The sequence below is a fragment of the Amphiura filiformis genome, chromosome 17, assembly GCF_039555335.1.
Source record: "Amphiura filiformis chromosome 17, Afil_fr2py, whole genome shotgun sequence".
Taxonomy (NCBI): Eukaryota; Metazoa; Echinodermata; class Ophiuroidea; order Amphilepidida; family Amphiuridae; genus Amphiura; species Amphiura filiformis.
This window is the reverse complement of record NC_092644.1, coordinates 17037355-17109443: the sequence shown is the minus strand read 5'-3', so window position 1 is coordinate 17109443 and position 72089 is coordinate 17037355. Positions and strand designations below refer to the sequence as shown.

General features: G+C 35.8%; 1 protein-coding gene across 1 annotated transcript; it reads right to left on the bottom strand.

The window, feature by feature from the left end:
- Nucleotides 1-33090: 33090 nt before the first annotated feature.
- On the bottom strand, nt 33091-45891 carry LOC140137383 (barH-like 2 homeobox protein). The gene is given in 5 exon segments (XM_072159020.1): nt 33091-33293; nt 33296-33483; nt 41591-41804; nt 44454-45221; nt 45579-45891. Coding segments are annotated over 4 exon segments (1152 nt in total). The 5' UTR covers nt 45133-45221; nt 45579-45891; the 3' UTR covers nt 33091-33222.
- Nucleotides 45892-72089: the final 26198 nt, after the last annotated feature.

Below are 72089 nucleotides of genomic sequence, written 5' to 3'. Positions count from 1 at the left end.
TGTTTTTTGGCAAGTCCCACGACCCCTTTTGGAAGAGTCATCAACCCCAAAAAGGGTTGCAACACACAATTTGGGAACCGCTGCCATATGGTCCCCTCCCACCCCCACCCCACTCCCCCCACCCTGTAATGGCATAAGGCAGCTATTTTTCTTTCCCCTTTGTTTCACTGACATACTGATATCTCTTCATTGACCACCCTTAAGAGATTAAATATTAAATGGAAAAACATTGCATAATATTTTGTCTAAGAAAGAAGAACGGTTTCCTCATAATATTGTCAGATTATACATTGCATTATTTATGATATATGATATGTAATATAGATGCCAGCATTTTATAGCATTTACGATGATGAATTAATGAATATGTTATTTTTTTCTGGGTAACAAATACTGTTTTATCAGTGCTTATGATCCAGTAAATATGAAATCAAAACATTTTTAATCATTTTGTGGTGAGTTTGATCTATTGTCTTGTGGGAAGATGAAAGATAAAAGGGTGTGGATTTAGCTTGACCTTCTGTCAGTCAATGGCTTGACCAGAGTCCTTTACATCTCTATAGAGCTGACCACTATGCATGCTATGTGATCTGCTTCCACAAAATGAGCGTAAAGTCGCATGTTGGTAGTTTAGAGACATCCCGGCTGACTTAGTTGATGTTTTTTTGTTTGCCCCATACCTGTACCCAGTAGTATGTCCTTCGTGAATGACCCATTATGCCCCCATTCACAAAGGACATACAGGCATACTATTGGCTTGAGCAGGTAGTGTGGATCAAAGAACACAACACAGCATCAAGGACATCTCCAAACTACCAACTTGCAACTTAAAGCTCATTTTGCACCCCCCAAATAGGTCATCAACAAATGTTAATGTTGTCAATGATGAAAATCTTCCTAAGACTTAGGCTAAGTCAACTGTACTTTGGTTTGGCTAGCCCTCTGACCTACAAACCTTTGCCTCTACTCAAGCTGTGAGAAACTGGCCCATAGGATGTTGATCTGAAATCATGTACATGAAAGTTGGTGAGTAAAGGCTCACAAAGTTACAGTTTTATTTGGCGCTATAATAGGCACACCCATGTTAAAATATGGGTAGCGAGTAAGACACGATCTACACGTAACACCCTGTGAGTGGCATGAAAATCTCCACTGACCATGCTGACACTGAATGTCAATTATTTTTATCAGTAAAATCAGGAATATAGTCTTCAAATTCTTCAATCTCTCTTTTGTAAATCCATATGATAATATTATTTATTTTTGGACAAGTCCAGCAAATCCTTGCTAAAGCCTGATGGTCGGTGATATGTTATGTAAATTTTTTTAATCCAAATATGACAGCAGTGATTAGAGGTATTAAAAATAAGATAAAAATAAATTGTTGCAACAGGCTATTCCAATTGAAATCCACACTACCCCTGTGGAAGATTTTGGAAACTAGAGTCCCAGAGGGAGTATGAATTTTAAATGGAATAAGCACATTCCAGCTCCATTTGAATTTCATACACCCTCTGAGAAAGCTTCAACCTGAATCTTTCACAGAGGGAGGGTGAGTTTCAAATGGAGCTGCCTAATGTGCCAGTTCTATTTGAAATTCATACTCCCTCTGTGGAAGATATTTCCAGAATCTTCCACAGGGGTAGTGTGGATTTTAAATGGAATAGCCCAATTCGTGACAGGTAGTACTTGTCTTGACAAGGACAAGGTTATCATGATTATCATGATTACGGTTTTTATACATACAAATTGCTGGATTTTAGCAAAAATATCATTGTTGTGTCAACCCAGAGGAGTTTCTTAGCGGAAAGGTTGGTAAACCGGCCGACCGGTTTACCAACCTTTCCACTAAGAAATCCAGCAAACACAAAAATGTTTTTAAAACATTATAAACAGGTTATAAACATGTTTTGGTTTTGGTCGAAACATTTTAATAACATTTAAATGTTGGTTATACGAAGGAGATAAACACGTTTAAAAAACATTTTACGACTTTCAAAAAATTGATCTTTTAAATAAGTATTTGTGATACACAAAGCGCATGAAAATTTTGACTTTCATCGCTTGGAGGGGCGCAGAATCGATGCTGCCCCTCAAGGTGGTACCCAGGGCACGTGCCCCCCTCTTCCTCCCACCCCGCAGTGGTCAATTGTCAAAATTCAAAGAGTATGTGATAGCTGATATACTCCCTCCTTAAGGGGGTACTACACCCCTGCCCAATTTTTTGCCTATTTTTGCATTTTTCTCAAAAATTATAGCGCATTGGTGACAAGTATGATATGTATATTATAGGGGCAAGGACTACAACTACTGCACTGGAAATTTTATTTCAGCACAGACAACAGTTGTGGAGTTACAGTCAAAAATGAGGGAAAACCAATATTTGATCAATAAATCAATAACTACTTGCCTTGAGTTGCTGAATTTTCAGTGCAGCAGTTGTAGTCCTTGCCCCTATAATATACATATCTTATATTACTTGTCACCAATGCGCTATAATTTTTGAGAAAAATGCAAAAATAGGCACAAAATTGGCCAGGGGTGTAGTACCCCCTTAACCACATCAGCTATTTAGTTATTATGCATTAAAATACCAACAAAAATCTGCTACCAATGATACAATTTCAATGAAAAGAGAATATCATTTTGGGGGCCTGGGCTATCTGGCCAGATGGTAAATCTGACCCTGTGTAAGTCTTACTGGGGAAGCATCTGAAATCAGATTTTACAGGACTTCTCTGAGATTGTGTTTTCGCACAATAAATCACTGTGTTTTTTCCCCTTTTTTAAAGGTGACTATCAAACGTCATCATTGAGCAGTAATAATAGCTTCTTATCCGTGAATCACAGGGAATTATTTTGTTGAAGGACTGTTTAGCGATGAAAAAGATAAATGACTAAGAAAGCTGCATTGTTTTTACCACAAACCTTTAACAGCATGTCATAAACCGTGTACAAGTAAAAGTCTGGAACTTTGTATGAGCGGATAACCAGGGTGAAAACTGGCGTTATTATTTATAGCTTGTGTCTACTAGCAAAATGTTGTAAGTGTGTTGGACACTTGTATGGCAAGTATATTGCACAATAGAGTAGAAAAACCTGTTTTTTCAATCGAAAAAACATGACTTTTTTATCGAAAAACCAGGGTTTTTTTTCAAATTCAAAAACCAGGTTTATCAATTCGATTGTCAGAGTTTTTTGATAAACTTGGTTTTTCGGCTGATAAACCAGGTTTATCAAAAACTATGACAATCAAATCGATAAACTTCATTTACTTGGTTTTTTGATTTGATAAACTTGGTTTTTGATTGAAAAAACAGGTTTTTTTAATTTGATTGTCATACCAGGTTTCTTGGTGGAGAAACCTGGTTTTTCAAAAAACTATGACAATCAAATTCGAAAAACCTGGTTTATTAGTGAAAAACAAGTTTATCGGCGAAAAAACAGGTTTGTCGGCCGATAAACTTGGTTTTTATCGATGAAAAACCAGTTTTTTCTGTTCTATTGTGCAATATACTTGCCATATGTCAATCCGATATTCAGCTCGGTAGAAACAGCATAGAGTGTTTTTCCGATCAACACAGCATGGCTGAATCAAGCGGACATAAAGTAAGCCTATTGTTTTTTAATTAATTTTTTTTGTTGGTAAAATACCATTGAAAATTTCTACCAGAGACGAGAACGTGACACTGCCGGCGGTGTTGTGTACACGTTACGGCAGCCGATCTGTTAACAGGCACAAGAGATAGCACACAAGTGTAATGCTGCTATCTTCAGAAGATAGCACAAAAGTGGAATCAGAAGTGGATTGCTGCAATTTTCAGAAGATAGCACAGAAGTGGAAATCTGTTATCAGAAAGAGAATGTTGCTATCTTCCCAAGATAGCCCAGAAGTAAAATGCTTCTATCAGACATGGAATTCTGCTATCCTCCAAAGATAGCACAGAAGTGGAATGTTGCTATCAGAAGTGGAATGGTTGCTATTTTCAGAAGATAGCACAGAAGTGGAATGGTGCTATTTTCGGAAGATAACAGAAGTGGAATGGTGCTATATTCAGAAGGTAACGCAACTGTGAAATGGTGTTATCTTCAGAATATAACACAGAAGTGGAATGCTGATCTTCAGAAGATAGCACAGAAGTGGGATGTTGCTATCAGAAGTGGAATGGTGCTATCAGAAGTAGGGTGTTGTTATCTTCAGAAGATATTACACAAGTGGAATGGTGCTATCTTTAGAAGATAACACAGAAGTGGAATGGTGCTATCTTCAGAAGATATCACAGAAGTGGAATGGTTGCTATCTTCAGAAGAAAGCACAGAAGTGGAATGGTGCTATTTTCGGAAGATAATAGAAGTGGAATGGTGCTATATTCAGAAGGTAACACAACAGTGGAATGGTGCTATCTTCAGAAGATAGCACAGAAGTGGAATGTTGCTATCAGAAGATAACACAGAAGTGGAATGGTGCTATCAGAAGTAGGGTGTTGTTATCTTCAGAAGATAACACACAAGTGGAATGGTGCTATCATCAGAAGATATAACAGAAGTGGAATGGTGCTATCATCAGAAGATAACACACAAGTGGAATGGTGCTATCTTCAGAAGATATCACAGAAGTGGAATGGTGCTATCAGAAGTGGAATGGTGCTAGAAGATATCACAGAAGTGGAATGGTGCTATCAGCAGAAGTGGAATGCTGCTATCTTCAGAAGATAACACACAAGTGGAATGGTGCTATCTTCAGAAGATATCACAGAAGTGGAATGGTGCTATCAGCAGAAGTGGAATGCTGCTATCTTCAGAAGATAACCCAGAGGTGAAATGCTGCTATATTTTCAGAAGATAGCGCAGAGGTATAGAATGGTGCTATCTTCAGAAGATAGCCCAGGGGTGAAATGCTGCTATCTTCAGAAGATAGCACAGGAGTGAAATGCTGCTATCTTCAGAAGATAGCACAGGAGTGAAATGCTGCTATCTTCAGAAGATAGCACAGGAGTGAAATGCTGCTATCTTCAGAAGATAGCACAGGAGTGAAATGCTGCTATCTTCAGAAGATAGCACAGGAGTGAAATGCTGCTATCTTCAGAAGATAGCACAGGAGTGAAATGCTGCTATCTTCAGAAGATAGCACAGGAGTGAAATGCTGCTATCTTCAGAAGATAGCACAGGAATGAAATGCTGCTATCTTCAGAAGATAGCACGGGTGAAATGCTGCTATCTTCAGAAGATAGCACATGAGTGAAATGCTGCTATCTTCAGAAGATAGCACAGGAGTGAAATGCTGCTATCTTCAGAAGATAGCACAGGAGTGAAATGCTGCTATCTTCAGAAGATAGCACAGGAGTGAAATGCTGCTATCTTCAGAAGATAGCACAGGAGTGAAATGCTGCTATCTTCAGAAGATAGCACAGGAGTGAAATGCTGCTATATTCAGAAGTACCCCGATACGATAAAAATCACTTTTAAAAACTGATTTTTAATCTTTCTGTTTCATTAAACACATTGCTGAACCTTGCAGTAGAAACATAACAAAATATCATCATCAATTCCTTTTATGGCGTCAAATTTCTTTCATATCTGAAACAATTATCATCTAACATTCACGGGACCTCTAAAAAGCAGTGCGTCTTCTGACTTATGATAATAAGTTCTACACGGGGACCCTATCTATAGGTACGGTCTATATACAGTTAGATACGTATCGCTCGAGCTCTTAAAGATATACGTCATAAAAAATAAAGGAGACAATAATGCGAGCAGGGCATATCGGATAGAGCGGGACACAGGACAAATCAACACCATTAATGGCGAGTTCAAATTCGGTGTGTAGATCAAAATCAAACCAGAGTAAAAACTAAAGGCCAAAGTGAACAAATCAGCGCTTTTCCTCTATCTTGATTGTTTGTAACCTAGTTTTTCACTACTTCTTAACCCCTTCCATACGGGTGTCGGCTACAGACGACAAGTTTGAATTTTTTTTTTTAATTCAGAATTGTACATTTTCATGACCATATTTGGAATAAGCATGAAAAATACATTAAAATGAGTACAAACAAGCCTAGTAATTGGTTCAGTGGTTCTTAAGATAGCTCTTGATATTTTGAGAAAATATCTCAAAACTTTATGTTGAAGCCTATCGCCAGCACTAAGGATTTGCTTGCGAGGTACTTAGTTTTAATGGACAACAAAAACTTCGTTTTAAATTCTTCAGATACTTTATAAATAGCAAATATACTTCAAGAATCTCCGTACCAATATAAGCTGTATGTATGCTAATGTAAACACATTTTAGATTGAGACAAATGCTTAATAATGTTTTAATTTTTAGACAAAAAAAATCTTCAAAAGTTTGTCAATTTGTAAATCGCGTGCTGAGGGGTAATCATCCTTATATCCAGTCGTGTGTATTTCTCAGGGAAGCATCTCGCTCTGCATCACGCATTTTAGATCGCTTGATTTCTATCAGTATTTTCTTATGTTTTCTTACGGCTAATGTTCACAAAATGGCTTTTTAAAATCGAGATAAGTAGGTATAACCCGTGGCCCAGTTTAGATAAAATTTTAAGTGCCAATACACAATGCGCTATTCCCTTTAATATCCACACTACCCCTGTGGAAGATAAAGTATTCCACAGAGGGAGTACGAGTTTCAAATAGAATAGACAGTCGGGTAACTTCTATTTGAAATACTCACTCCAGTTGTGGAAGATATAGGTAAAGCCATAATACAGGGGGAGTATGTGTTTCAAATTGACTAACCCTGACCAATTACATTTGAGAAACATACGTCCCGTGTGGAAGATATTTCCAAAATCCTCCACAGGGGTAGTGTGGATTATAAATGGAATAGCCTAGTGGAGACGATCTTTTTATTTATAGAAAAAAAGTTTTTTAGGTTGGAATCCTCTGGAGTGTTTCGTGAGGGGAAATTGAAGGCTGTAAATTGCGTATTAAGCATACCACTTAGAAACCGTTTGGCAATTAACACGGATTTACCACCATCTTGTGTCATGGCACGGAGGAGAGATGAAACACTTTTTTTTTTTTTCTTTTCTTTGTCTTTTTTTCTTTTTTAATTTTATTTTTTTTTTTTTTTTTCTTTGTTTTTAGAAGCAACCATTTTACCACGTTTATAGTGGTTTCTTTATCTTCAAATCTGTTTTTCACTTCTCTTTTTATCATGTTAAAAGGACATTTCGTGATCCACAGCCTCATCCTCCCACATTTCTCAAAAAAAAGTTGCGATTTTTATACCACTGGAAACCTCTGGCAACATGTTTATGTACCAAAGATTTCTTGCAGAGTAATTCGTTTAGCAAAAATATCGTCAAATTTGAATTTCGTTCTGATATACCAGAACGAAATTACAACGTATTGCCTATGGAGCAGTGTATACACATAATCATGCATAACTCGCAAACACAAAATCGGAATCAACTGACATTTTGGGAATATGCTTTTTTCGTGGATATCTACTAAAAAAGAGGATGCTAGGATCACGAAATCCTCCTTAATAATATGGGCCATTATGCTTATAGGCTTTTTAGCCTGGCTTTAGCTTTTGGTTTAGCCTGGTCCTATCAGTACACAAGCGTGTCTCCACACGGGGCAACCGTTTAAACAAGGAAACAGCGATTAGAGAGTTTATAGGACTTATACCGTGATAAGAATAAAGGTAAGTAATAGGCCTTTATATTAATGCGTATGGTCCAACACTTTTTCACTTATAAAAAATTGCATGTTTTATGTAAATTTTCACTGCGTGAAATATAAAATGCTTTCCTGATATCCCGTCATGCATTATTCAAGTGAGTCGAGTGCAAATTTGGAAGCAGATTACTACCTGGAAGAAATGGGAGGATTTCGTGATCCTAGCATCCTCCTTTTATGACATTTTTCAGTAGATATCCACGAAAAAAGCTTATTCTCAAATTTTGAGTTGATTCTGATTTTGCGTTTGCGAGTTATGAATGATTATGTGTATTACATAGGCCACTGTTGTAATTTCGTTCTGGTATACCAGAACGAAATTCAAATTTGGCGATATTTTGATAAACGAATTAATCTGCAAGAAATATTTGATACATAAACATTATGTAGCCAATGGTATCCAGTGGTATAAAAATCTCAACTTTTTTTGAGAAAAGTGGGGGGATGAGGCTGTGGATTACGAAATACCCTCTTAAGGGATGGGATATGAGCGTTTGAACAGAAATTTTTTGTGGGACATGAGAGCACATCAGACATATCGAATTGCATTCTGAATGCGAAGAATGTCCTTCTGATATCAAATAATTTAGATTTTTTATTAATTCGCAATGTAATACAAATTTTATGGCAAATGATTAAAAATTGATATTTTTGATGTTTAACAGTCCTCGAAGTAAACTTTATAAATCTGATGATATAAGGCGACGATCAATTGAAAATTTTGACAATTCGTATTGAAGATATGGATTTTGTTCCCCAAAACACACAAAAAAAATTTAAGTCTTTCTGGGAAAAAATGTATTATCTTCAATATAAAAAGTCAAAATTTTCAATTGATCGTCGGCTTTTCCTCCCAGCTACATACACTTTAAGTACGGTACATGTCATTAGATTTATTAAGTTTACTCATGGAAGTAAGAGACATGGAAGCTGGTCAAATACTACATCAAAGTGATAGGTCTGTCACACTACGACGGACTGGATTAACGTACATCACCGAATACAAAAATATTTTATTCGGTGGAAAAATCACCAGTCCGGCAGAAGATTCGGTGGGATTTTGGGTCCGATTCCCGTTCGTCTCTCTATGCGTTGTGGCCGCTAATAACCCTGCAGGCGTCTTATATCCGATCGTTCAACGTCCGACAAATGACCGGATATGGGGTCCGATTCCCGTTCGTTTCTCTATGCGTTGTGGCCGCTAATAATCCTGCAGGCGTCTTATATTCGATCGTTAAACGTCCGACAAATGACCGGATTTGGGGGTCAACGTCCGACAAATGTCCGGATTTTGGGATCCGATTCCCGTTCGTCTCTCTATGCGTTGTGGCCGCTAATAATCCTGCAGGCGTTTTATATTCAATCGTTCAACGTCCGACAAATAACCGGCGAATCCGTGGCATGTGGCACCAACAGGGACGTCCACACTATCAGAAAAGTGGGGGAGGAGAGGGTGTTTGAAAGGGTTTTTGACCCCTTAGAGGCAGTGACGTAGCAAGCACTTTTTCAGAGGGTGAACAAAGTGGGGAAAGACAACTTTTAAGGGGGAAACTTTGACGAAAATGGTCAAATATTGGCTAATAAGTACAAAAGGGCTACAAATCTGATATATCAGGGCAACCAGCGTCATGGGGCAATAGAGGTGAAAAACCTTTGGACAATGAGGGCCCAATTGAAGCCATTTGTCATTTTTGGATCAATTTTAGCACTATTATTGGGTACTATTTTAGTTTGAAACAGCCACAAATTGGTGAAACGAAAGCCTAATTGAAGCCATTGAAAAGTTTTCACAATTATTGTATAATATAAACAATTGTTTTAAAAATAACACGTGGATGTCCATAGCAGAAGCAAAAAGGAAGACTTGTCCATTTTTCAAAATAAAGTCAGTAATAGACCTAAGTCCGTCTTAAATACTGATTTTAGTGACAAAATGTCATGGGCCCTACATATCGACAGGCCGGCAGTAGCCTAATTTTCACAGGCTTTGGGGCCAAGGAACGACATTTAAAGCACTGCCTATAATAATCACAGGCCTATACGTAGGCTTACTATATACTATCCTGGGCCTACTCAATAACATACAATTTAACCTTTTCCATGTTTTCTCTTCTTTTTCTTTCTTGTCAATCACTAAAACTGGTAGGAATTTGATATTGCGTCCTCTACCCTTCAGAAAGTGCCCTCCCTCAACATGCTCAATACTACTTACATGCATAGGCCTACTAAATTACGTGCAATTTAACTTTTCTCTTCTCTTCTCTCTTCAATTTTTCTCACTTTCTTTTCTTTTTTCTCCCCTTTCCCCCTTTTTTCTACTTGTCAGTCACTAAAGTACTGGGGGAAATATGATATTGCGTCACACACCCTTCAGAAAATCCCCCCACCCCATGATTGATGCACATGTTCGCCATAGGCCTACATCCGGCACAAGCGCCTGCGAAACCTTGCAAACACCTGCGGTATATAAACGAAAGAATAACGAACAAACCCAGGGTATATATACAGAACTGTACGAACACACATCGGACAACTTCCGAACATGTGTATTCGGCACACTCCGTTTCAAGTTTTGTGCATGCACAAAACTTGAAACGTATTGTCGACGGACTAAACAAACATCACCTAACACGAAACGCATTTGGCGGATAATAGCAGGACATATGAAGAACATAAAACGAACATTGACGAACACTAACGGATTTGCTAAAATACCATCCGTTTCTTATACGGAAGACCGATCCGGTGTAGTGTGACACTAACACGGTCTGGGTCAACGTACATCACCGAATGCAAAAATATGCTATCCGGTGGTGAAGGCCTCACAGGAACGTATTTGCAACGAACACGGGCCGAGTGCAACGAACAAAGAACGAACATGAACGAAAGGAGAGCGAACAAACTCCGGCAATATTCAGCACCATACGAACACACATCAGATAAATACCGAACATGTGTATTCGGTACACTCCGTTTCAAGTTTTGTGCATGCCGACGGACTTAACGAACATCACCTAACACGAAACGCATTTGGCGGATGATAGCAGGACATAAAAAGAACATAAAACGATCATTGACGAACAACAACGGATTTACTAAAATACCATCCGTTTCTTGTACGGAAGACCTATTCGGTGTAGTGTGACAGAAGCATGAGTATCATACTTGCCGCGATACTGAACAAAAGAAGTACAGGTGAAAGGGGAACAATTGAGTCAACGCATGGTCAACGTGTACCATGTCTAAAATCAAAGTTCCCGCTTAAAATCAATAGCAGTACGAAGTCGTGTACTAAGTCCTGATAATGGGCTGTGTTATATTACCGCAGTGCATGACTAGTTTTATGAACACAAACAGATTTTATAAAATCCCTACGTAATGATCAGAATGCTATCAGTTTAATTTATATAATTTTATTAAAGGTATGTAATTATGTAATAACATACCGATTAAATGTATATATATGCTAGACTCTCAGATAGCAGTTTTAAAACAGAAAATGAAATGAAATACAATTTATTTTACGCAGAATGTAAAAATAATACCCGACCCTGGAACATTCTGGTCAACAGCAATTTCAGGCAGCCCCAGGCACACAAATAGATGCGGGATTAATTTTATAATGTAACGCATGTGCCAAGTGCGCATATCAACTTTTACGGCTAATTAGCGGTTTAGAAGTAAATGCATGATTTCCAATATTTTGAAATTTAAGAAAATCTGTAAGTATAGGGTTGAACTCGATATTTTGATTGGATTTCTGTAATTATGGATTACAAATCTAACATCCCTGTCACTTTTTTCCGAATATAAACAACATACTTGAAACATAATCAAGAAAAAACACGATTTTTGATCATAATAATAAACCTGTAAAAAAAAAAACTGGCAATAAAGGCGGCAAGTATGATCCACATCAAAGACACGCTGACTACATTGTTATCACAATAGCTTGATACGGACCCTCTATAGAATGTTACGTAAATAATTCAATAGGTGTTGGATCGACCAGCTTCCATGTCTCTTACTTCCATGGTTTACTCAAGGACTGTTATATATCAAAAATTTTAAAAATATCAAATTTTAATAATTTGTCATAAAATTTGTATTATATCGCGAATTTAAAAAAAAATCAAAATTATTTGATATCAGAAGGACATTCTTCGTATTCAGAATGCAATTCGATATGGCTGATGTGCTCTCATGTCCCACAAAAAAAATACTGTCGAAACGCTCATTCCAGAGCCCTTAAAACAGCAAAACAAATTATGTTGCTGGTAAGTGACTGTGCAGGGGTGTCTGTGTGTATGGGGTGTATTTTCGTAGCTTTAATACTTAAATATTTCTACATAAACGAAGCGTCCACATAATTATAGTTTTTGCTTCGGAATTTAACATGTCAGCTTTGCTTTCAAACTTCCATGTTTCTTTCTATGCCGCGCCATGTAATATACTCTTTCCGGTAAATGTGGCATTTAAAACAAACGACCTCTAACCCCTAACCATAATGCCACATCTTAAATGCAACATCTACCCACTTTCCTTTCATTGAAATTCAAACATATACTCCATGATTATGCAATTAGAATTGTCACCTTGCGCAAACGGGCACTTTCCTTACATACAAGTACACACCAACCTTGTAAAACACCTATACATACATTACACACCCACCCCAATATGCTTGGTCTTATAGGTAGACTTTCCATGTCCTGGACCGGGGTCGTGGACTTCTTTGTAAAAATAAACGACCCTATAAAAGTGAATCTACAATAAACACTAGCATATTGGATACTTTGTCATTTGGACGCGCACCCCGGACACCCCCACACTTATAAATCACGTGCCGTTTCTTGTGACATACTATATATTACGAAAGATGTTCTTTCGTGGTGAAACTATTCTCCACTTTTCCTTCTTGAACATGTTTAAAGAGCAGTTTTCGATTTTTAAACAAGTATCAAACAGTTATCATTCTTCCATTTTTGTGTGCATTTGGTCGTTGGTTGGAAAAATCACTTAATTGAACAAGTCGGTCACCATCAATTTAGCCACCAATTAAGTGTGATGATGGAAATATGTGAGGTTTGACAGCTATAGCTATTCAAACAAAAACTGGATACCAGCATTTTACTGCTATATCATTACCTCCCGCACTCGATTTTCGCATAATATGACAGACGCAAATGATATAAAATCGACTGTATTAGCTGAGCAATCTCGTTAACAAGTTCGATGTTTTAGTATGCAGTTGCACGGTGAATAAATAATGATTGTTGAACTAAATGTTTAGTAAAATCTCTTCAACTAATACAATTGTGATGGGGGAAAGATAACATCACAATCTGATCGTTTATACGCAATCATGCTAATAGTCTTTCAGTACCAGGTACAAGATGCGTCATTTAAGGTGATACCCAACCAATCCAGTGTTTTATGACGTCATTTAAGGTGATCAAAGATGCCAGTTTCCCGAATTTACTAAGTTTTCCGATTTTTTATAAATTAAATTATTAAATTTAATTTTTATGAAGTAGAACTACCTCTAGTTGCATATGAAGCAGAACTACCTGATAGCAGAGAGGATGAAGTAGAACTACCTCTGATAGCCCTGTGGATGAAGTAGAACTGCCTCTGATAGCACTGTGGATGAAGTAGAACTACCTCTGATAGCCCTGTGGATGAAGTAGAACTGTCTCTGATAGCACTGTGGATGTGGGTAGAACTACCTATGATTGCACCATGGATGAAACAGAACTACCTCTGATAGCCCTGTGGATGAAGTAGAACTACCTCTGATAGCCATGTGAATGAAGTAGAACTACCTCTGATAGCATATTGGACGAAGTAGAACTATCTTTAATAGCACATTGGATGAAGTAGAACTACCTCTGATAGCACAGTGGATGAAGTAGAACTACCTCTGATAGCATAATGTATGAAGTAGAACTACCTCTGATAGCACAGTGGGTGAAGTATAACTACATCTGATAGCATGGTGGATGAAGTAGAACTACCTCTGATATCGATAGCACAGTGGGTGAAGTAGAACTACCTCTGATAGCAAAGTTGATCAAGTATAGCTACCTCTGATAGCATTTTTGATGATTCAGAACTACCTCTGATAGCATAGTTGATGAAGTAGAACCACCTCTGATAGCATAATGGATTAGGTAGAATTACCTCTGATAGCATAGTAGATGAAGTAGGGCTACCTCTGATAGCATACTTGAAGAAGGCTATGCTACCTCTGATAGCATAGTGGATGAAGTAGAACTAGGTTATGGTAGTTTTTCTCATTATCAAAATAGTTTTCTCATTATCATTTTCATTGTCGTATTGGTTTGATTTTCTTGACGAGTTATCAGGCATAAGCCTTTCTTATAAACATTAAGGAAATCTCATATTAGACATATACTTGAATCATTACCAAATATTTTTAGAATACAAAGACTACTTCATTACACTACAAAGTACAACGAACTGAATTGATCAGTTTGACACATTTCGAATTTTAAGCTCATTGTCAAACAAAAAGATATCGGGGTGGTTCCTATATCTACATTTGCTAATTAATTAATTACATAGTTGACAAACAAGTTGTCTTTGCTGTGTGAACCATGTTCACCAAACATGACATTTTCAACAATGAGAGGAATATTTTACTGGATATTAAAAGATATCACTGTTTTGACACTATCCCAAATGGGATTGTCTTTTTGCAATAGTAGAAGAAAATTATCAACATGATCAATAACATTACAGGCTTCACATTAGTCATTATTTTCTTTGCCCATTTTATACAGAATAGGTGTGATCTGTTTGATTAGTTGATCAGAAAGGAAATTAGTGATGGAAAAAAATTGGCGGGAAAAACGACGGATGAAGTAGAACTACCTCTGATAGCACAGTGGATGAAGTAGAACTACCTCTGATAGCATAGTGGATGAAGTAGAACTACCTCTGATAGCATAGTGGATGAAGTAGAACTACCTCTGATAGCATAGTGGATGAAGTAGAATTACCTCTGATAGCACCGTGGATGAAGTAGAACTACCTCTGATAGCATAGTGGATGAAGTAGAACTACCTCTGATAGCATAGTGGATGAAGTAGAACTACCTCTGATAGCATAGTGGATGAAGTAGAACTACATGTACCTCTGATAGCATAGTGGATGAAGTAGATCTACCTCTGATAGCATAGTGGATGAAGTAGAACTACCTCTGATAGCATAGTGGATGAAGTAGAACTACCTCTGATAGCATAGTGGATGAAGTAGAACTACCTCTGATAGCATAGTCGTTGAAGTAGAACTACCTCTGATAGCACAGTGGATGAAGTAGAACTACCTCTGATAGCATAGTGGATGAAGTAGAACTACCTCTGATAGCATAGTGGATGAAGTAGAACTACCTCTGATAGCATAGTGGATGAAGTAGAACTACCTCTGATAGCATAGTGTATGAAGTAGAACTACCTCTGATAGCATAGTGTATGAAGTAGAACTACCTCTGATAGCATAGTGGATGAAGTAGAACTACCTCTGATAGCATAGTGGATGAAGTAGAACTACCTCTGATAGCATAGTGGATGAAGTAGAACTACCTCTGATAGCATAGTGGATGAAGTAAACTACCTCTGATAGCATAGTGGATGAAGTAGAACTGTAGAACTACCTCTGATAGCATAGTGGATGAAGCAGAACTACCTCTGATAGCATAATGGATGGAGTAGAACTACCTCTGATATCACCGTGGATGAAGTAGAACTACCTCTGATAGCATAGTAGATGAAGTAGAACTACCTCTGATAGCATAGTGGATGAAGTAGAACTACCTCTGATAGCATAGTGGATGAAGAAGAACTACCTCTGATAGCATAGTAGATGAAGTAGAACTACCTCTGATAGCATAGTGGATGAAGTAGAACTACCTCTGATATCACAGTGGATGAAGTAGAACTACCTCTGATAGCATAGTGGATGAAGTAGAACTACCTCTGATAACATAGTGGATGAAGTAGAACTACCTCTGATAGCACAGTGGGTGAAGTAGAACTACCTCTGATAGCATAGTGGATGAAGTAGATGCACCGTCACCTTAACAGGCTACCAAAACGAACGGATGTCATATAATTGTTGTCACTTCAATCTCACTTCATCTCATTAATAAGCATCTTTACAAAGTATACCTCTGATCTCCGCGCTGATCCCGATCCCCCTGCGAATTCCACCCAACAACTCAAATTAATACACAGCCTCTATACATACATGCAACAATATCCGCTATGAAACTGATATTTAATAAATAAGGCCATTGATTAACTACCCACTAAAAATATTGTCAATTCATCGCCAGATAATATACTTCAATAGTGCAACTCTGTCTTTTTACCGTCTTCATTTCGTTCTCTTTTGCAGAAAAGAACTTCGCTATAGCAGCTCTCAATTCGACGATCTTTCAGATTACTATCGGTTTTATATACTCCCGTAGTTTTTGCATTGCCCTATACTCATATAGCTAATAACCTATACAATGATACACACGCAGTCTCTTAACAGTCTACTGATTTATATCAGTTATAAATTTTCCTTCAGATTTTTTTTCACCATGTTCAATTCCCAATTTGCACGATTCGGGGATTGAAAGAAATCAAGATTGTACGCAAGGCAAATGGAGAAATGGCAGGCATTAAGTCCTCGCTTGAAAGCAATCAGTGCCCTATCGTGATGAAAGATCTATCGCTGCGGTTATAAAGACTCCTTTCCAACAAAACATACGAATGCACTGATTGTAGTGTGTCGTTTTCAAGCCTTGGTGATTTGACTCACGGTCTTGATCGTTATCTCGCGTTATCTCGCGGGATATAAGCGCACATCACGCGAATAGCGTAATACATACGCGAGTCTCTTTTTTTTTTTATCTCTCGCTCTTCCCTTCTTCTTATCCCTACTTATTTAATATCCTCATGATCAATGAGTTTACTTAAGAGATTGGAGAAGGAAACGAGAATTTACCGGCGGCACAAATGCGAGTAATGCGGAGATAATTTACACTATTTTGTCTCGTTGATACAAATTTCACCCTTTGGCTATTTACTCAAATGGACAACGCTCGTTCGTTAGCTGTCAATGACATGATAAATAAAATGGTTTAATAGCGAATGAAATGTCGACGTGATAGCGATACAGGTGTATCAAAACTTTGTGGAGGTGGTTCGAAGCATTTGTACAACAAGATATAAAATTATCAAAAGAAACTTTGAGTTATTAATCCGTATTCACAAAGGGCGGCTTCATCGTAAAAAAAAATACAGGTATATTTTACATTTAGCTGAAACCGAAAGAATTTCCTTGATATGTAGAGGTGTATGGAACATTAATCGTATTGTGCTATTCCATTTGAAATCCACACTACCCCTGTGGAAGATTTAGTTTAAGTCTTCCACAGAGGGAGTTTGAGTTTCAAATAGAATAGACATTTGGGTAACTTCCATTTGAACTATTCACTCCAGCTGTGGAAGATATAGGTAAAGGCATAATACAGGGGGAGTATGGGTTTCACAGTGATTAACCCTGACCAATTACATTTGAGAAACATACTCCCCCTGTGGAAGATATTTCCAAAATCTTCCACAGGGGTAGTGTGGATTTCAACTGGAATAGCTCATTAGTTGTTGCCTGACATTGCGCACGGATCAAATCACGGATAAAAGACACCCCCTTACTGACCACACCCAGCCACCAGCGGACTGAAATCCAGAAAGAGGATTCTCAGCAGCGTACCCTTCCTTGAGACAAAAAGAGGAGTAGAAGACTCAAGGAAAGGCAAGACGCCATCTAACAAAATGCCATAATTCAACCAGTCGAAGCCCAATCAACAGCGCTGAAGAACCATGGTGAGATGGCAATGCCTTTAACCGCCTTCACACTGGCGTTGGTTGGTCCAAGTTATGAGAGCTAAAGATGAGGTGACCTCAATGTTTATCAACAAAGGCAAGGGACTGGTATCATCTTTATGCTTGAATGAACCCCATGCAACCACTACACTGTTTAATAGTCTTATTGTGATGTGGCGGGAGTTTTAAAAACACGAGCCCTGAACAAAATATGATGCGCGCGCATACTGCCAGGCAAAAAACAATGGAAATTGTGATGATGCGTGCGCATACTGTCAGGCATTGACGTCAGAAGTCACATCATCTATACATCAGCCCTTTACCACATACGAGTGGCTATTCCAATTAAAACACACACTACCCCTGTGGAAGATTTTTCAAATGTCTTCTACAGGGGGAGTATGAATTTCAAATGGAATGAACCCACTTGATACACCCTCTGAGAAAGATTCAACCTGAATCTTCCACAGAGGGAGGGTGAGTTTCATATTGAGCTATCTAATGTGTTCATTCCATTTGACATTCATACTCCCTCTGTGGAAGATATGTCCAAAATCTTCCACAGGGCTAGTGTGGGTTTTAAATGGAATAGCTACTGTGGTGTTGCACTAAGCTTGCACCACCAATGATCTAACGTAGACATCACCTGTCGCAAAAAGAAATGAGTTGATAAGTGGATGAATGTCTCTTACCCAGTAAACACAAAAATGTACTTAAAACGTTGATTCAAATCGTTTTAGTAACATTTAAGGGATCTGGAATGAGCGTTTCAACAGTATTTTTGTGGGACATGAGAGCACATCAGATATATCGAATTGCATTCTGAATACGAAGAATGTCTTTCTGATATCAAATAATTTTCATTTTTTGAAATTGACGATTTAATAAAAATTTTATGACAAATTATTAAAATTTGACATTTTTCACATTTTTGATATTTAACAGTCCTCGAAGTAAATTTCATAAATCTAATGATATATTCTTAAAGTGTATGTAGCTGGGAGGAAAAGCCGACGATCAATTGAAAATTTTGACCTTTCACATTGAAAATATGGATTTTTTTCCCCAAAAGACCTATTTTTTTGGAGTTTTGGGAAAAAAATCCATATCTTCAATACGAAAGGTCAAAATTTTCAATTGATCGTCGGCTTTTCATCCCACCTACATACACTTTAAGTATAAATCATCAGATTTATAAAGTTTACTTCGACTTCGAGTACTGTTAAATATCAAAAATATCAATTTTTAATGATTTGCCATAAAATGTGATTACATTGCGAATTTCAAAAAATCAAAAATTATTTGATATCAGAAGGACATTCTTCGTATTGAGAATGCAATTCGATATGTCTGATGTGCTCTAATGTCCCACAATAAATACTGTCCAAACGTTCATACCCCACCCCTTAAATGTCGGGGTATATAAAGTATACGTTTTAAAACGTTATTGTAAAATATTTTGGCAACGATTTTTTGCAAAATATTTTTCATCAGTTGAATTAGAATGTTTTGCATCACGTTTTCAAAAATGTTTAATGAACGTTTGTTTACCCTTTATATAACACGACATTTAAACCTTTTCTGTCAAACGTGTTTTCTGGACACGACACGACAGAAGACTTTGTAAAATATGAAAAGGAGAAAAACCTGAAATCTGGTTTCTTCCTGAGCCAAAAAACATTATTTCTCGATTACAAACTGCGTTTACTTAGAAAACTAGTCTCTTGGTAACACAAATAAAGTTATCAATTTAATTTGTACTATTTTGTACATTTCTCCCACTTTTAAGAGCTTTAAATTTTAGAGCTTTTAATTAAAGTTTTACCAATTATTTTCAGAAACGGTAAGAAAATTGTGGAACCGGATAATCCAATATATTTGTAACCCTGTGTTTCTGAACTCCGAACTGCAAACATTGTAAAGTCTGATGTTCACTAGCGTCACAAAAACATTTTTCCTAGGATTCGGGTGTAATTTGGCAAAGAATGTGGAGCTATGAAACTGATTTCCCATTTGTACGTAAAATGCGTCACGATGTATTTTGTAAGTTGTTTTGCTTGTAAGCCGTGTAAACTGGAAAGTATACCTTATCTGTGCAGTACGAGCACAGTGGCGCAGTAGTTTAAAATTGTTAAACTCAAAGTTGCGAGTTTATTTTAACCCCCTGGACACTACCGGTCATCTAACAGCATTTCTGATTGGTTGATAACTTGTAATGCTCATTTCAATTGCCAATTACGACTAGGCTTTAAACTATTTATGGTCAAACTTGCATTTGCAGATGATTTTATTAATGCTATTTTATTACTGGGTATTTTTACTGATACAATATTTATGTGGGAAAATAACCAACGGGCCTTTCAGAAAGGCTAGATAACTAGATAAATATTAAATAATAAATAAATAAATAAATAAATAAATAAATAAATAAATAAATAAATAAATAAATAAATAAATAAATAAATAAATAAATAAATAAATAAATAAATAAATAAATAAATAAATAAATAAATAAATAAATAAATAAATAAATAAATAAATAAATAAATAACACAATCAATCAATCAATCAATAACACAATCAATCAATCAATCAATGCGAAATTATGAAACAGATTTCTCTCACGTTGCGGTCTGTTAGGCAAGTTATTTTGCAATAAAGACCAGTAACGGACAAATGTACTCACAGTGGTGGTGCAGCAGTACCGTGGTAGTATAACGAGCGTTTATTTTAGTGTGATTTTAATCTTTCCCCGTCTATACCAACGAAAAAGATTACAAATAAAATGGTTGCTTTCAGAATATAACGTATTTGTTTACGACTAATGGATGAGAATAAAGGCTATGCCCAAAACTTCGCTTTAGTATTATTAAATAACAGCAGATCGCTGCTTTTAACTCTATACTATTTATATTCACACTGCAAACTCGGTTTTTAACTAGAGATTACATTTTGTTGTTGAATATATTCATTTTTGAACTGTAAGCAGGCGCTTTTAAAATGTTGATAAAAAAGTGTGAAGCTATAAAACAGATTTCCCATTTGTATGTAAAATTTGTAGCTATTTCGACGAGATCTGTTTTAAAAGTTTGCGGGAAAACTCAGAAACAAGGAAATTTAAATTAGCTGTACACAGAGGCACAGTGGCGCAGCGGTACAGACTTGTACCGGTTGTCACGAGCTTAGTTTACAGCAATTTTGGCAGTTAATCACCATGATCACGAGTCAGCGGATCTGCTAAAACGACCGACTGAAAGTATAAATGAAGAAGTAAGAATCAGAGGTAGTTCTACATCATCCACAGTGCTATCAGAGGTAGTTCTACTTCATCCACTATGCTATCAGAGGTAGTTCTACTTCGTCCATTATGCTATCAGATAGTTTTACTTGATCCCATATGCTATTAGAGGAAGTTCTACTTCATCCACTGTGCTATCAGAGGTGGTTCTACCTCATCCACTTTGCTATCAGAGGTAAGTAAAAGAGTCCAAGAGCAGAAATATTTGGAGTCAAACCACATTTGTATAAATTTATTTGCGTAGCAAAATTAAACACGAATTCGGTCATAGACCCTTGACAAAGGTCTATGACCGTAAGACCGTGTAAAATTAATATTTTGGTTCTCGTCCCTCCCTCCTCAATTTCTGGGATTTGTCAGATTTTTTTTTTTTTAGATTTTTCAATTTTTTAGACTTTGGAATGATTTATGAAATCTTCATACATATAAATAAGTTTATTAGAGAACAAGCATCACTTCCAAGTCTTTTTATGGTACTCTAGGGGTTTATCCTCAGAATCTCACATTTGAAAAAAAAGGGCCTCATCGTTTCCTCGAGCACTGTTGGAGAAGACCGAAAACTACTGACAATGCTAATTTTACATTGGAAAAAAAAACAAAACAAAAAAAAACACCTCCCTCCCTCATCAATTCATGAAAATCCTCTGGACGAGAACCAAAACATTAATTTTATACGGCCTAAATTCGTGTTTAATTTTGCTACGCAAATAAATTTATACAAATGTGGTTTGACACCAAATATTTCTGCTCTTGGACTCTTTTACTTATCATTTTTCAAACCTACGCAGCCACTACTTTTTTATGCTATCAGAGGTAGTTCTACTTTATCCATTATGCTATCAGAGGTAATTCTACTTAATCCATTCTGCTATCAGAAGTGGTTCTATTTCATCCACTATGCTATCAGAGGTAGTTCTACTTCATCCACTATGCTATCAGAGGTAGTTCTACTTCATCCACTATGCTATCAGAGGTAGTTCTACTTTATCCATTATGCTGTCAGAGGTAGTTCTACTTCATCCACAGTGCTATCTGAGGTAGTTCTTCTTCATGCACAGTTCTATCAGAGGTAGTTCTACTTAATCCACTATGTTATCAGGGGTACTTCTGCTTAATCCATTATACTATCAGAGGTAGTTCTACTTCATCCATTATTCTATCAGAGGTAGTTCTACTTCATCCACTGTGCTATCAGGGGTAGTTCTACTTCGTCCACTATGCTATCAGGGGTAGTTCTACTTTATCCATTATGCTATCAGAGGTAGTTCTACTTCATCCACTATGCTATCAGAGGTAGTTCTACTTCATCCACTATGCTATCAGAGGTAGTTCTACTTCATCCATTATGCTATCAGAGGTAGTTCTACTTTATCCATTATGCTATCAGAGGTGGTTCTACCTCATCCACTATGCTATCAGAGGTAGTTCTACTTTATCCACAGTGCTATCAGAGGTAGTTCTATTTTATCCATTATGCTATCAGAGGTGGTTCTACCTCATCCACTATGCTATCAGAGGTAGTCTTACCTCATCCACTATGCTATCAGAGGTAGTTCTACTTTATCCACAGTGCTATCAGAGGTAGTTCTATTTTATCCATTATGCTATCAGAGGTGGTTCTACCTCGTCCACTATGCTATCAGAGGTGGTTCTACCTCATCCACTATGCTATCAGAGGTAGTCTTACCTCATCCATTATGCTATCAGAGGTAGTTCTACTTCATCCACTCTGCTATCAGAGGTGGTTCTACTTCATCCACTATGCTATCAGAGGTAGTAGTTCTACTTCATCCACTATTCTATCAGAGGTAGTTCTATTCCATCCACAGTGCTATCAGAGGTAGTTCTAATTCATCAAAAGTGCTATCTGAGGTAGTTCTACTTCATCCACAGTGCTATCAGGGGTAGTTCTACTTCATCCATTATGCTATCAGAGGTAGTTCTACTTCATTTACTATGCTATCAGAGGTAGTTCTACTTTATCCCCTATGCTATCAGAGGTAGTTCTACTTCTTCCACCATGCTATCAGATGTAGTTCTACTTCTTCCACCATGCTATCAGAGGTAGTTCTTCATCTACGATGCTATCAGAGGGAGTTCTACTTCATCTACTATGCTATCAGAGGTAGTTCTACCTCATCCGCTATGCTATCAGAGGTAGTTCTACTTCATCCAATATGCTATCAGAGGTAGTTCTACCTCATCCACTGTGCTATCAGAGGTAGTTCTACTTCATTTACTATGCTATCAGAGGTAGTTCTACTTTATCCCCTATGCTATCAGAGGTAGTTCTACTTCTTCCACCATGCTATCAGAGGTAGTTCTACTTCATCCACTATGCTATCAGAGGTAGTTCTACTTCATCCACTATGCTATCAGAGGTAGTTCTACCTCATCCACTATGCTATCAGAGGTAGTTCTACTTCATTTACTATGCTATCAGAGGTAGTTCTACTTTATCCCCTATGCTATCAGAGGTAGTTCTACTTCATCCACTATGCTATCAGAGGTAGTTCTACTTCATCCACTATGCTATCAGAGGTAGTTCTACTTCATCCACTATGCTATCAGAGGTAGTTCTACTTCATCCACTATGCTATCAGAGGTAGTTCTACCTCATCCACTGTGCTATCAGAGGTAGTTCTACTTCATTTACTATGCTATCAGAGGTAGTTCTACTTTATCCCCTATGCTATCAGAGGTAGTTCTACTTCTTCCACCATGCTATCAGAGGTAGTTCTACTTCTTCCACCATGCTATCAGAGGTAGTTCTACTAGATTTACTATGCTATCAGAGGTAGTTCTACTTCATCCGCTATGCTATCAGAGGTAGTTCTACTTCATCCACTGTGCTATCAGAGGTAATTCTACATCATCCGCCATGCTATCTGAGGTAGTTCTACTTTATCCCCTATGCTATCAGAGGTAGTTCTACTTCTTCCACCATGCTATCAGAGGTAGTTCTACTTCATTTACTATGCTATCTGAGGTAGTTCTACTTTATCCCCTATGCTATCAGAGGTAGTTCTACTTCTTCCACCGTGCTATCAGAGGTAGTTCTACTTCATCCACTATGCTATCAGAGGTAGTTCTACCTCATCCACTGTGCTATCAGAAGTACGTCGTTTTACTTGCTCCCCTTTGTAATCTGAGGTAGTTCTGCTTCATCCACTATGCTATCAGAAGTAGATCTATTATCTACTTCGTCGACTGTGCTATCAGAGGTAGTTCTACATCATCCGCCATGCTATCTGAGGTAGTTCTACTTTATCCGCTATGCTATCAGAGGTAGTTCTACTTCTTCCACCATGCTATCAGAGGTAGTTCTACTTCATCCACTATGCTATCAGAGGTAGTTCTACCTCATCCACGGTGCTATGAGGTACAAATTAGACGTAATTCCACACTCTGGTGAAATATCTTCCGCACCCCGTGTTAAGAGCGGAAGTTTGGGGGAGAGAGTTTGTTTAATGTCATCGCTATTTGTTATGGTAAGTGTTAGAGTACGATATTCTCCGATGAGTTATTTCCTAAATAATTATCATATTCGTAGCATTCTCTTTATGGCTAAATTAGGCTTCTACCGACCAGTTAATTTCTTGTTAGCCATTACACGTTTGTAATGAGTGTTAACCTTAAAGAACAATTATTATTCTCTGCATGTCCGGTTCGTAGTGCTTTTGAAAAGTCTGCTTCCTCCATCATGTCCATACGCACCATTGCATCCACTTGAAATTATCAGACTTTAGACAATTAGGCCTACATTTCATATGTAAAAATTTGGTAAAGCGGGCTTTTCAAAAATACCAAACCTGGACGGAAAAGAATTCTACGTTAAATGGCCAAAATAGCCAGGGTTTTTTCACTTTACCACGCAGTTGTTATGTCGGCTTGAAATGGACAGAAACTTTTCTTGACAGTTATTGCTTATATCATTTCAGCATTTTTAGTAAAGAATACACTACAATTTAATAAAAATGGTACATTATGGCTTTAACAGAAGAGTAACAAAAAGTCATTGGCATATTCTTCCTCCAGGAAAGTACCCATGAAAGAAATTCGAGTAACTTAATTAATGAAATGTGAGCGCCACATGCTTCCCAAACGTACAAGAAGAAGAAAACCCGTCTCAAAATCAAATGGCCGCAGGTTGGGTCGATTTTGGACAATCCACGATGTTCTTGTCGTCTGCTCTCAAGAGACGCCCTTTAGGAATTTCCCCCCAAAATTGTTCATCACTAATTTCCTTTCTGATAAACTAATCAGTGAATTTGTTTCCCGCCCGGATTCAGCAGAAGAATGGCAAACTGGTAAATTAGTTGGAAAAACGTCTATAACAGTGACAAAACTTTGCCTAAAGAAGTTTGCGTGCGGCTAAATGTGCTAGCTTTGGGACTACATTGGATGATCACTTTCTGTGGTGCTTGTCTTCTTCGCAATTTTCGTGATGAATGTTTGAAAATAAATTTCCTCTCTGCCTTTATCTGCCTGAGTTTGCATTTCTTCCTCTATTTGTTCTTTTTGTGCCGTCTCTCTCTCTCTCTCCCTCCTCTACTCTCTTCCACTCTCCCCTCCCCTCCCCTCTTTCTCTCCCCTTCTCTATTTCTCTATTTTTCTGTTTTCTCTCTAAACATGTCCATTTCTTTTTCACTTCTTTCTTTCTTTCTTTCTATCTTTCTTTCTTTCTTTCTTTCTTTCTTTCTTTCTTTCTTTCTTTCTTTCTTTCTTTCTTTCAATCTGTCTTTCTTTCGTTCTTTCAATCTGTCTTTCTTTCTTTCTTTCTTTCTTTCATTCTCTCTTTCTGTTTCTCTCGTCCTTCCCCCTCCCGTTTCTCCTTTTTCCCCTTCTCTTAGATTTGTGCTTGCATTCCCATTTCCTTCGCGCTTGGCTTCTACAGATGTAAAGTATACCAGTATACAGTTAAAAGTCAAAGTCCTTTCTTTTCGGTCTTCTGTCAACTGAGTTGTCAATGACGTTTTCAAGCATTTTGTCATCTAAATTATCTTATAATGTTCATTTCTTTACATAAATGACACATTTCTGACAAAAATAAATAAAAATAAGAATACATATCCGCAAATCAGTTTGTTAGATGACAAACTCTATTAATCCTTTAATTTTCTTGAATCCAACAATTTTGTAATCAATCGTTAACGCGTTGTTAAGCTTTAGTGTCTCCAAACAAGATACTCGTACTATTATAATCTAACTCATGTTAAAATTAAATTTTAAGATCACAACAAGAGTCTTTCAATTTATACAATCATTACATCAACATGTTTTCAAATCAGCTATAGCGTTTCAATTTCAAATGAAAATAAAACGGGGGAATCAAATGGCTGTCAAACACATCGTATAGACAAGAATTTGTGCCCGAGGTATCAATGAGTTTACAAGAAAGCAATGAAGCCTATCTCATCATCAGTGACTAGTTAGTTTATATTAGACAAATTGCTAGTTTTTTTTTTATTGTTCGTTTGCAGTAAGAGTCAAATCCCTGAAGACACAGATTTGCTGATGTAATATTGAGACATCCGGTTGGATTTTGAACTGTGTCTGTATTCAACCAAATACATGTAAAATGCTTTTATATACGATGTATTACAGCATTGAAAAGTTGCTATAGAGTTAGCCTTTTATTGGTGATAAGGAGATGAAGTGATTGCTGCTGCTGCTGTTTTCACCTATCGGTCATAATTAAAGGTGAAATTCGGCTATTCTATTTAAAATCCACACTACCCCTGTGGAAGATTTAGCTAAAGTCTTCCACAGAGGGAGTATGAATTTTGAATATAATAAACAAGTTGGTAACTTCCATTTGAAATACTCACTCCAGTTATGGAAGATATAGGTAAAGCCATAATACAGAGGGAGTATGGGTTTCAAAATAATTAACCCTGACCAATTACATTTGAAAAACATCCTCCCTCTGTGTTAAATATTTCCAAAATCTTCCACAGGGGTAGTGTGGATTTTAAATGGAACAGCCCATTTGTAGTACTTAAGTTATTGGTTTAAGACAAGATCAGTTCGACTTTATTCAAGTCCCTTATGAAACCATTGTATAACTCAAAGATTTCCTCTGTTACTTTGAAATTTAATACTGTCTATACAGAAATCGAATACGTATTACTTTTGAATGAGTGTTGTTGGGTTGCTGGGTTGTGGGTGTGTGCGGGTTGAGGGTGTGGGGTGGTGTGTGATTATCTCTCTCTGCCCCCTCCCTCTCACCCTCTCTCTACCCCCACCCCATCACCCTCGCCTCTCTTTCCCCCCTTTTTCTTGCTATTAGCAATGATTTCGAATTCTACATCTTTTTTTTAATTATTGGTAGGCGGTAGCATAGTAAGTCAACATCATTAAATAGTATCACAAAACGTTGCTGCGTTTATGATGTCTTTATCATCATCATCACTATCATCATCATCATCGTCGTCAATATCGTCGTCGTCGTCGCCATTCATCATCACTATCATCATCATCGTCGTCGTCATCATTATTGTTATCATCATCATCATTGTCGTCGTCATCGTCGTCGTCCTTGTCGTCGTCGTCGTCGTCGTCGTCATCATCATCATCATCAATATCATTATTAATCATTATCATCATCATTAATCATCATCATTATCATCATCATCTTTAATATTTATCATCATCATCATCGTCGTCTTCAAATAAACCAGCTCATATCGCTTTGCAGAGCTGGTCGTGAGGAGCTAAAAATGTCTGAGAAATTTGATGACATACGCCGCCATCCGTTTTGTTGAAGCCATGAATGGGCCAACTGCTTATTTCGCAGTCACACGTATTTTCCCTATATCATTTTTGGCTCGTAAACGGGATAGCAACAGGCCTATCGCGGTCTTTCCGCAACATTGGGCTTCTTTAACGCAATGAGCCTTATCAAACTTTGACGGTTGTGGTAAACTTGGGCGGGTTGCAAACATGTTTACAGTGTTTCGTGCCATTGGCAGTGATTGGCAACACCGAAATCACTGTAGAGATGCCGATGGACACCGTCTGGGCGCACATCGCTTTGAGATTATTTACAAGAAGTTTAGAAATTACTCTTGTGGATTGCTGTTGGCAACTTTGGGATGGGAGGGGGTACGATACCGTTTCACCCCTCACCATGGCGTCATCACTGCTTATTATTAATTTATGATTGAAAATCTTTTTTCTATCAGCACTACTCGGACAAAAATTAATACATTTGACGAATAAGTTATATTGTTATTATTTCTGTTTTATTTTCCTCTCCTTCTTCACAATTAACATTTTATACACAAAAACAAATAGTGTGTACCACAAAGGGCATATTTTTACAGATAATTTATCTTATCCAAATCAAAATTCTCACTTGATTCGGATTTATTTCTGTACAAATAAATATAGTAACAATTTTCTTAACAACTACGTGAAAATGTTTTCTTTTTTAGTCTAACTTTGGTCCAAATTGGTGAAACGTTTTCTCACACTTGGTCTAGCTACACAAGCCATAATTTGAAAACGTTAGAAAAAAATTTGGTTCAGGCTATAATATGTCCTTAGATTGAGAGAGGGCGTTAACAGTTAAAAGTAAATTTCTGTAGCATTTCTGGGATGCTTATGCATAAAATTTGCTTGTATGAAAAAAAAACGAATTATTTAACTTAAGAAAACGAATTGCATGTATAGATTTGTATTCAGATACCGAGATATCTTTGGTAAATAACCAAAGCACAATAAAATGAATTTTAAAATGACTCGATTTTAATACAAACGTGATTAAAAGTACATAGTCTTGAGATATCCGTTTGGTATGTATAATCAACATAGATTTATCTCATATGTAAGAACTATGACGATTATAATCGCGAAGTGATTTAATTGATGCATATCATAAGCCATTCCAAACAAAAAGGCAGTAATTGTAGGTACGTTATTTAGCAAATGCTGTCTTTTGACGTGGGAAGTAGTTCTTTACGCATGCGTCGTCGACTGCAGACGACAAAATTAAAAAAAAAAAATCCAAATCCAAAAATTTCAGAATTGTAAATTTTCATGACCATATTTGAAATCGGCATGAAAAATGCATTAAAATGAGTACAAACAAGCATGGTATTGGTTCAGGGTTTTTTGAGAGAACTCTTGATAATTTGAGAAAATATCTCAAAACTTGGACTTTTTATTTTGAAGCCTTTGGCTAGCACGTATAGAATTACCTCTGCCTGATCCCAAAGTAAAACTGATGTAGGCCTATCTACAAATAAATGACATTATCAGATACCGCCTTTTTAATTGGGAAAGCAGAACGGATTTGAATCGGTCTTCTTCCAAAGTAAAATGTATTGGGCTATTCCGTTTAAAATCCACACCACCTCTGTGGACGATTTTGGAAATATCTTCCACAGAGGGAGTATGAATTTCAAATGGAATGGGCTCATTAAACTGCTCCATTTGAATTTCATACACCTTCTAAATTAAGATTCAACCTGGATCTTTCACAGAGGGAGGGTGAGTTTCAAATGGAGCTGCCTGATGTGCTCATTCCATTTGAAATTCATACTCCCCTGTGTGGAAGATATTTCCAAAATCTTCCACAGGGGTAGTGTGGATTTTAAATGGAATAGCCCAATGCTGGTAATTAACGAAGTAGATACATTGTTTTTACTTGAGATGGCAGGTATGTAGGAATCGGTTTATCTTTTAGTCCATCTTCCCTCGAATGTAAAATGGGTCAAGTCATTGTACTTCAAGATAATAAGTGCATTGTATTAGAATTTTAAATTGCGTAGTTTTGTTTCAAGATGGACACGATAAATGAGATGTGATAACAGAATGCCAATAAATGCAAATTTTCTTTCTGAAATTGTCTTCTTTTTGTCTCTTAAACTGATTTTAGACAGCTTGTTTTATGCCTTTAGTGAATCATACGCAAAGGGTTAACATCACTTTACATTTGGCCAAAAGCTGTTCAGACCAGAATTCACTAAAGCAATGTCAGCCTTATGCATTAAGACTTTGTTTTGAACCAATGGTCATGATGACGACATCGGGTGCAAAAACTTACAAAATAACAAAATTTTGTAGTCGATTTGCTAAATTAGACAATTTTACCATTGTTATAGATGAACAATGGTAATTTGCAGCAAAAACACGTGTTTTTATTACAAAATATAACAAAAAATGACAACAGTTGACAAATAAGCTTATTGTGTAGTTTTAAATACATAACTATTTGTTTCAATTGGGCAAATTACATCTTAAATGTGTACACTATATACAATTGCACATCAAAAATATTTCTGAAGTAAAATGATACATAATTACATCTTTTTTACTAAATTGAATAAATCTATTCATTAAAAACCCAACAAAATGCTCCTCAACAGACTCGCAAAATTGATCTTCAAATATCGTCGTCCGATTTGTAATTTTTTTTTAAAGTGCTAACACCTATTCCAGTCCTAAATTTGGTATGAGGAAACACATAACACACATATAGAACATTATTATGCTGATTAATTGTATAATGAAGTTCATAAACTAACACTCATACTACCTCTTCGTTATTTTAATTGTCTTTTTTCGTAACAAGACACAAAGATGTGTTTTCCATACCGTTTCCAATTAAGTCATGATTTATTAAACATATTCGCTGTATCTGCAGTTTGCTAAAAAGAGCAAAACGGTAACATGTATAACAGTTTAGAAAACACAACTTTTATCTTATTTCTGATTGTCAAATCTAATTTTTATCACCATGGCAACGTGATAATAAGTTTTAAATCGGTGCGTAGTTTTCTTTCGATTTTCTCTTCTTTATAAACTTAAGAGAACTATTTCCCCATCTGGCTTTTGGCTTATGATACTCATCAGCTGCGCTAGTGCATTTATCTACTTAGGCCAGATAGGGTATAATGACTTAGTGGTATTAGGAGTGTTTACAATTACACTTGAACTAATCAAGGTGGGCTTAACTGTGGATATGCAAGAAAATGATGTAACACCTTAAGGGGCTGTTCCAGTTGGCATCCATACACCCCCTGCACAATCCATACATGACCTTAATCTTCCACATAGGGAGTGTGAATTTCAAATAGGGGTTACCTGAATGTGTGACTCTATTTGAAATCTACACTCCCTGTGGGAGATAAGGTCGTGTCTTCTATATACAGGGGGTGTATGGAATTCAACGGGAATAGCACATTGATAAAGAATCCTTTAGTACGATGCTTCAACATACATACGTCAATTAAGTGATATCTAGAACGAACGGAACATCTTTTGCTCTGCTATATTAGCTTTCAAATCCGATTCATTTATACTAGCTTTGCACATAGGACATTTTATAGTTAGAAAAATACTGAATGGCATCTTTTTTCTTAACCAAAATGATATATTTAACAGTATTTCCATAAAAAAATGGTTATTTTGAGGAAAATGGTTCTTTGGGGGAGGGGGGAATGGTTCTTTTGAGGAAAAATGATTGTTTTGAGGAAAATGGTTGTTTTGAGGAAACTCTTCAAGCTTGGGAACTATTATAGAGATGTGATTTATATGAAGTCGGGAAGTTTGCTGAAATTCGTCACTAAAGGTGATACGGTGATTTTGGAAAGAAATATTGACATAGCCTAATTATCTGTAAACCGATCATCTATATATATAAAAAAAAGAGGTTCCAATAGGGCCGCATTGTGACTTCAAATTTCACAGATTGCTCTGCGATTTAAATCCCTATGTATTATTGATAATATGATACACAGGATTTTAGCCACACGTATGGGATACGGAGTGGTCTTTACAGATGTATTTGGCAAATACTTTTTAGTTTTTCTTTAAACCATCATCTGTTATCATTATCTCGGTTTTGCATAATTCAGTCATTTTTCCTTGCGCTAAATTAGTTCTTGATCCCTCATGTAAGTGCGTCACACCTCCGCGTTCTCTACTCACAGTGGTGAGTTTACCCGAGGAAGGTTTATCCTAAATGACTGGCGGGGTCTCCAGAGGTGTTATCGCGTTCCTCTAGGGCGTCGACGCATAAGTCAAGCCTTAATTTACTTATTAGGAATATCATATGCCTCTCATCGGGCCTCAAGTTAAAGACTTCTGGACGCTTTTTGTATCTAGAAAGCCCCTAGCCGCCACTAATTGCGCTGTAATCCGACTGATATACAAGGCAAACTGAGGCATCAATCTGCCTAGATCGCCTCGGCAAAATACTCGGCCACCTGGCACTGTGCGTCGCAGCCAAAACGCGGCGTAAAGCTGACGGTAATTTGTGTAGTATCCTAATCATTTGCTACTTATCATCATGAATATAGGGAGATTTAATGATCACAAAATTGTCATTTACTTCTCTTTACGGATTTACGACCGCGCCCATGCTTGACGAAATTTGCTGCTCAAATATCGCGCAAAAACATGACAGTGGCGGGCATTGTCCTAGCGACTAACGCATCGCTTTGAAAACACCACAGTTAGTCAAAAAATGCTTTAAAATAGCATGGCGAAGTAGTATGCACTTGAAAATAATACACGCGTGTTTGACCAATCAAGTGTGTCGTATTAAAATTCAATGAAATGTCAATTTTAACGACAATTTTGTTGATTATATAGTAGTTGGCATGGATTAATTTGGCAATAAATGAAACAATCATCATTATTTAGATTATTTCAATCAACTAGTGGCGATTCCAAATTAATTATCTTGGTTGTTTTGGTAATTATATTTGTACATACCAGCTGATACCGGTGTTATATACTGTTTTGGTGATAATATGAAGAAAGATAAACAAATACACTATTTTGTGATCATTAAAGAACTGTGCGATATCAGCACGGATAACGTAATTGACGATGAATGTTTTAACCATTGTTTATGGAAAGACTGCATGCATGTTGACAATAATTATTTGAATTGAAATAAATAAGGTTTCGGTAGACAAATTATAAGTGATAACACATAATTGTAGGTACAAGTGTCGGGTATGTTCGTTAAATAAAACATTATTAGTCATTAAGATCTTTTCAAATAATTGCTCTTTACAATGTATGGTGATGAATTTGATGAACACGTAATTTTGATTGAATACGCTCGTAAAATGGCCTTTGACCAAGACCAAAAGTCTTATATCTTTGTGTAAATGAAGCTGCAACCAGATGTAATTCTGCAAAAGAGTCTAAGCATCTTGCCATCGTAGTAGCCTCGTACGTAGGTTTTTGTTCGTAAAATAGACCTCCATATCCATCGGAGGTATGACGAGCCCCATATAAAATCTTCTAAGTTTCCAAAATGCACACAAAAGTCTTATTCTTTGTACTCGTTGCTTAGTGAGGATGCGGATGCAATGCTCTCGGTGCAAGCGGTAAATGACTAACATGTTGCTGAAGTCCGTGTAAAACAGGCGTGGAAATACTGGTCTTTGACCGCTGGCTTGTAAGTTATAGAGTCCATCGAGGTTGGATACGATACCTTGTGTTGGGTGATAGTAGAACGGAGGGGCAAACATTCTATGCATGGAGGCGGTGTAGTTACCAGCTTCGGCAAGGAGTTCTAAACCAACGGCAGTTTGACGCTTCCATTTAGTTCTGAAATGATATAAAAGAAGAAAAGATGGTTTATTAGTATTTTCGTCTCTTTCGGCTATATATAGATACCAAAATACTAGGATTCTTGGACAGAACTTGTCCGACCCTTCCTTATACCAGCCTTTATGACTTGTGTGTTGGTGTACCAGGTTACTCCATGCAGAAACGCGCTTTGGTCCTGACGGGGCATAAAGTCAATTGCGTTCAGAACCAAGAAATATATCATTTCATTTACCAGTCCAATACAAAATCTACCTAACCTCTGAAACTTTGCACTATAAAGACCGGTTCACTTTATACGGCAACATTTAGTCCCGGCATTTAGTTCAATGACCCGGTCCAGTTTAACTCGCAAACAAATCAAATAGTAACTCGAGACCCTTTATAACATTTGTTCAATACGCGACGTCGTCGGCATCGAACATTCACATTATGTACTGGCGTCAATATCATGTTGTTTTTACTAAAATAGCCTCTTTACTACACTTTTTTTCTTGCGGAATATCGCCTTTATTCTAATTTCAATTAAGCTTCCGCTTTTCAAATAACACAAGTGTGCGCCTCTAATACATAAATAGCCGGAGTTTATTCCCAGTCACAAACTTTTTTTAGCAGACTCAACCAACTTAAGATCTTGTTGTATATTTAAGAAAGGAAAACTATTAACTTAGGATTGGGCAAAAAAGAAAAAAGCTAGTTCGATTTGGACCCGACCGTTTGACGAAGCTGTAGATAAGCTAACTCCTATTACAAACAATTTTTTTGGAGCAAACAAGGTTGATTTAGAAATAAAGCATTTAGTATTGAACAAACGCTCGTGGCAAAACCTGTCAGGAGGCTGGGCCGGGCGGCAGCATTTGCTCCGCCCTTCACTCGGGTAGCCTATTCTCTCCGCATCTGTTATTCACGCTAATAAAGTATACCCGTTTCGTAACAGTAACACACCCCATAGGCTATTTCATAATGCTTTGATAAGTTGGCAGCTTTAAGCTTTTTTTACAAGTATCAAAGTTAGTTTAAACTTTGCAATAGTACACTATTATATATGCTTATAAAATTTGAATTGAAAAGGAGGTTGATGTTTTTTTGTAAAATAGTACCAAAAGAACCTATTAAAATTTGAATGATATCTTTGGAATCAAATAAATGGGTGGTAAAGATTTGTAGACGATTAAGTAATTTTAGATAGTTAGCAATTATAGCTGTGGTTTTCTTATTTAAGAATTAAAGGGGTCAAACGCTATGTGGTCAATTACTATTAAGATGTGACAGAAGGACTGTTATTATATCATAGTTATTGCCCACAGCGTACATGACCGCAATATCAGGACGAAACGCGGTGTTGCGTAACAGCGCCCTCAGGACTAAAAAGACACTCGGTATTTATTTACTATCTTCAGTAGATAGCAACATGAAATTTACGTTAAAATGGTAAAACTTTGTCATTTCTGTTCTTGAATTGAATGAAAAATTATGCAAAAAATATCTTAATTCATAATAAATGATAATTAATTTCAATAACAACAATAAAAAGATATTACTTGAAATATTGCTGACCAATTTTAAAACTTGAAGTTAAACTTAATTGTATATTATGTATAAGTTGCAACTGCCCATATCCTTATGAAATATAAAATGCTTTTGTGATAGCAAATTAAACATGGGATCTGCATATTCTAATTCAAAGTGTTGTTTGGCTATTACTTTTAAGCTGTAGACATAATGGTTGTTCGCAATATGGTGGTCCATCTATAACCCGAGTTATCTTTGTTATACTGGACATGTCTGACCAGCTGCGATTACCCCGTTTAATTCGTCTCAGACCCTTGTCCATTTTATCCCCCTTAGGCCACTAAGTAGTACACTGCCCCCTAATACATAAAATCTAACCTATTTCTTCTCTCACCCGTTTGACTATATAATATGGACTAGCCGTCACGTTTATAAGGATTAATTCATTTCTTGTTTTTACTTTATATGCGAGTCGCCGGCCATTCTATGCATCCTGCAGCAACTTTTTAAACAACAAGTCGCTGTCGTAGTACAGGGTGTTATAGCTTTTGGGAATTGAAAAACATTAGGGTTTGTATCAAGCGATAATATAAAGAACCAGCTCGGGGCACGGGGGCTATAATTGTCTGGGGTATTGTGTCCTATAGTAGCGAGCAAAGTACAGGTTAAATCATAGGTTCTCTTCGTACAATACTCGGAGTGATTGATCTGATGCTGAACAAACTTTGTCTAAAATGTTTTTGTAAGCTATTTCCGTTATAACATTTCAATGACGGTTTGACAAAAACAAGACCCGCCTCCGAGCAACAATTGTTATTTACTAGTTGATTTAAGGAGTCGATCGAGTTTTTAAAAGATTTGTACTATTTCTTCGCTCAAAAGGCTAAACGGCCTCACGTATTAGTCGCACTACTTTTTCCCCTCATCTCACACCTTTGTGTTGATCGTTTAAAATGGAACAGGGCAAACTGGGGACTAAATAACTGGACAAAAACACAATAGAAACGTGTTTACATTTAATTACTGTAATGCCTCGCGATTAAACGCCCTTGTTACCACAATTCCGGCAAAATGCGCCTTTTCACTTCGCAGTGTATACAAGCTCTTAATCGGTGTACAACAATTGTAAGTTTTCTCAGCGGTATATGTCTACTTTTTATAAAAACTAGTTTCATAAACAGATTTTACAACAAAACTAACGATTCTTTTGCCTTTGTTTATGACTTATTATTATGAAATTGATACGACAATCACCGCTGGCGTATTATTTCAGCCATTTTATAAAATCATAATTATATAGGGTTAGGGTTTTGTACTACTTTATAATAGCATAAGGTTGTAATAGCTTAACAGTTTAGAAATCACACAGTCACTAAAATCCAATAACGAATTAACTTATTATAATAACGAATCTATGTTTGTTAAAGAATTAAATCACAAAAATAAACATCAAAATTGAATTAAATCAAAGATTAGTCATTGTACGGAATATATTTATATTAATTTCAATTTTTAAGACGTTATGAATGGAACATAGGAAACTGTGAAAATATTGCAATAATTTGTTCGAATAATGGAGGGTCGTTTTATTATTCATTTGACACAAAGTTGAATTTATTTGACAATGCTGAATTGAAGTCTTGCCCTCGTTGACCCAAAATCAAAAAGACCCTGAAACCAAGTTCATCAATGCCAGCCGTATTAATTTTGTAAGAGTTCACGCAGACAAAACGGATAAAAAATTCCCACATTTTTGTAATATCCTATAGATATCATAAAGCACTAATAAAATATTGAAAAATCCATCTTAATAGCATTTTTATCTTCGTGACAGCGTAAAATCGCCGCTAATCCTTGCGGATCGACCTTCCTTATAAAAAATTCATCATTTCAATCGCTCCCCCAGATCCGCGGAAATAATGTAATAATAGAATAAGTCACTCTGGACACAGTGAACATGTAACTCGATACTATGCGCTCTTCATCCGAGACCTAGACCGGGCGTGAAAGCTACGATTGATACATCACGGTGCGTTGACTCGGTTAAGAAGCACCGCTTATATTATCAAAAACTCTAGAGGGTTTTGTTTTAAAAGCAATTCAAAAAGAATAACCATTTTGCACATGATTATATATATTATAAGAAAAGTGCTTTAGTTAGTTGCATGCCATATTTGGCGAGTCAAGTCAGTTGCTTTGTTATATGACTGTAACATAATTGTAATTTATCAAAGTCTCATTACACTTCGTAAGAAGTGTGTTATATACTTTAATTATGCAACGCGAACGTGGTTAAAATGTGTGTAAGAGCAGCATTTTATAAGCATAAGGTGTTTTGGCAAACTGTTGCGAAAAAAAACCCCGATGTCTAACCCAGAATAATTAAAGCTAATTTGGCTTATTGGTTTATAAAAGTATATGCATCGACCATAAATGACTAATACGTGTAGTAAATCCATTTTATATACATTTGAATCAAATATTATTAAAGAAATGAACAACTTAACTGTTTTAAAGATTAACTCCTTAAATTTTGATTGTCTAGTAAATAGAAAATGACTCTTGCATGCTTAGGAACTGTTAAATGGACACAATCGAGCTAAGGCATGTATTCCTAGCCCAAGCGATCACGGGGGACTTCTCCATGGTGTGAAACCCGTGCAAACCGAGGGGAAATTTCTGTTTAGAGCACGGTTGTCTCCTTGCATTAGAGCAGTGCTCATCAAATTGCTCCCAAGTGACCGCAGCGATCTTTTCTTGCCCAAACAAACTTAGGGTTTTCCTTTTACCAAAATCTAATCTAACTCGACACTACGGGAACTGGATTACTAAATAATCCAAAAGTAATGACACGACAATTTGAAATGAGTTTCTGGTTGACTGGGTTCACCGTGTAGAGTTCCCATAACAGAATCTCTGTCCTTTTTATGCAAAAACGTCGTATCTAGTAACAAAACAACGTAATCAATACTGTCTTTTTATTTAGGACAGATGAGTTCTTTGAAAAAATGTTGCTGCCAAAGTAAAACACAGTATCCTGCTTTTAATCCTCACCACGCGGATGTCGGACTGCAGACGACATGTTTCAAATTTTCTTTAAAAATTCAAAAATGTCAGAATTGTAAATTTTCATGACCATATTTGGAATCAGCATGAAAAATCCATTAAAATGAGTACAAACAAGCCTGGTATTGGTTCAGTGGTTCTTGAGATGGCTCTTGATATTTTGGACTTGTTACGTATCTTACAGCCAGCACGCAGACCATTTAAAACAGATACAGTGTTTTAACATGGGCAAGCAAACCCACTGATAGTGATGATAAACATTCTCTTGCTCGAGCCACATTAAATCGATTTGGAGTTTTTTAATTATATATAAATTGTACAGTCCTCTAAGGGTTGGTGAAATTCTCACCTTCTTTCAAATTATACATTGTTTCAGTCCCGAGCTATTTGGTTCTCAAGACTGAAACGCCGTTAAACTGATATGACGGTGTTTTAAACTACATGGTGATCTTTCTACCAGCTGTTTTGTTGGTAGAATTGTCATTTAGGATAATCAACATTTTATAGGCTTTTCGTCAACAAAAGCTGTGAGTCTAGTTCACTGTCCTCTGTGTGTGTAATGGCGCAAAGTCAGCTAATAAAGGCGGTGAAAGAACGACTTTTATTTGTTTTACGACGCTTTTTAATTTAGATTTTAAGTAAATTTAATCTAATTAGACATTGTTAGAATTCGTGGAACATCGTCGGCATTTTTAAACTATGTTTTGAAGAACAAAAGAATTGTCTTCTTTACCACTTTGAAATTAATTGTGCACCGGTAGCTTTCATTGTCGTACCGGTAAGTAAGCATAAGGTATGACCCATCTACCTGATTCCTTTATGATATTTTATGCATAATGATAAATAAAAATTGTCTATTCTAGTAAGATTAATTAACACCATTAACCAAAACAAGTCTTGATCTTGCAATAGTTTGTGCTTTGTTGTATAAGTACTTGATAATTTATAGCTTTTGTTTTTGCTTTTATACAAATAACATAAATCAACTAGCATTGAACTCAGGCGTAGGCCTCCGGAAGGCAAAATAACGAAACAGAACGCGCACGTCATACAGTTGCTATCTTCAGTAGATAGCAAATTCAGACTCTCATGCATGGAGTGTAAATATGGCCTAATCTTCCAATTTCTTTTTTTTTTCCAGAATATCGTAATAAAATATAATAATTATCATCATCAGCAACACCATTATCATCATAATTCATCTTCGTATCATAAAAAGATACATCGTTATGTAAGCAAGCAACAGTGTGAGCAATGTGCGCTTTCCGGGATCCGGTACACCGTGTAATGAAGAATTTGAAGATCATAATTATAACAATCAAAGGCTATCATGGGTTGTATTTGTAATGCGCGAAGATTACACATGGCGATTAAGGTGGTCTGTGCTTGTTGGGGAATGTGGAGGTGGGGTGTGGTGTGGTGTGTGTTTGTCGAGGTGTCTGTATGTATGTCTGTTTGTTCGTTCATGTTACTTCATTTCTGGATTAAGTTGATGATGGCAGGTGATCATGTAGATTCCGTGGTGCTTTTTTCGCACTGCATGCCGGGATTACATCACAAACCTCTTCCACACCACAGTGATCAGACCCCCATACATGATTCATTGATGAAGTCAAAACTAGCGCGTAACACAATCCCATGTATTAAGAATTAATGAAAACTGTTATCAGGTCTCTTCGAAATAGAACGTGCGAAAGATCGCACAAGAGACTTGAGGTGTTCTTCTTTGGACGTGCGCAAATCAGTTTAAGTCGGCTATACGAACAATGTATACAAAACGGTGCAATTTGCAAGCGCGGTTTAATCGTTTCGGCTATCATTTTTCCCTGGCAGCAGCTCACATCGCCAAGTAGATATCAAGTAGTATGATCAATTGGGTATATTATCTGCCGTTTTGAATATAAATTGTGCTATTTTCCCCTCTCCGTTTTGATTCAATCTTTAAAGGTTGTTATCTTTTTTTGTAGGTTGACTGGGAAGAAATGGCCCCTAAAGTGTAACAGATCCCAGCAATTCATTGTTTAGGCGAATATTTAACAGTACACAGCCGGTAGTTGCCAGATTAAAATCAATGGCATAGCTAATGGGGGAGTATTTTAATAGAAAAATCTGTCAGGCTGTTTTCTGTCTATATCGAAGTCTTGATCTTATTCCATTTAGAGGTGGCTTGTACTGTTGAAAGTTTTTATAAATCCCTGTGGAATTTCAATTTGACCTTGTTTCATATGTTTTTCTTTTCTTCGCGTAAATAAAGAATACATTTGAGATATGTTAATAACTTGAATTGTTAGAATAAATTTGGAATTAGATTTGGTAATTGTAATAATAGTCTATAACACCTGTTGAACTTGGCTTTAGAGAATTATGATTAGTTATCACAACTTTTGAAAATGAAAATATTATTGTGTTAATTATGCTTCCTTTTCAGGAGGTGTGGAGATTAATTAAGATATGTGGGCTAAGTATAGCTTAGTGAGATTACAATTAAAATAAGAATAATGGTTCCACTTTGCGGTCAAAGTTTTGTTTGTCAACATAGTAATAAATGCCAATAGGCAAACTCACTTTTACAACTTAACTTTTAATTAAATCATTTTACAGATCAACACGTTTTTAAATGATAAAGAATTTACGTATTTTTTTCATTGATTTGTGAAATTGCGTTATTGATTGCATGGGCAACTTTCATGGTTAAAACGAGGACGATGAAAGTGCGTCCCTGGTCAGTGCAGTGTCTGCCATAGCGCCATCTAGTGGCGATTAATTCCTCAGCTGGCTCCAGGAGCAAATTCAACCGACAGGTGAGTTTTATTTTAACCGATCACTAAAAGTAACTATCAATAAAATAATATAAATTTCAATTCAAATAACAATCAAAGTTTATACAGTTACAAATTATTGAACACGCAACACATTTGCTTCCAGAATAAAACGACTGAGCATCATATTCCCGACTGAGAAGAAACGGCAAATTAACGCAGCGTTCCGAGCCGGGCACTTATGGGCATTTTATAATAAAGACATACACGAGCAAGTACTTGTGCCCCGAATATATAACAACTACCTTCCCCATGAAATGTAATAGAAACTTTGTTGAAATGGAAGATGATGTTTATCTACACCTCTAAGTCTCTGAGGAGTAACCATGGTTACAAGTCATCACATATAATGGTGTTACATCGGCTATCTTATCATGCTTATTCACTATAGAATTACATGGTTCATGCAAAAAGTATAGCTAGCATAAAAAGATGGTGAGTAATGTTTAAATATTTTTGTTCGCTGAAGTCAAATGATATTGACATACACTGTTAAAACATTGGATATTTTTTGCCGAACGTTCAACTATGAACAAATTATACGAACTGTTGTGTAAAATCACCTATGTTCAAAATTTCCAATGGAAATTAGACCTCCATTTTTACCTAAAAGTAGAGTGTTCATGATTGAACCACCATTGTGTAAAAATTACCCAGCGTTGTTAACAGGGTATATCATATATAAATTTACACACATTACTGGTTCTTACCTTCTATTTTGGTACCAAGTTTTCACTTGTGTATCTGTGAGTGTCAAACTAGCAGCCAATTCCATCCTATCCTGCACTGACAAATACTTCTGTCTCTCAAAATTTCTCTCTAGTGTGTTAAGTTGGTGATCTGTGAACGCTGTGCGTGCTTTACGTGCTTTCTTTTTACAAGAATTAGGACTGTCTCGACTCGATGAGATCTCACTGTCTTTACCTATAGATCAAGAGAGGAGAAATATACATTATATATAGTTCAACGTTACTGTCCTAGGTTGTGTACGTATCTTATGCATGTGCTTCAATCTCGTCCATACAGGCTACTTACTCCCCCTTTACCATGTTACTCCCCTTTTCTCCAGCCTTTTTGTCTCATTATTCTGTTCCATCCTACACTCTTAATATAATAATTCTTTCCTATCCTCCATCGTACTCTATATCCTAAACATATACTGTATCATATTATTGTAGCATATATCCTAGACTAGGCCTATCCAATTATATCCTACCCTATCCTATACATATTATTATCATATCCCATCCTCTAGTTAAAGAAAGACCACCATGCCATTATATTTAAAATCTGAATGTTAGCTTATAAATATTAATAACATCATAATTTGAGTTGTAATAAAAGAAAGACTTCGTGTTCCAAAAAAATCAAAAGAGCATCTTTTCATGTCTTGGTGCTTTAACTAAATTCATTTTCTTCCACGTAGTTAACTCATGACAGAAGACAAGTGGGGATTATAACTTTTTAACATGACTAAAGCCGAAACGAGCATCTTTTCCCACTCAAACCACTGAAGAGTTTCTTACAAATCATCTTAAACACCCTTTTCTCATACCAGAAGAAAGATGATCTATAGACAAGTTTTCCAATGGACCATGATCAGTGATGAATACTTCCTCCTCAAAAGAACATTTTTCAAAACGGATTACAAATAAGATTGTGTTAAAATCCATTTAACTGAGATTGTTCTCTCATGAAATGAAATTAAAGTCAGTCTACTTGAAGATAATTGCCTTAGTCGGTAGGTCCTTTGATCTTCTAAACGCTCTTTGATCTCATTATAATAGGCCTACTGGTTAATCCTATTCAACCCTAAATAAGTTTGGCTACTTGAGTCTATAAATCCAATGAAGGCCTATTCTTTACACGTAATAGCCTATTAGTAATTTACCGATACAATAACAAACTTTTAAGACTTCTTTTCAACTATTCAGATAAAACCCTATCGACATAAATGGTATAAGGAAAGACAAGATTACATTTATTTTTTATTCGATTCTAATTAGATTAACCCAAGACGTTTGCTTATATACAAGTAAGTCTCTAAAATACATGTGATCTTGGACCTGTTGAAGATATTGGAAGTGGTTCGAAGAAGTATCGATTATGGGTTTGTTTGGTGTTTTGTTATGCGCATTTGTTAGGTGAATAAAAACCATTAACTCAATACCAAAAGACTAACATCTTTTGTTATCCTCTTATATAGATACAAGCAACATATTTTTCTGATGACCACAAATAAAAAGCCCGACATAAATCCTAAAATTGGTTGAAAGATCTTCCCTGAAAGAAAATAAAACCAGGGAAGATGTGGAAGCTTTCACCTTCTCTCTCTGATATTACAACCCATGCATATGCATAACACTTCATTTAACTTTTTGCTAAAATTTTAGTTGAATATTTACATTTATCTACATTTTAATACAAATATTTAAAAACATTTCATATTATGAAAGTTTCTGCCTGCTTTTAGCTTACATGATCAATATATCTCAGACATATATTTCACTTTCTTCCAATTGAATACTATTTGAATACTCGATCGACCCTTGTGTAAGTTATACCTTAAATATTTGAAAACTTTTTAGTAAGTTACTCTAGTAAAAGTATCTTTAAAGCATTGTACTTCGTTTTTGTGACCCAAATAATGGTTATACCTTTATCAACTTGGCAAAGCAAACGTATGTCATTCTACTTCTGCTTTAAGAATAACAAACGGAACCATTTAAGAGAACGAATGGTAAATATAAAACGGTCCTTTCATATTTTTAAACCCACACACCAAATCTTAAACGTGGCATAAAACGAAATAAACCTGCGTGTTTTTACACCGGCTTAAAATCACCAAGTATGAACAATCACATGGAGAAAACGCACAAGGGTTAATAATGTCTTATTCTTTACCCTTTTTATTCATTAAATAACTCAGGTAATAAACCTTTTTAGCGTGAAAACTGTTTCATGGTGAGCGTACAGAACAAACACTCCTTTTGAAAATCATTTCGCGAAAGAGTTAACATCAAAAAAATGGAAAATATTTCACTTTTTTATTCTCAGGTGTGAACTCCAATAAGGCTATTTTCTAGATGAGTTGACAAATTAAAGTTTCACCAATTTAGTGAACCGTTTGATAAACACGTTAACGCTTAAGTTGAAGTACACTTCCAAGTGTGATAAATGCATTAATTGTTTTGTACTTTATTTGCAAGGTGTAATGAAAGGGCATCACATTATATAAGTGTCTGAGTGCACTTTTGGGTTAGAACTGCAAAAAAAAGTTTTCACAATGAATTCGGGGTTTTCTCTGTGATATAATCAGAGAATATTAAATTATGAAATTTCCTAACATCTTCCCTGCAGTGGATATAGGTGCAAAGTATATTTGCAACGTGATATACACAACTTGTTACATGTCATATAATTTGTATACAGATACATAAAATGGTATATACATGCATGACTCTTATATAAGCAAGCATCGCAGTACTTATGAACATGATAAGATACATCAAAGTTGATCCCAAAGTCATAAAAATGGTGTAATTAATTTTTATTAGATCTAACACCACTTACCATGTTCAGACTCGTCCAAGTCATCCTCGTCCTCATCATCATCCTCGTGGTGTCTCTTGAGTAACGATGGGGAATGCCTTGAAGATACCAATTTCCTCCTCTCGTCCTCATCATCATCCACACAAATTCTTTGATCCTCATCTTTGCACTTGACGTCATTACCTGATGAAAGTTCGTGTTTGGGTCTGAAACTCCCACCTAAAATGTCTCTGATGAGAAATGAAGGGGCTGTGACAGTTCTTGGAGGTTCAAAGGTAACAAGGTGGTGTTTAGACTCGTTATTATTGTTTGTATTGATGTTATTTGGTGAGATGGAGAGTTGATGATGCCTAATACGGCTTAATTCTTGTCCTGAAATCATGTTGTGTGTACGATCCAAGTCCAATTCAACCCCATTGGGTTTTGTTGATGCTTCTGATAATTTAGGAGAAGTAGTAAGTCCATTATGAATAGGTTTTGATGTGATGACACTAGCGGGACTGTGTGGTTGTGGTAAGGGCGAATGGGGCTGTTGATGTGTGCGGCTTTCCATGGTGTCGTGTTCACCGTCACTACCGCGGCTACTGCAGTGTGAACAATCGCTTCGTGCGCTAGGACTGACGGCACGTTCTAGTACTGGAGATGGCGCACGAGGTGGCGAGTTTTCCATTGCTGCGGCTTTCATGTGTTCGTCTAACATTTAAAAGTTATCCCAATTGATAAAATGATGATTTGAAGACTTTGTGCCCGGCAAGAAAATGTTCCACAGTTGAAGCAAAAGTTGTTGTTCTGCAAAAGAAAAGAAAAATGTTTCAGTTGTATGATAAGCTTATCACAATAATATCACAAAATAAAACAACAAAAAGTGAACTGTTCATAGTGTTATTTAATTTTGAGAGCTATACATAGGGCCTAAACGAACAAAGATATCCAGCACATTTAACTTAAGAATTGCTCAAGCAAGAAAAAGTTTGCACAAAAATACTGCATGTAGACTTATTATTTTCTTGGAAAGTGCCAACTTGCACATCTGAAAATGCGTTTGAATGCTATAATAGTAACATGCATGCTTAATCGAAAAAGAACATGTACATCAACAGCATTGGAGATTATCATCTTTGAGTAAAAGAAAAAAAGCTAACTTACCAAGCTGACTTCAAATAATATTCCATAAATAAGATACAAAGGTTGGTGAGGTATATCAACACCAAGCAAAACTGCTGCTAACAACTTGTATTATCCGCAAGTGTGTGTTCAAAAAAATGTTGAGAAGGCGAGAAACCAAGTGATCGCAGACACAGCCTAAGCAAGACTGATCACTTGTTACCTATGTCTCCGAGTTTATAATAATAATAATTCCATCAAATTCGCACAACACCAATAAAGAAACCAAGTAAATGTGATTAAACCTCGAACACGGTATTGCCAATGTGTATAGCACTATATGAATGGACCATGTCAGATGGCATTGCTGTAGTATTATAATCGGTATTTCTCCGTTTGTTGAACATCACAGAAGTTAAACAGCGCCGTCACCGTTTTGATAAAACTATTGTCCTTTGGCCACGCCTTTTTTGATGGATTATAATTGGCACGAGCCAATGAGCAAAAGCGATTTGTCGTGCTCGTGGATGCCACGTACTTTTTGTACTCAAAAGTTGTTACTGATTTTAAGGATAATATTTTTTTTACAAGGCAGAAATTTGCTGTTTTGTGCTGAGACGAAAATACAGGTTTTGTGTGTGTTGTGGCATGTTTGAGAGTGAGTTACTTTGTGTAAAGTAAATTTGGGCAGTGAATTTGATACGGCGTGTGTCCGAAGCCGGCGTTTTATTTAGAAATGTAACATGGACATAAAACCCAAACCATACATTTTTGCAGTGTAGCTCATGAATGTATGGCAAGAAAACCGAGATGCTGGATATGTTATTCAAAGGGCGCTTATTTTCCTTTACATTTGTTAATTCTATAGTATAAGTGACGATCGGACCTTTGTATATCGCATCTAAATATGTTATTCATTTATAAATCACAAATCAAAAGTAAATCCAGGCACTTAGCAGAACAATCAATTTTTTAACCGTCGAAAATTAATGTACAAAGACCCAATGTGTCTCAATTTAAACTCTGCTGCATCGGGCTCTTGTCTTTGTACCGTGCCCTCTTGAAAGAGTTACTACTAAACACGTGGTGGTTTTGCGTGCTATCTACTGAAGATAGCATGATATCTACTGAAGATAGCAAAATGTACTTGTCCTGTGAAAACTGTGACCATGGCCTGTAGGCCTCCTATGGCAAAAAAAATTGTTCTAATTGTAATCAATCGATCAACCAATCAATAAATCAATCAAACAATCAATCAATCAATCAATCAAACAATCAATCAATCAATCAATCAATCAATCAAATAATGAATAAATAAATGCATTTTTATTAAAATCCATCGCTAAGGTATATTTATTATCTCAATGAATTCACTGTTATTGTAAGCATAATAATTTGTTTCGATTGTTTAGTTTATTATTTTGCGAGGAAACCCAGCAACAGGAAAATTCACCTTGGTAAACGTGTGTTAAGTGTGACTTCATGCTGCGTAATGTTTGCTTCTTTTTTAATTGTATTTTTGGCGTGATTGCACACGGAAAATAAAAAGTAAGAGAATTTCTATTCCTGTTTGTGAAAAATGTGAAATATGTACTGATTTGTTTTTGAAGATATTTTTGTGAAGACATCAGGAAATGGAAACGTCAACAAATAATGTATGTAAAGCAACGCTACGTAAACATGACAATCACCACATTGCATTGAATAAAGGCTGGATTTCAGGATCCATTTGAATCTGTTTTTCATGTTTCATGTTTAAATAGAAGTAGATCTATCAATCAGTGGTACAGTCAGGTTTTCGGAAGGGGCATGCAGAGGTCACAAACTTATGAATGTATCGACAAAAACATCAAGGAAAATGAAGAAGCACATTGGAAAAAGGGAATTGGACAACGCAAAAACTCACCAACGAAAATGGCAAAAAACGGGCTAAATGTGCAATGTCTCGTCCAAGATGCCTGCAAAGACACTAATTCCACCATGTTGTTTGTTGACAGTATAAAATATCCTCTTACTTAAACTTTTCTTTATTTGGTGAGCAAACAACAGCAGAATGCCAAGCTCTCACGGCACAGAAAAATCGCAAAAACAATCAATTAAGAAATGTTTTGTGCTTTTCATGAGTGTGTATTAAAACTATGAAATAACCTTACACGGCTTTTATGGATTTTGTTGATTGGTACTTCTTAGTTTTATTGTCCATAATTAGCTAAAGGGTAATTAATTTGCCTTAATTAATTCCCCCAATAGGCATGTAATGGTAAAACACTAATTACTAAATTTTAATTGCGTATTTAGCAGAATAGTCGTAGTACTAAACCAGAGCTGGTCATGCGTTATAAATGTCATAATTACTTAGTTATTTCGACGGTATTACTTTGAAACCCCAGTGCCAGCCAGTGCGAGTCAGTACATGTATGCAAACATGTCAAATGGTTATGCAATCCTGTTCGCTTATCTGTCCGTCTGTTTGTCTGTCTGTCTGTTTGTACGTATGTATATATTTCGTTATATCCAGCCTTTCTACATGTTCTAACTCCCTCACTCTCTCCTGACTGATTTACTCTCTTCACGCGGGTGTCGACTGCAGACGACAAGTTAAAAAAATTAAATTTCAACAATTTCAGATTTTTACATTTTCATGATCATATTTGGAATCAGCATGAAAAATGCATTAAATTGAGTACCAACAAGCCTAGTATTCGTTCAGTGGTTCTTCAGATAGCTGTTGATATTTTGAGAAAATTTTCAAAACTTGGGACACTTTATGTTGAAGCCTGTGGCCAGCATGCAGAGAATTAAAACACTGTATAATGCTATGTTATTTACTTGTAGGCCTACTGCCTTTTTGGTTCGGAAGCAGACTAATTCAAAAACACCTGTCTCCTAAGATAAAAGACAGTACCTGATATATTACACAATACAGCCTTTTGACATGCATTAATAGCTAGGTGCGGGATAATGCAGTTTTCTATTCACGACGAAGCATCTATCGTGCTATCTACCGAAGATAGTTCGCAAGAGATTTCCAGTATTTTAGTACAGTGCTACGTTAGTTTGCAATGTTTGTTTATCAGAAAATTAATATTTTGGAATATAATGTTGACCAAGAAGTCGGATAATGTGCAAGTAGACCATAATTATTCCCTTTTATTAAGGGATATAACATCTGATATGCAGTAGCGTAGCCAGCGGGGGGGGCAGGGGGGCAGAGTGCCTGACAAAAAAAAAATGAAAGGAAAAGTGCCCCTCTGACAAAAAATGAAAGAGAAAATCAGGAGGGCAAAGGAAAAGAAAAGGGCAAGGAGCCCATTTTCTAGCAAAATTCAGGGCCAAAATAGGGTAAAAAACAAATTTTTTCCGCGCTACGCGCGCACATTGTAACTATAAAGCCCTTTTTTAGCCGGATAATGGGCTAAAATAGTGTAAAATACCATTTTTTTCGCGCTACGCGCGCACATCATCCCAATAAGGCCCTTTTCGGGAAGCTCGAAGACATACCGGTACAGTCTACCGGTACATGTATTGTATGATGCAACTGCAATTTTTTTCGTCTGTGCCCCCAAAATTTTATTTTGACCCCCCTGACCAAAAAAGCTGGCTACGCCCCTGCAGTGATATGTTATACATTTACACAATACAGCCTTCTTACTCGAGAGTGTATAGACATACGTTGATAGGTGCGGGTAAAAACAGTTTTCTATTCACGGTGCAGCATCTATCGTGCTATCTACCGTAGATAGCTCGCAACAGATTTCCAGAAAAAGATCGGTTTTATCATCAAAGTTTCGACTGTAGATAATAAAATATTGCACATGAAAGAACTCTGCATGTATAGAATGATTGAAACAATCAAATATGTAACTGTTTTTGTTTTGTTTTTAGAATAGTACTATGTTAGTTTGCAATGTTTGCTCATCAGAAAATAAATATTTTGGAATATAATGTCGACCAACAAGTCAGAGAATGTTCATATAAACCATAATTATTCCCTTTTATTAAAGTTTCCTTGCCATTTTTTCATCGACCCCAGTAGAATAAATAGCACACTCCTTGCAACAGTTAGCTCGCAAAAATCTAGTAAATTGGAGTCCTGTTATCAGCGAATACCTGCATGTACCATTAAAAAATATTACTAGTAATAGCAATGGTATGTGCGCATTACTTATTGCCAATAAGAAAGCTATGGGCAAATCATTGGTTTAAAAGAGCAGACTTTATAATTTATTAAAACTTATAAATCTTTCAGCAACTTTTAAATGCATATACTTGGTACAAGAATTATTCCACGCGTAATAAAAAATGGTCGTCAAATCTCAAAATGATAAATTAGTTAACCACATAATTTTCTACTTCGCTAGCATATTCTCATTTCTGTGTGAAAGTTATAACCACTGTTAACATATCAAGTGGGGCGAAATAGGCCTTAATAAAGAAAGATGAAGTAAAGTTTACTCTTTTAAAAATGCAATCAATCCTAAAAACCATGTTGTGGTTTTGTAATATCGGAATAAGCATTAACACCGCAAAGAGAAAGAACTTTTAGCTATTATTGCAGATTACACAATTATAGATCAACTATAAATAAAGAAAAGTGCAATTTTTTAAAAACTTATAGAGTCGGAACACTTCTAAGGACCAAACCACGTTGACACTATGAATGGATGGCTGAAATATCTAAAAAGATAGGCTTTAATTATTAATCCACGTAAACCATAAACATACGCACATTTGTAAATGATATAGCCTTAGGCTATACTCGAATTAGTTGATTTCTCTTATGAAGGAATGTAATAAGTGGGAATTACGATAGAGTCAGTAGATTAATATAATAAAGTGTCGTGGAAAATCAACTTTGTCACCCTAATACTCTGCATGCTAGTCATAGGCTTCAACATAAAAAGTCCAAATTTTCAGATATTTTTTCAAAATATCAAGAGCTATCTTAAGAATCACTGAACCAATACTGGGCTTGTTTGTACTCATTTCAATGCATTTTTGATGTTGATTTCAAAAATGGTCATGATAATTTACAGTTCTGAAATTTTTGAATTAAAAAATAATGAATTGAAACTTGTCGTCTGCAGTCGATATCCACGTGGAGAGGGCTAATGCAATCAACTATTCTAATTTGTAGAAATACGAGGCTATCAAAACATATTAATTGGATTCGTCACTTTTGCTACAATGACATACGGAAGGCCTTCGTTTGTTCGACAACCCTCTTGTTCGAAATGGCAAGCCCTAATGCTAGACCAAACCCTAACCAGTAGCGTAGCCAGCGGGGAAGGGGGGGTGCACGTGGGGCAGAAAAGAAAGAGAAAAGTGACACTCTGACGAACAATGAAAGATGGGAAGGCAAAGGAAAAGAAAAGGGGCTAAGAGCCTCTTTTCCACCAAAGTTCATCTCGATCATGATGGTCAAAAACTAGTGTAAAATACCCAAGTTTTGCGCTACCTGGTGCGCACATTGTCCCATTTTTTGGAAGCTCGAAGACTTTTACACGTAGTCTCTCTAAAAAAACGCTTTAAGTATATATCCCGCCGCTAATACCGGGTTAGAATGATGCAACCGGAATTTGTTTTTCGTCTGTGCCCCCCCCCCCATTTTTTTATTTTGCATGCCCCCTGATCAACAAAGCTGGCTACGCCCCTGACCCTAACCCTACTGCCCCTACCATAGGCTTGTCCTAACCCTAAATGTACACACTGCCCTAAACCTATATATAGCCCCACTGTATAGCCCTATGACCTTAACTCATCATTACTGTCCTAACCCTAACCCTATCGAAAGTCACAAATAATCCGGTCTTGATTGCGTATCGAAAAAGTGGAGTGTCGAACCAGCAGAGGTCTGCACGGCATACACTATTTTTGTTTTTAATCATCCGTCATAATTATAAATTGATATTACACTCACATATAAAATAGACTCCGATGGTAACCGCAGTTACGGGCAACTAACCACTATTTTTTTTTATCATAAAATAAGTTATAAAGACCAATTTGTACTTATAAAATCACATCATATAACTTATCACTTCAACGATTGATAATAAGTTACCTTTTCGCTATATCCCGAAAGCCTTTGCTCTATAGCCATTCATACATCACGCTATAAACTGCGCAGTTAAGATGTGTGTATCCGCGTGACGTATGTATGGTAAAACCGCAGAGGCTTTCGGGATATGTCAAAAAGTTGAATACTTTCTTCTTGCATTCCCAGGGTTTTCGATATCAACTCAGGCTTTTTGACAACTTCTTCTCATCTGTGGTTTAGAGTAGCTATAATACCCCTACTTGAGGAACAGTTTGTCGCTCTCAACAAAGCAATTTATTCTCAGCGCCTTAGTGATGGAATTTTATTCTCACATTTTTGATACAATTTAGAGGATAATTTTAAAATTAGCAACGGGTGACAAAAGAGCCGAAAGCTATTTGAGATCGTGTTTGTCAACGAATACACAATGGATATAAAAGAACTTCACTGGATTAATGGTATTGAAACAAACCACATAAAAGAAGTGATGAAAATAAAATTAAAATGACACCTTTCTCATAGCCTGTCGAAATAGACAGTGCACAAGAAAAGCTATTTGAAAGTTCTGCAAACAAAAGGTATACACTTTTTAAGATATAAAATACCGTTGATGACATATTGCTATATAGCTATATTGGTTTCTTTATTCTATTATATTTTGAGCTTTATTCAATTTTGTTAATAGATGGGTTCGGCAATGGCAAAATCAAAGAAATAAACAATTGCATAAAATGTCAAAGACTTTTGAAAGTTTCTTTTTATTGTATATAGTAGATGGATATGATTATATTTTTATGTTAGTACCAGTACTAGGCATCTTTTAGTTTTGAATACTTTATTATTGTCAATAGATTTAGAGAGATATACTTTTACTGCCATTCTTTTGACACGTACGCAATCCCCGTAATGGCGCATCACGTCTGTATTTGTAAATTCTTATCAAATTCCCAAACTATAACCATACCAAAGAAAACGAAAAACTGGAACGAGGATATAGCAAAAATTATAATAAGTACAATTTAAGTATGAATTACGAAAGAGGAAATGTAAAACAAAATACCAAAGACAATAAAAGAAACATACGAGCTGCAGCACAAACCACATGTAAAGCTATCTTATGAAGATGGCAAAATAATACGGGATACATATTGCACAAAATACATTACCCTATACGTTACTGTCCCCAGCAAACACAAAAACGTTTTAAAAACGTTTTAAATAAGTTATATTTTGGCTTTTGGTTTAGGTAAAAACATTTTAATAACATTAAAATGTCGGGCTGTATAAAGGTCATGATAACGTTTTAAAACGTTTTGTATGAAAACACACTACAACAATATTTTTTAAATGTTTTCAAAAAATGTTATTGTAAACTATTTTTGCAAACATTTTTACCAAATATTTTGTCAATACTTAAATAACATTATGTTAAAACATTTGAACCCAGCAAACACAGAAATGTTCTTAAAATTTTTTTTCAAAATCTTTTAATAACATTTAAATGTCGGGTTATATAAAGGTCATGAAAACGTTTTAAAACGTTATTGCAAATATTTTGGGCAAACATTTTTCGCAAAATATTTTTTCAACCCCAAAATAACAGTCTGTTTAGAATGTTTTGTGTCAAATTGTCAAGAATGTTTTTGGAATAACGATTTTTACCCTTTATATAACCCGACATTTAAACGTTTTCTGTAAAATATTTTTTGTTTGCTGAGCAGTAGATTATCATAAAATGTTTTTTAAGGTTATGAAAACGTTTTATACTCTTAATATACCCTTTATATAACCCGACATTTAAACGTTTTCTGACAACCTTTTATAACCTTTTGCGAATGATGTCGAAAACTGTTTGCTGGGTCTAAAATGGTAACCATTCAAATACAATTATTTCAGATATAAAGCTACTGGTTGCTTCAAATATAATTATTTTTTTATAGAACAAGATCTATAGGTAGTCATAAATCTTGAGAAAAGTATAGGCTAAAATTGTGAGATACAACCTGACGAACAGGGTCGATGTTTTGTAATTGCCCAGGCTTGAATCCACATTACTATATTCCGATATTATCGAGTAAATTTTCATCTCTAAAAAGCCTCAACATTGTCCCAAATAGTACAAGAAGAAGATAATTTCAAAAAAATAGTCACTGGATGGAATAGGCTCTTATTTATTCTTTTGATGACAAATTTGCACCAAAATACTCAACATTTTCATAGAATGTGTTTTTTCTCAATATGAGTTACTTTATTTAGTGACGTGGATTGTACACACATCTGACGAAATAGCTGATTTTATCAACAAAGATAGTAAACTTGGCCGATGAATATAAACTTTGATGAATACAAAATTTTATAAAGACGAAGAAAGGCAGTTCTTGTGGTATATCGAAAGCAGACACTTTTGGGCAGGATCGCAAATGGAGAAATAGCAAAAAATCTGCCCGGGGGTGATTTTTTTCACAATTTGGGTTTGTTGCGAATTTGTGATGTTATTAATGTTTAAAATAAGGTCTGATAGTTTCAGACCGGAATATAACTGGCATCTTGTATTTTTGAGACATCTTTCAAGGTAATTCCTACTCTCAACATTGTCAGTAATAATTTTAAAGGCCGATATCTCAATTTCTAATTTTATAATACCATAACTTACGAACTCAATATCTTCGCTTAGGAATGTCCATATTTCATTGGGGAAAATGGCGTTGTGGCGTATATTTAAGATATGTAAAAACCTCATAATAATAATAACCTGCCCAAAAGTGTCTGTTTTTGACATGACACGTCACAAATTCTTATGATTATTTGGGATATCATCTGATCATGTAAAACTGAGTGTTGAAGAGAAGAAAAAAAAACCCCACTGAAAACAATAAATCAATTTTGAGCAGCTAATTATGTATCAATTTTCTGCTTTTGACACAGACAGATGACCAAATTTTGTAGTAAGAAAAATAACACTTGATGTTTAGTATACCCGATATAAACCATCGTATCAAGTATCTATTAATAAAACACGCAAGAGTAGTTCTACATATGGAAATTTCTTAAATAATATTTATGTCACCGTATACCATGATCGCTCTATATTGGGATATTCCGGTTGCAACCCATACACCCCATGTGGAAGACATGACCTTACTCTTACAGAGGGGGTGTAGATTTCAAATTGAGTTACACATTCAGGTACATGTAACCTTATTTGAAATTTACACCTCCTGTGTGTGAAATTAAGGTCATGTCTTCCATAGGGGGTGTATAATAGATTTCAGCCACGGTTAATCCGATTTACACAAAAAGGGCGTACTTACGAACAACGTCCCAAAATGATACGTTCTTTTACACTAGTTCACAGTTTACATATTGAGTGAAACTTGCATTGAAGAAGGGTGCTTACATTCTTTTGACTACATTTGTAGTCGGCTCTTCCGTTTGAATTCCATACACCCTATATGGAAGACGTGACCTTAATCTTCCACACAGGGAGTGTGAATTTCAAATGGGGCTACCTGAATGAGTGACTCCATTTGAAATCTACACCCCCTGTGTGGGAGATTAAGGTCATGTATTCCATGGGGTGTATGGATTTCAACTCGAATATTATAGCCCATTATACCTTCATCAAACTTAATTGAATGACAGTATCTGATTGTAATTCCTTATACAAATTACGACTCTTTTGATTGCAAATATCATCAAAAATTACCAATGTAAAACTAAGGTAAAATGAAGTAAGATATTGAGGATAATGACACCAGATACGACCTTTTTAAGTGAATGCATAAGCATCGACCTGGTAAAACACGTGCGACCAATTTGATGGAGATCATCACAGCTGACAAACTCAACGTTTTAATGCTTCTCATAACATGAAAATGTTTCCTCGTCACAAAGGGTGAACATGTCACATGCATCGGTGAAGATTACTAATAAAACCTGCCATAGAGGAGATATCTTGCACTTCCCAAAATGCATTTCTTCCATCTCAATTTTATATACTGATTTGCTATAGTGCTATGCAACATGGCTAGAATACTTTGATGAAATGTATACCTCGATGAACAGAGCACACCCAGATCTTGCCAAATATATTTAACCCATGTTTAGCCAGTCTATTCTCAAAATGAAAGCAAAAGGGACCTGTATAAAGAAATGGGAGCATGTCATTTGATGAAATAAGGGGATGTACCATGTTGAAAAGGATTCTGGGAAGGGTAATCATGGTAAGTTATCTTGCCTGAACCTACCATATCATTGGGATAGATGAGACTTAGCGAGATAGTTGGCATCTTATTTGCAGCGAGACAACCAGCGGAGGTAACTCCCCCCGTTTTTTGCATGTAATGATGTTTTGATCTTATTTATATGGTGGTGACACAAGGGGTTGGTCATCTGAAATGTAATTCCCCCGGACGTTGCCATGGTTGTGGACATCATTTTCATGTTTTTATCTGGACAGCTTTTGATGACACAAGGGGACTGGTCAATGGTCATCTGAAATTTACATCACTGTAAAAACAGCAGAGCACCACTTAATAAACACTTGAACACTTCCTAAACACTTGTTTGTACAGTGAAGGTAATAGAGTGTTAATTTATAAACACTAAAACACGTAAAATATGAAGCTGTTTATGTTTTTTAACACACCAAAATAGTGTGTTTAAAAGTGTGCTTTTAACACTGTTTCTATATTTTTTTATATTTTAATAAGAAATCACACAAAAAGAATTACATTGCAATCGCACACGCAAAAAAAAATCACAAAAGATCACGTATACAAAACAAAAATGCAAAAGAAAAAACAACCCACCAAATGATACCATCTATAAGAAATGCTGAAAATACAAAACATACTTTAAACACTATCTTGTGTTAAAATCACAAACATCTTCATATTTTACATGATTTAGTGTTTATAAATTAACATCCCTATACCTTGCTGTACAAACAAGTGTTTATGAAGTGTTTATTAAGTGTTGATCTGCTGTTTCTGCAGTAATTCCCTCGGACAGCGGGTCAATCTCGAACTGCAGGTTTTGATCTCAACAGCTTGGGATGACACAGAGGGCTGGTCACCTAAAAAAGAAAAAGGAAATAACAATTAATGAAATAAATAAATAATTGTGAGCATTAAGGTGGTAGTACACCCCCTGATAAATGTTGTGACTAATTTTGCATTTTTCTCAAAAAATAACTACACACTGGTAACAAAAGTTATGTATATTTTAGGGAAGGAATCCAATTACTTCACTGAAATTTCAGTGATTCAAATCAAGTGGTTCATTATATATGTTAAGAAATGAGGTATATTATAGCGGTACCTCTTTTCTTATCATAAATAACGTACCGCTTGTCTTGAGTCACTGAAATTCCAGTGTAGTAACTGGATTTCTTGCCCCTATAATATACATAACTTTTGTTACCAGTGTGTTATTATATTTTGAGAAAAATGCAAAAATAGCCACACATTTATCAAGGGGTGTAATACCCCCTTAAGTGAAGATGCGTCAATTGAAAAGCAAATTGTCAGTAGTGTAAGTTAATATAGTTTCGACGCCCCTCTGTTATCAAAGCACCATAACAGCTCATATTCTTTGAACAATCTTTTGTAAAGTTATATTGGACAAAATGGAAATTTATTGTTAAATTATTCCAAACGGTCTTTAATTCAAAGTCTCATTCATTATTGATGTATATTTCATTTTGTTGGGGCAAAACTTTGATATTCAAAAAAAATTATTATGTAGTGAAGTTTATTTTCTAGTAATATGTTTGCGAGCTATCTTCAGTAGATAGCACGGAGTACGACATACGTGTGATACCACAATGCATATACGTCTAAAAGTATTCGAATTTTGGCATAATTGTAATGTTTATACATGTCCCAACTTATATTACACTTAGGCCTAATTTCAATATTAAATTAAATCCTCGTAGAGTTCCATGAGCAAGCAGTTATACGCTGCCAAAATAGTAAGTGGGGTTTCTTTCATTTGACCTCTTCAAAATGACTAAATGACCAGAAAATTTTCCAGATGCATTCATTTTAGCAAAGAATAACAAACTTTAAATTTGACCGAAATCGTAAATTAATGATTTTATTTAAAGTTGTCATGGTTGGTATAGGCTGCTGGTTTTGCCAAAGATCTTTGGGTTATTGTATCATATCATCGTATTATGATAATTTTAGACGCATCTTTTGAAGTCTTATAATGTGTTTGAACAGCTTAGGATTTGAAAGGGTAGTTGTACTTTTTTGTACTATTCTAGCTAATCAGTTTTAGAACAGCAAACTCAACGTTCCCTTTAAACGCTTGATTTCATGTAATGTAATCTTATTCTTTGTCATGGTAAGGTTAACAACTATTTTAAACTGTTACGATTTGGTAGTTCACATCATCTTGCGAATGGTAGTGAGCTATAGCAAAAATTACATTGATCATTTCATAGCGAGTGTGTAGAAGAATTGAAATATCACAGATATAGGTCATAGGTCGTGTGGTCCTTGAGTTATGTTGTAAAGAGGCCTGAAACAACAACACTTTTGTAAAACGTACATAACTCATTCACAACAATAAATCAAGCAAATATTCAAAGTATATAATTTGTAGAAAGAACTTTGGCAAAACCTCAAGGTGTTATTTTTTCAGTAATATATTGATTTAGATAATGAAAATCGATTTTTTAGCTGCTTCGACCAACAATATCTCGTCTACCCTTAAATCTAGGCTAGGGTATAAAGGGTGTCTCAATCTACCACAACCTTTTCAAAGACATCCCCATAATAGCTATTGAAATAAAGGGCTATAAAACCACCAAGTTTAAGAAAATTCATGTTCACCATGGCACCTGCCGTACGCATGCATGCCTTACAACTTTTCAAGTTACAAATTTGAAATCACTCTTGAAGTTACAAATTTACAACAACTTATCACGTGACAAATTCAAAACAAATTTTCAAGTGAACAATTCAAAGTATACACACGCATCAACAAAAACAACAACAACTACAATATCAACAACACACCTATAATATACAGCATAAGTTAAAACGTATATTTATTGACAATAAAAAAATCAAATAAAGAATGGGAACAAAGAAAGGGTTGCTCATCGTACCAAAATGTAGAACAATGGGAATTTACATGTAAACAAACAACCATGGTCAAGTATCATATTCATAATATTAATCATAAAATTATACGGATTTGATGGAGAAAAAATGTCATAATTGGTGCGATGACTTTGACATTATGCTTTCTTTTTATCTCTTCCCAACATAATTGTTCTTGAAATTGAGAATTCATGGGGTCTACGACCGGCTGATAAACTTACACGATCACTACATGTATGATCCACAACATGCTCATCTATCAGGGCACATTTCTTTAACCCAATACATTTGCACATTCATTAAATGACCTTAGAAAATCTGGATACAAAAAACTCATACTCTTTAATTTGAGATCATATTTTGCACTATGAGTGTTTAATTGAGGTTATTGAACTATGGCATTGGGATGAGGCCATTGTGGTCCATAGTGGATACATCATAACAAGTCAAAGCGGAATTAACTTTAATACGGAAACATAAATTACAACGTTAATAAAAAAGTTTATAAAAAAAAATGCAATAACACTATCTGTAAAAGTTTGTAAGAGGATTTACTTCCAAAATCTTAGTTTTACAATGATATTATTATACTGTCAACCTTGATGATTTTAATGCTTTTTGTATGATATTTTGATCGTTATTTTTTATACAAATGTCGTTAAATCTCAGCTTTGAATTCTTTTGTGTGTATCTAAAAGAGTGAAACAGAATATAATCTTCCTGGCGACAAAACTAGCAACATGAGAAATGAACCAGATAATGAGGATTGCTTGTATAGAACATAATAATTGTTATTTATAAAATGCAATTTAACTTACAAGATTAGACCGTCAAATCTCATTATTATGATTTACTAACTTGTTATACTGCTCATTTTTGGAGTTTACTGATGACCTTACAATTTCTCAGTCATGCCTACACATTTTGTACTTTGATAAACCCCGTACACGAAATTTTACATTGTACAGGCTGTATCAAAATGTTTGATACCCATCAGTTTTGGGGTTTGTTGACAAGCCTGTTCGTCAATATGCAACATTTGATCCTCTTGAAATGCCCAGGATTTATAGTTTTATGAACGTATATAACATTCTTCTATAAATAAGGTAGCTCCTATGTTGCATTTTGTTGTGGTGGTCTTGTCCATATTCACTGGATACTGATGGGTACCGATCATTCTGATACACCCTGTATATCCATACATCGTGGACATTTTTCTCTTCAAATTTTGACATGTATGAAATGATTAAAATTGTCAATCAAGTAAAATGATTAATTTTTAATTATCATTTAATTGCAACCTTTTAAGATAGAGATTGAACAATATATAGTTATTTTTGATCGTTTTAAATTATAATTATATGTGTCCTTGATTTCGTTTTCTTGCCTACTTTGGTGTCAAATTTCAATCCATGGTTTTGTTTTCTTTCTTGAAGTTCAAGGTATACTTCATACCTTTCTATAATATTTTTGTCTCAATTAAAACAATTTTCTAGGCATTTTTATTGCGAGGAAAACTTTTATAGAGAACAAATTAAGATACAGTTTGAGTCATTACAATCTTATGAGGAGTGTTACAGGTCTTATAAAACTGTCACCCCCAGTAACAAAAGCATTATCTTTGTTTGAAGTGACTTTTATTTGTACTATTACACTTTAAAGCAAGCCACAATGTACGAAAAAATGAGTTTGGTCAATGTTTTTTAAACCTGCTTTTTTTGGCATATTTGTAATATTTACACATATTCCAGCTTACACCCAATTGGATTCAGCCAAATTCATGGTGTTTTTAGGACAACAGAGAAAATTTGAATTAAAGTCATAGAACACCACAGGTAAGAGGCTATATAAGATAGTAAGTGAGTTTTCTGACCATGGACGTCCACGCTCTGACCAATTACAGTTGAAAAACATACTCCCCCTGTGGAAGGTATTTCCAAAATCTTCCACAGGGGTAGTGTGGATTTCAGTTGGAATAGCTCAATGAGAAAGCATGTTAATATTGCTTGAAGTGTCGAAACAGCCGGATGTATTTTGGTGCGTCTGTCGAGCGCCTCTCATGCATCTCTTTTTAGATTGGGAGGATAAGTTTCGCGCCAATGGTTCGCCTAATGCACTGATGATTCACTTCATTTAACTTTTGAAAGACGACAGTGAATTATAAATGTTGCTCAGTTTGTAAGCGCTTGAGTATCTTACAGCTCTGACTGTGACTTTTATTGGCTGGAGGGAAGGATTTTAAAGGGAGATGGACTGTTTAATCCCCAGTTGTCTTTGTATCGAAGACAAATTGAATAATAATGCGTTGTCTAAATCATCTGGCAAAATTTAAGTCAGGAGTTGAAAATTTAGATGGTATTTTCTTGAAAAAAAATCTTAAGAAGAAACAGGTGTTAAGGGATCTAAAATGAGCGTTTATTGCGTTTCGACAGTATTTTTTGTGGGACATGAGAGCACCTCAGACCTATCGAATTGCATTCTGAATACGAAGCATGTCTTTCTGATATAAAATAATTTTCATTTTTGAAAATCACAATATAATACAAATTTTATGACAAATTATAAAAATTTGATATTTTTCAAATTTTGATATATAACAGTCCTCGAAGTAAATCATATAAATCTAATGATATATTCTTAAAGTGTATGTAGCACGGAGGAAAAGCCGACAGTCAATTGAAAATTTTGACCTTTCATATTGAAGATATGGATTTTTTCCCAAAAAGACCTAATTTTTTTTGGTGTTTTGGGAAAAAAAACCCATATCTTCAATACGAAAGGTCAAAATTTTCAATTGATAGTCGGCTTTTCATCCCAACTACATACACTTTAATTATAAATCATCAGATTTACAAAGTTTACTTCAAGTACTGTTAAATATCAAAAATATCAATTTTAATGATTTGCCATAAAATGTGTATTAAATTGCGAATTTCAAAAATCAAAATTATTTGATATCAGAATGACATTCTTCGTATTCAGAATGCAATTCGATATGTCTGATGTGCTCTAATGTCCCAAAATAAATACTGCCCAGCCCTTAAGGTGGCCTATAAATTCAACATTAAAGAGGATTTGACAGTATATAAAGGGGTGGACATTGGAGAATACCCCCTCAAGCAAACTACCAAAACATAACAGTCAGAGGATGATTTAAGCACTTCCCAGCAAGTCTTGTGGTTAGCACAGCTGTGTGAGTAAACATGACACCACTGCCCGCCCACTGCATACACACGAGCATGGTTAAATTTGAATTTGGACAGATATATTTACAATAAATACACCTTCAAAAAGTTGGTCGATTTCACATTTTATGTTATCTACAGAAGGTGTGAATTATCATTCATGCATACATCACTTTAGATCTGAAATCGACCAAATAATGACGACACACGGGCAATTCTAAAACAACATCTTTTGCACAGAGTTCAATGGCATTTGAAAAGTAAAGTGGCAGTTGAAACTCTGGTGATAACACGTTTGCAGTGCATGATGGGGCTTCCTTAAATCATCCTCTGCATAACAGTGGTGTGCAAATTAAGTTACTATCTTCGGTAGATAGCACTGAAATCCCACTTCTAGCCTCCCACCCGGCCCCTCGATCGCGTCGTCGGACGGTCGCATGCCAGTCTCGAGGTCGAGGTCTGGTTAAGCCAATGTCACGGCTATAGCTCTGTATCTGGTAGGTATATAAACTATGTTACAAAGAAAAAAACGATGTATCATTACAGATATTTCTATTTTGGTTTCAGATGACCAAACAGAGTATTCAGTTTCATTCCAAGATCATCTGAACCGTTACCCTATTTAATCCCACTCCAGTTTCCCTAATGCGTTGCATGCTGTCCATAGGTTTCAACATAAAGGGTCCACATTTTGAAATATTTTCTCAAAATATCAAGCGCTATCTCAAGAACCACTGAACCAATACTGGGATTGTTTGTACTCATTTTAATGCATTTTTCATGCTGATTCCAAATATGGGCATGAAAATGTACAATTTTATAATTTTTGAATTTTTAATAAAATTTTGCACTTGTCGTCTGCACCGACACCCGTGTGGCAAGCTACTAAATTAATATTCATTGGTCCATCCCTTATCCTAGCTATATAGCCCAAAGTGTGTCATATGGTACAGCGATTTGTAAGACCGCGTCTTCATAAATGTTAAAGGCACTGAAATTGGCACAGAGTGAAGTTGACACTTCTCTGCTAAAGTGCATGGATAACGTAGGATTAGGAGACACTTTGCCTGCACGTGTCTGCTGTTTCTGCGGCAAGATTCTCCATAAAAATGAGCGGGAAAATTCTTATAAAATTCATTACTGTGAATAGAAATATTGAACCAATACTAGGCATGTTTGTACTCATTTGAATGCATTTTCAATGAACATTCCAAATATAAGCATGGAATTTTACAATTTTAAATAAAAAAAAAATGATGTTGAAAAAGTAGCCTTATCGGTTTCAGATATATCGGCGTTCATATGGATAAAGCTCTAGCGATGTTACAGGGTATTACGAGCGGGTCTGCAGTTGTGTTGTAAGCTTCGTACGGAATTAACAGGCCTACTTGTGGTTAGCGTACCGTGTTTCCTATAAGTAACAATTAAAATTAATAGCATTTGATATTAATTCTTTATTTTATGATGGGATTTATTTAAATAAATCGGGATGGGTGGGGACATCAAAGTGTTAGGATACGCATTATATCTGGGGCAGATTATAGTATATGCAAGGCGTTTTAATTCCACTTCGAGCGTATTTCAATTTTCTTATATTGAAACCCTCTATGAGGTTTTACGTATCCTTAGAGGTGAATTAGAAACAAGCATGATATCACCTATACACCAATCCGAGAAGCGTTTACTGTATTTGGCCCTCTATTGACGGTACCACAGTTGTACCAGTGCGGGAGATTTAACTTGTTCAATGAATTCATGATCGTGTATTGAAAATCACTGTTGTGTACAATTCTGTATAGCACACTAACAAGTAAATGATAGAACCCCCGACCTTGGGACACCGCAGTTTTACGTGCAGGCAGGGTCGGGGACACCGCAGTAATGGCTAAGTCGGATTGGTGTATACCAAAAACGTCTAATAGAATTGGACTGACCGTCCATTATTATCAATCGGGTTACTTTTATCATAATCTATACAAGTTCCTGTTACTTACGAATCATATTCTTATGCGCAAATGAGAAATTGATGCAGATATATTTTCTCACATAACAAAAGTTCAATTAACAGCACATTTGTAAAATTGTATATAATTTAGGCATTGTTGTAATACCGGCCATATTTGTATGTTTCTTATTTAAATTATATAGAAATATTTTGGTCACCGTCCACTGAACATTTTGTTTTATGTTTCTGTGTTTTTTTAATTTTTACAAGAGATCACACAAAAAGAATTACATTGCATTCATAACAAAAAATCACAATAGATCACCTTTTACAAAACATTGGCAAAAAACAAAAACAAAAAAAGACCCCAAAAAACAAAAAACAAAAACACAAACACAAACAAACAAAAAACAACAACACCAATGATACCATCCAGTAAGAAATGCTGAAAATACAAAACATGCATAGATCATACAGCTATCAATAATTAATAAAAATAATAATTTATAATTTAAATAAATACATCAAAAATTACAAATCAAATCTCCATTTGTGGAAATGGGCAGAAAGTTTGTCTTTACCCTTAGCAATTTAGATTTAACATGGTAAGGAATTTATCATCTTGATGGGACACCAATTAAACCGTCCACTGAACACTTTGAAGGTACATGTATAGGCGTACGCTCGTATCTTCCAACATTTTGTGCCATTCTTTCATCTTTTTGTGCTTTGCGTTTGTTTGTGTATGTGTACATCATATCAATGTGGTTTTACCAACACCCGGAGAACCATATACCAATTTCAGCAACAACGAAGACCTACATGTATTATATAAGAAAATGCAACTGTTTCAATGTTCAAAGCTTGACTAATAAAGACGGTTTGAAAAGAAGACAAGGGACACGTGTCGTCCTTTTTAGGACACTCCTTGTGTCCAACCATCTTCTTAATTTACAATAGGAAAAGTCCACACGTTGGTCACCTGAGGCTCTTTCCATCTTTCAATCCTTGCACAGTATAACAAAGGAACGCGTTTAAAGCCAATTCATGCACAACTAGAATCTTGATTTAATGTTAAGATAACTAAAACAAACTTAAAGATATATATAAAACAATTTGGAATTACTTTCAAATGACCAGCACGCGAACGCGTCCTTCGCGGCGAGTAAATTTGCATTTTGTGGTCACTATTGACGCATTTTACACGATTGATTTCAAAAACACTTTACTACGATGTGTTATGATACCATCTTTGTATTATTCAAGACCTAAAATCAAAACAAAATACAAAGTTATGGTTTAATTGCACCATCTTGGTTTACGATTCATTAAACGGAATTTTTCTTAACTCTCTCCACGCTGATGTCGACTACAGACAACAAGTTTAAATTTTTGTTAAAAATTCAAAAATTTCAGAATTATCAATTTTCATGACCATATTTGGAATCAGCATGAAAAGTGTATTAAAATGAGTACAAACAAGCCTAGTATTGGTTCAGGGGTTCTTAAGATAGCTCTTGATATTTCGACAAAATATCTCAAAACTTGGACTTTTTATGTTGAAGCTTATGGCTATAGTGCTTGAGTATAAATTTCCGGCTAATTTGACAACGCTGGGCTTCTCTTCCAATCATCACAGCATGAAGCAATAACACTTGTATACCGTCTCTATTTAGCGATGTTAACTATGATCGCGTTTGCGTTGTATTTTCATTACCCTGCCCATATTTTGTAAAAGGCTTTTATCTTTATGATTAATTCATGCTTCTTAATTTTCCTAAATCTCCTAGATCGCATTTTCAAGTGTTTTGTTTTAGTATTGGGCGCATCTGTTTCTTTATACCACCAAACTCTCGCCTCGTGCTCATGATGCTCAGTGGTTGTGCTATTCCAGTTGAAATCCATACCCCCTGTGGAAGACCTGACATTAATCTCCCATACATGTAGATTTCAAATGGAGTAACCAATTCAGGTAACCCCATTTGATATTCACAATCCCTGAGTGGAAGATTAAGGTCGGGGGGTTATGAATTTCATCTGGAATAGTCCATTTTTTCTGGTTAGTGACGCGCGTGTGTAGTTTAATGGACCCGTAAGCATGGTTAAGATAGTTATTTAAAAAACAGATTTCATTTCATTTTTTTGTGATAAAATATTGTGTTGAACATGATTTCAAAAACAGATTTGAAAAGAAAAAGAGGTTGTATAATGTAGAAATGAGCATATATATCAGCAAAGTGACAGAAACACGATTTACACAAACATGTGTTAAATGAGTGCGGTTGTGAGTTATGAACCACCTGTTTAAGGCTGGTGCCAACAGAGCTGGAGCTTAAATAAAAAACAGGTTTGAAATTTTGCCGGTAGTTGAAATATTATACTGGCAAACGTTAAGAAATAAATTTTATACTGATTTACTTTTGTAGGTTAAAGGGCGTGGTCCGATTTTGTGTATGTTCCGTTTTCCATTTTACATAGACGCCCACCATTGACTTTTCTAAATTTTGAGTTGTATTGCTCCAGCGGTTTTGATATGAGAAGTAAAAATGTGTATAACAATGTTCCAAAGAATAGTACACAGTACTTCCGGTTGTGGTAACCACAATTCCACACCATTTTCCCACACCATTTAAACGAAACATTGTCTATAAAAACTGAGATCGTGGTATCAGAAGAAAGCTCTTTTCATTGCCTCAGTCAAATGTAAACACGGTATTGATATATATGATCGTCATTTTGTTAACCATTTTTAATGATGGACTTTTATACAGATCTGCTATCTACTGAAGACAACACTATAAAACTCTATCAACTTGCTGGCTGTTGCAGACAGCACTAACACTCTATCAACTTGCTATGTACTGAAGACAGCACTAATACTCTATCAACTTGCTATCTACTGAAGACAGCACTAACGCTCTATCAACTTGCTATTTACTGAAGACAGCACTAACACTCTATCAACTTGCTATCTACTGAAGACAGCACTAATACTCTATCAACTTGCTATCTACTGAAGACAGCACTAACACTCTATCAACTTGCTATCTACTGAAGACAGCACTAACACTCTATCAACTTGCTATCTACTGAAGACAGCACTAACACTCTATCAACTTGCTATCTACTGAAGACAGCACTAACACTCTATCAACTTGCTATCTACTGAAGGCAGCACTAAAACTCTTATCAACTTGCTATCTACTGAAGACAGCACTAATACTCTATCAACTTGCTATCTACTGAAGAGAGCACTAACACTCTATCAACTTGCTATCTACTGAAGACAGCACTAACACTCTATCAACTTGCTATCTACTGAAGGCAGCACTAAAACTCTATCAACTTGCTATCTACTGAAGAGAGCACTAACACTCTATCAACTTGCTATCTACTGAGGACATCATAAATACTCTCACAACTTGCTATCTACTGAAGACAGCACTAACGCTCTATCAACTTGCTATCTACTGAAGACAGCACTAACACTCTATCAAATTGCTATCAACTGAAGACAGCACTAACACTCTAACAACTTGCTATCTACTGAAGACAGCACTAAAACTCTATCAACTTGCTATCTACTGAAGACAGCACTAACACTCTATCAATTTGCTATCTACTGAAGACAGCACTAACGCTCTATCAACTTGCTATCTACTGAAGACAGCACTAACACTCTAACAACTTGCTATCTACTGAAGACAGCACTAACGCTCTATCAACTTGCTATCTTGCTATCTCACTGAAGATGAATAAAGTAATACAAATTATGAAAGTTGGCCCATTCCATGTCAACTCCAGGGATGTGCACCGCAGCACCTCTTCAATTTTTTTTTTTTCTGTGTGGTGGTAGATATTGATGAGAAAGTAAAATCCTGAAAATTTGAGCTTCATACTCCATTTCGTTTTCCCGTGGCATCAATTTGAAATTTAGGGGGTCAGCGTAAAAATGTGTCGCAACGCGAAAGACGATGTTTGGAGGTCCATAAATGTATAAAGGGAACCCTTTAAAACTTTGAAAAGTATGTATCCTGGGGTACTTTTTGGTGTAGAATTCAAATCTGCTATCAGAAAACTTGAAACTCCTTTACTTTAAAAGATATAGGGCCCTCAAAATGCAACTTCGTCCAACCAGGACCAACTTTGGGGGGAGGGGGAAATGTTGTCCAAGAACATATCTTCAACATACCTGAAATTGATGGTGGGGCAAATTGTCTGACATTGGTTTTCAGGGGGGTCAAAATGTAAAAAAGTGGTTTTGCATGGGTAATATCTCAGCTAAATGTATTCTAATATGCTCAATATTGGATAAGAGTAATGTCCTACCAAAGGGCTCTGACTGGCAAAAAAATGGACAATAAAATTATTTTTACTTATGGAGTTCTGACCCCCCCAAAGTTGGTCCTGGTTGGACGAAGTTGCATTTTGAGGGCCCTATATCTTTTAAAGTAAAGGGGTTACAAGTTTCCTGATACCAGATTTGATTTCTACACCAAAAAGTACCCCAGGATACACACTTTTCAAAGTTTTAAAGGGTTCCCTTTATACATTTATGGACCTCCAAACATCGTCTTTCGCGTTGCGACACATTTTTTACGCTGACCCCCCTAAATTTCAAATTGATGCCACGGGAAAACGAAATGGAGTATGAAGCTCAATTTTTCAGGATTTTACTTTCTCATCAATATCTACCACCACACAGAAAAAGATAAAAATTGAAGAGGTGCTGCGGTGCACATCCCTGGAGTTGACATGGAATGGGCCAGTTGTGTTTTCTATACACATTCATAATGTCATGGTCATGTTGAATTGGTGAAAGTGTACATAGGGCAAGGTTATTTCAAAATGTATTTTGTGCGAACCACCGATCACAGGTAAGCGCACTTTGCAGTTCCTCTTGTTGATTATGTTTGAATGACCACAAACGGTTTCCCAATAAGTTGTGTGATTGGTTGTTTGATCGCCAATCAATTAATTGATTGGTTGGTTAATTGATTGCTTGATCGATTGATTAATTGATTGATTGAGAGGACGCAAATAAATAAATTTAATCAGCAAGCAACAATTAACGTGAACAAAATAAATTAATCGTTTCAATCAGTCCAATAAGCAATTGATCAATCAATCAATCAATAAATCCATAAATAATTAAAGTTTATAATACAGCACATTCATAGCAAATTATTTGTTGTTATATCCCCCATTATATTTGCTCCCCAATCTGTTTATGTTCAATCCTCTCCATAAAGAACACATGCAATACACGCACTCGCAACTAAACCCCACAATACATTCAATTAAGTATTAAGTTCACATGTATACACGGTGTCGCCCTTTTAACCTAATTATTTAATAGACTCATAATATACCATAATCATTATTATATTATTTCAAAAATCCCTTTCAATTGAAAACAAGCCTTGAAACATGTAATATTGGAGCATAATGATTCGCTCAGTCAGGCTCATGACACGTTTCGGTGAGTGCACGCGCGTGCGGCTATAAAATTTTGTTTTCTGCATGTGGCACACTTGTTTCGAGATTAGTTCCCAATAGGCCTGTAGATTTCAACACCGAGTTGCAGTCACCAATTATATGATTTTTAAAATAACATCAAGACAGAACGAACTACTGTAAAAACGTCAGGGTTATATTTAGCTATTTCGTTTAAAATCCACACTACCCATGTGGAAGATTTTGGAAATATCTTCTACAGAGGGAGCATGAATTTCAAATGGAATGAACAACATTAGGCAGCTCCATTTGAATTTCATACACCCTCTGAGAAAGATTCATCCGTAAATTTCCACTAAGGGAGGGTGAATTTCAAATGAAGCTCCTAATGTGTTCATTCCATTTGAAATTTATACTCCTCCTTTGGAAAATATTTCCAAAATCTTTCACAGGGGTAGTGTGTATTTTAAACGGAATAGCCCATTTAGCCTTACGTTAGATAATTTACGTCAGAATAAATAAATAAAATCAAGAACCACCAAAGCTGGATTTTGAATTAGATGCGTATACTTTGACTATAACATTGTTTAACCTTTTTTTCTGGCAAAAGAAATTATTCGATTAAATGAGTATCGCGGGCCGATACAAAACGTATACCTTCATGGCTATTTTATTTGTTTGTTTGTTTACAGATATTTCCCCTCAAAGTGTTAAGAATTGATAGGTGTATAGTACAAATGCTACAACAATATTCAACTATAGAGACTACATAATCCGATACTGGTAAAACTGAACACTCGCAATTTTATATTGGCAGCAAATCTTGTCAGAATTGAAATCCAATTCTGTCATCTCATTGACGGCCGTAAACAGCGGGCTAAAATATCATCGGTCGGGGCAACTCAGAAAATGACTAACAGTTGTGAATTTCACGGCTGAGCAAATTCATTTGATGCCGGAGCATGTTTTGCAACAGAGTGCCCGAATCAATCAAAACAACCACCCTAAATACGATATTAAGAGTCAGAAAAACATATCAAACTGTTCTTATGATATTATTACCCAAACATTCATATCTCATTTATATATGTTGATATAGAGGCCCTTTTAGCTGAAATCAAATGCTAGTATTATTTGAAATGAATTAGTAGGTTTTTATTGTATGAAATAGTGTAGTAGCATTGACAGCCCACTGTGTTTCGTTTACCCCTAGGGGTGGAATACGCATATAGACTCAACTCTATTAGCCGGCAATTAAGATCCTATAGATTAGCTTAATAGTGCCAAATGTCAGCTTAAGTAACAAATGGAAGTATGCCATCATGCCATTTTGCTGGCTTTATTATACTACATGTAGTACTTTCAGTCTTTTAAAATATAATTTATATGAAATAAGACATATTTTGATCACAATAAAATACTATAATTGCTAATACCACATATTTAACGCATTTAAGGATGTACGTATTTTCATTCAGCGACAATTTTGATAGTAAAGCACGCTTTCCAGTTTCCGGGTGGCCGATGATAAAGCTTTTGACTAAGTTATGTCTTATACAAAATTTGCTTTTTCTCTCTTCCTATCGCCTTCCTTATCCCTCTTAGTTGCTCTCCCTCTTCGCGCTTCCTCTTTCTCATTCCCTCCAACATTTCATCAATAAATCTGACATCTAATCAATTAATTAACCAATCAATCAATCAAAGTACGGCCAAATTCTTTCTTTCTTTCTTTCTTTCTTTCTTTCTTTCTTTCTTTCTTTCTTTCTTTCTTTCTTTCTTTCTTTCTTTCTTTCTTTCTTTCTTTCTTTCTTTCTTTCTTTCTTTCTTTCTTTCTTTCTTTCTTTCTTTCTTTCTTTCTTTCTTTCTTTCTTTCTTTCTTTCTTTCTTTCTTTCTTCTTTCCTTCCTTCCTTCCTTCCTTCCTTCCTTTCTTTGATTGATCGATTGATCGCTGCTATCTCATTCTCTCTCATCCAGCTCATTTGGGGATGAGGGTCTAGATAAACACAGAGAGCTGACCGCCTACCCCTCCCACCATAACACCATTGTCTTATCCCGCGCATTCACCCTTCATCTTTCTCTGCCCTTCATCATTGTAATCACCATCATCATGCCTAGTCTCCAGAGAACGCGCTGCTCTATTCACGCCAAACCACGAACCATGAATACTGCAGGGGCGTATAGTCAGATGCATGAAAAACACAAATCATTTTTCCCGTTACCCTCGCCTAAGGGTTTGTTGACAGCGTCACTAATTCAGTATCCATTAGCAAGTTAATCATAAGGGGATATGAATTTCTGTCAAAAGACATCCAAGATTATCCAATTGGACCTCATCTTCCGGTTATTAATAACACTTTTCTTTTCACACCAGGTACCATTTTCCACAATGTTTTCACAACGAGTTGATGATGCAAAAATCATGCAATTGAGCTCATCTTGGTATCAAGAATAACAGGCCTATCTCAGCCTATGAAAATAGCCAGTGATTACTGAAAATACATCGGGATTATGATATAAAAACTTTGGGAACTGTAGGGAAAATATGACATTGTTGACCTGCTATGCAATATTTATGTATCCGATATGAAAGACATACAGCGGTATCGGAGAGCGACTGACTCATATGGCTTTATTATTTAATAAACAAGGTTAATATTTTGGTCATGTATTGTTTGAAGGTATGAGATGATGGGATGGGGAGGAAATATAAAAATAATCATCCTTTTATATTATTTTAAAATTATATAAAATTTACAAGTACGTCATTGAACGGTTGTTGAATAATCGTAAGATTCTAAAGTTCATCGCAA